Genomic DNA, 72,089 nt, shown 5'->3' on the forward strand with positions numbered 1-72,089 from the left:
TTCTTCTCTGAAACTACTGGGCCAAATAAAACCAAACTTGGTTTAAATCATTCTTCTGGTATCTAGTTTAGAAAATGTATCAGATGACCCCGCCCATCAACCAAGATAGCTGCCATGGCTAAAAATAGAACATGGGGGTAAAATCAGTTTTGGGCTTATATCTCTGAAACTAAAGCATTTAGAGCAAATCTAACATAGATAAAAATGTTTGTTGGGTCAAGATCTATCTGTCGTGATATTATCACATCCATCAGACAACCAGTTGTTAGGGTGCTGCCCCCAAATTGCATTGGTAAGTTTACCGAAATTTTGCAACTTTTGTTTATTATCTTGAATATTATAATAGCTAGAGATAAACTGTAACCAGCAAAATTGTTCAGCAAAGTAAGATCTGATCTACAAATAAGTCAACATGTACAAAATTGTCAATTGACCCCATAAAGAGTTATTGCCCTTTAAAGTCAATTATAAATTTTTGTAATATTTTACAAAAAACTTCTCGTCTGAAACTACTGGGCAAAATAAAACCAAACTTGGCCTAAATAATTCTTAGGGTATCTAGTTTAAAAAATGTATCCAATGACCCTGCCCAACAACCAAGATGGCCGCCTTTGGGCTTAAAATAGAACATGGGGTAAAATAAAGTAGATTTCTCTGAAACTACTGGGCCAAGTTCATTACAAATAGAGATAATTGTAAACAGCAAGAATGGTCAGTAAATTAAGACCTACAAACAAGTCATCATCACCAAAACAGAGAATTTTGTCATGAATTCTATTCTTGTCTATAATGTGTGTCCTTTGTTTAATATGCACATAGACCAAGGTGAGCGACACAGCTCTTTAGAGCCTTTAGTTTGTAAGTACCATGAAATAATAAACACAGTCACTGAACTATTAATGTCACAGATATATTGGATCTTTCTTCTCATTTAATTTGGTAATTCTTTTTTGCAGACACATTTGAAGGATTTTCTGAGCTATCCTCACAAACAGGACTGGCTTGAAACACAAATGACCACCAACGATAGATTTAATGCAGCTATGAAAATGTTATCACATTCATTTGAACCTCTTAATTGCCAATTGTCAAAACCATGGAATACACTTAGTAAAAGTTCAAGGTCATATTATTTGAAAAAGACACAGGAGTCAATTAGGTTGATTTTAAATGTTATTGCACCTGGACAAGAGGATGTGCTATTAGATAATTTACAGCAAAAAGAGATTTCGATTGATTCCACTACTAGATGCATAATTGATGCTTTCCACAATGCTAGTAACTCAAGAACACAGATTCAAATTCTTTCTCTAATTGTTCACAAATTTACCAAACTAGAACTTCAAAAATTGATCCCTGGATTATCTGTGGCAAAAATTGATGGTGCTAGAAAACATTCATTAGTTGTTGGGGCAGGAAACCTTGTTAATCCACCCAAAATTTACCGAACTAAATTAACAAAGCCAAGAGTAACACATTTCATTGAATTCGTTATGAATCCATTATATTCTACCATTATTGGTTTTGGACAAACTATGTTAAAGTTATCAACTAATGGAAAAATGGAAATTCCTAGAGTAATAAGAAATGTAATAAATGCAAGAATTATAAGTAACTACCAAAATTATTGTGAAGAAAATAACTCGGAATCATACAGCAGACCAATATTGTACAGAATTCTCAAAGTATGTGCAGCATCTAAACAAAAAGCTTTACAAGGTCTTGACAATACAACTTCTGGTGGAATGGGAGCAATTGAAACATTGCTTATTAAACTGGTGACAAAACTTGAGACATTTGGTATAAGTCATGAAAGTGTGGAAAAATTGAAAGACAGTTTGCATGTAATTAACCAGTTTTTGAAATTTGAGTACAAACTGCATTTGAATAAACTAGATGGTTGTACAGATCACTGCACTACATACGCGTAAAGTGACCCTTCAATTCCTGGATTTGCTTCTAGTTGTGAACATCAGCATGATGCTAATTGCGATAAATGCAGTCTTGTTGACAATGTGCTTGACCTAATTACAACAGAGCTTTCTGAAGTTCAAGTAAACGAATCAGTACAAGATGATATTGACTTTGATCTTAACAGTGCAACAAAGAATTTATTGGAATGGAAAAGGCACCTATTAAGAACTGTGCATCAAGATGCTGCTAGAAATGATATTTTAAAGAATTTAACACCTAATCAGAGTTTGATCATTATGGATTGGGCAATGAAGTTTTTGCCTGTACAATTCCGTGAGACTCAGTCAGAATTTTTCGGAAAGAAAGGTCTTAGTTGGCATATTTCATGTTCAGTTACAAGGTCAGCATCATCAGATGAGTTAGATCTCAACTGTTACATTCACATACTTAAATATGGGACACAAGGCTGGTTTTCTATTGCAAATATTTTGCTCCATTTGCTGGAACAACTCAAGTGTAAGAATCAGTCTCTGGAAGAAATTTATCTCAAAAGTGATAATGCTGCATGTTACCACTGTGTGAACCTTTTAAGCTTCATCCAGCAGAACAACTCAACCTTCCCAATAAGAATCAAAGAATACAACTTTAGTGAGGCTCAATCAGGGAAAGACCTGTGTGACAGTAAAACAGGGTCCTCAAGGTTGCACATATACAGGTATGCAAATGAAGGACACAATGTTCTGAATGCAGGAGACATGAAAAAAGCCCTTGAAAGCTATGGAGGTGTTAAAGGAACAAATGTTTGTGTTGTCTCTATTGACTAGGCATCTGAGCCTAAGATTAAAAGTAAAATTCCTGGGATTAGTGTATTGAACAATTTTGCTTTCACTGAAATTGGAATTGTTGCAAGAAAGGCCTATCAAGTTGGTTCTGGACAGCTTATACAAACATCAGGAATATCTGACCAAAACCTTTCTACAGAAAGGGTGTTTAATCTGGAGGTAAGTGTTAGAATTAGATTTAATCAAAAATTATACAAAAAGGGTGCACTGAAAAAAAAATTAACTTCTGTAATGTTTTCCAAATTATTCCTGGATTAAACAATATTATATATCTACCAACAAATTATGCGCTAAATAAGCATGGACTTTCAATGTAAAAGGCAAGACATTTTACTAAATTCAAGATATCTTATAACTTTATAAAATATATCATATAGTTAATAACTTAAAGATATTTAATATAGTTTATAAGATATATTATATATTTTATAAGTTATCTCTTATAAGTTATAAGATATCTTGTATAATTTTTAAGGTATTATAAAAATTATATGAGATATTTTATAAACTATAATATGAGAAACCTTATCAACTATATAAGTTATCTTATAAATTTTAAAGGATATGATAAAGTATATAATTTATCTTCGAAAAAATATAATTAACTTTATGAGATATCTCATATAATATACAAGATATCTTATGTATCTAGTTTATACGATATCTTATGAAGAAAGTTATACAAGAATCTTATAAATTGTATAAGATATCTCATGTATAATATAAGATATCTTATGAAGAAAATTATACAAGATATCTTATAAATTGTATAAGATATCTCATATGTAATATATAAGATATCTCATATAATATATAAGATATATCATAAAATATATAAGATATCTCATATAATAATATATCGGATATTTTAAACATATGAGATATTTCATATAATTTTAAATTTATAAGATATCTTATAAAATTTATTATAAAACTACATAATAAAAGTTATCTGATATATTATATGAGATATCTTGAAGATAAAATAAATAGTAGAACGGTTTGCCATAAATGTACATCACATAGAACATTTATGAACTAGCATTAACAATCGATTCCAAAGTGAGACATAAAAAAAATGTATCCTCAGTGATGATCATAGAAAGTACACTTGATTACTCACCTCAACCTAATGATTGACCTGTTTCATCTTGAAAAAAAATACCTTTGCATGTCACCCTTTATATCTAATTAAAACATCAATCTTAATTAATGATTGGCCAAGCAACATTTATTTATATATATTATAACTGAGAGCATGTACGATGGTGATTTACAAATCAAGTTGGAGTTTTACACTGTGACTGGTAGTGGTAGGGGACTTTTTTGCCTAAAAATACATTCAGAATAATATTATTATACATGAAATATTTTGTTCAACAAATTTTTGACAATATATAGTATATGTATTTAATGTTTCAGGTCCATGAACCTTTTACAGGTATTCAAACAGCCGGGAAGGTTTCATATCCCAAAACAGCACAACACACAGCAAATGAACCATCAGCTATTTCAGAAGATGTACCACCTATGCATCTGACAATCAAAATGTAAACTTTTTCTGTTGTCCTGATATTTCCTGTAACAAAACTTTTGCTAGAGCAACAAATCTGGAAAAGCATATTCTTGTCGGAAATCATTCATATAGAACAAACAAATCTGGATTAGATACTGCAGTTGAAGTATATGCTTCTATTTCTGAATCTGTTCAGGATACACAAATAAATTTGATTCAAACCGTGAGTGCAGCTACGCAGTCAAATGCAACTAGTAATATGATAAATAAGGGATGGGCTCTAAAAGGCAAAAGAACAAATATTCGCTTTTCACCAAAAGTTAAATCCTATTTAAATGAGATATGTTTTAATTGTGAGAAAACTGGGAAACGGCCAAATTATTTTGCTCTGTCAGATGAACTCAGAAAATCATGTGATGAAAACGGAGAAAGATTGTTTAAGATGGAGGAATGGCTGAATCCTACACAAATTAAAGGCTACTTTGCAACACTAGTGACTAAACTAAAATCAGGAACTATAAGTTCTAATTCTATAACTGATAATAGTGCTGTTGTTCAGTCCATTGAATTGAGAGAAATTGAAGAAAATGTGGAACAAGATGAAAAACTGTATGAAGCTGTTGCAATTATAGATGCAAATACATATAATGAAAATGTTGAAAATTTTGTAGATGAAGTATACACGGCTGTTAACATGAAGTGTCACATAGGTTTTAACTTTATCTGACCAAAAGCAATATAAAGTTATCATTATAATACATGTCAATTATAATGCAGTACACAAGAATTTGAATGGGTAAAATGTTATTCATCCACCAGTCTGCCTTGTCTTTCAGGCCTGTTCTTTTCAGTCAGCACTACAAACCTTCATATATGATAAGAACAAACTACAGGAAATAATGATTCAGTGATTTTTACTAGGAGTTATGCCCTTTTGAACTTGGAACTTTTAGCCTTATATACATTAATGCAATAGTCCTCTGAAACCACACAACATAATTTGATTTAACTTTGTAGATAATTACATAATACAATGAAGATATGTATATTGATAGAAAATTAGAATTCAATATTTTTGCTTTCAGTTGCCCTTTTGAATTTGTTCCCATGATGTACTACTGCAACAGTTTGTCATCGTGACAGAATTCTATGAAACGTTTGAAAATAGACTATGAGGATGTGCATATCCACAGCAATATTTTATTAGTTGTCTTTTGTAGGAGTAATGAGTCTTTTAACTTAGGAATTTGGTCACATTTTTTTTGTCCAGTGACAACTTGATAATATGGGGGCATGGGGTATTGGAGCTTGTTAAAATTTGTCAGTTTCTATTATAATATCAATGTCAATGCTATATAAACAACATGTATATACACAGGAAAAGAAACTTAGATTAATTGTTGATCCTATGATCTGTCATATGTGAAAAATAACTGTACGATACAATGTCGCAAAATACCCCATACAAAATAAGTTTGTAATTTTGGTGTCCTATGGGTAAAGCTTGTTTATTGTACACCCTTACTTTGATTTAAGAATTATATAAAGGATCCTTTTTATTAAACTATCCTGTTCTTAAGACTTTCAGACATTTCAGTACTTTTATATGATGTCTTACATTTTCAAAAGACAAGACTCTCCCTTTGTATATTTTTTTACTCAAACTTGCATCAAAGGTGGGGTGCTCTAGGGGCTATTTCTGGTTTACTGATTTGCAGTGTTTCAAATTAAATTGATTTCTGCTGAGAATAATTGTTAGGTATGGGCAAAATGTAAGCTATAATATCTTTTTAATATATTGACCATTTACAAAGATTTTTAAGTCAAAATTAGCAAAATTAATTTATTTTTAAATTCTGATTTTTCAAAGAATGTCTTCAAATAAGCATTATTTCAATTAGAAACATTGTTCATATGAAAAAAACAAGAGTATGATAACATGAAGTGTGTTATTAATATAAACAAACATTATCTAAAATTATGCAGTTTATTCACATATGTGCTCTATATGTGCCCGTCCAAAAACAAGGAAAAATGACTTTAATCTCCATATTTTCCTAAAAACTGGTAAAGTGGCTGTTTCTGTGACATTATGACTGCTTAAATTATGACCTCATGGGTTAAAAGCTTATTGTTTTTTATGTTCCATAACCTCAACTTTTAAACAGTCAAAGAAAGAAATCTTAATTCAAAAGTTCATATTTTATATGAAAAATGGCCAAGAATGGCCCTAATTGCCCCATCTCCTTTCATCTAAATTTTCAAGATACTTTTATTTAACCAACTACAGCCCCCTTTTTAACATGAAATCTTACATATAAGCAATTTAAAAGGATTACATGTGTGAAGTATATGCATTTTACAGATATCACAGCTTAATATACCAATTTGATGAAAATCGTTTAAGTACACATGTACCCAAATTTTGAAAAATTTTCTTTTATCTCATGATTATTTGCCGTGGTGGATTTTTGATATGTTATAAGACTTAAGTTAAGGTTTATAGAAAGTCTTTTGATTTTGATTTATTTTCATCATTTATGGAGATACGCTTGTTTCATTTTGTGCCATTTTAGCTCTATGAGCAAAGTGCCTTTATATAGATATTTTGAAATTATTTTGACAGAATGCTGTTCAAGATAAGAAAAAAATAATTTTATGGTATGAATCATTAAATATAGTTCTTCTGGAAATATTGATAGAAAAATGCATCATTCTTACTAATAAAAAAATATTTCAGGTCAAAAATGATGAAAATTGTGATTTTTTGGCTATTTGCATATGTAAAATGACATGTAAAGTTTCACCTCCTCATAATTTTTTTTTCTAATAAAATTTTAGAAAAATATTTTGTGTTTTCTTTTTACCTATCCATATGTACTGTCTGGTAAAGATTTCATTTGTTTTTGAAAAAAGTACTTTCGGACCATTTTGCATGGTTTTCTATGAGACTTGCACTTAAGTGAACATTCTTGAGTATATAAGAAATATATTGATCCACTCAATTATGGATTAAACTATTTTTTTCTCTCAAAATGTGTCTTCAAAGTCTAGGTGTTGACCAAAAAAATCGGTCACTGGAAATTAAAATCATAATTTTCTTTCTTAACTTCTCGGGAAGCTATGCTGAATTTAAATTATGTTATGTAACATAACTTTGACTATGATATGTCAAATTTGTGCCACTTAATACGCTGTAATACGCAAATGTGCCACTTCGATGTGTCGATATTTCTGACGAAGCGGGGCCGATAGTAATTTACGAGTTACGTCCCTTTGTTTGACACTCTCATGATCAAACTATTATTTTATTAAGCACCATATGCTGTTATTTACATGAGGATATTATTAAAATAATTTTATTGAATATATTTTGATACTAAAGACATGTGCAAAAAAATTAGCGAAACACATTTTATCACTTTTCAGAACTCAGTCTCAGTGAAATACTCAAATAGGCCATACAGTCGGAAAGCAAGCCCTTAGAAACGACCGTTGTTGCTACTTTCATAAGACAACAATGGGACTGATATTAAAGCCCGCCATTCTGAAATTGCGTTAATTTCGCGGAAAAAATAATTTGGCGGCAATTAGGAAAATTTTCTATTTTCTGTTTCTTACTTGCCATTGGGATCAGAAATAGATTTCTTTCTATCTTTTAAGCACGTGTCTTATTATTAAAGAAAATAATACTTAAATTGGCCGTCTTTTAACAATTACGTTAATAGATTATGCGAAATTGTCTGTTATTTTTTCTTCTTTTTTGGCCGTCTTTTAACAATTACGTTAATAGATTATGCGAAATTGTCTGTTATTTTTTCTTCTTTTTTTCACAGATAAACAAAGATTATACCATATAACAAATTGATAATATCTCAAAGTTAAGAACAAATCAAGTCTAACGTTCTGTCACCCCTTAGGAAACCCCATCCGAACTAAATTCCAAAAGAAAGACATTTTTTGACATTGTAGTTTTTTGGTCATACACATCGATGTCAACATGCATCTGAACATAATGCACACACATTTAGTGTGTTTGTTTGAAAAAGCAATGGCGAGTTCAGCTGTGAATTTGACTGGATTAATTATTCTCTTTAAGTGAAATGTTTGACGTTAACTAAAACAATAAGGTAAGGAAATTTTATACTGTATGTGCACAACCTTAGTTGACTAAAAAAAACTCAGTTCATTGTTAGTATCATTTTTTTTTGTGATAAAGGAATCCTGCAAAAGTAAATGCAAAAGCATTGCCCTTTGAACTTAAAAAAATCTCTTTCAGACGCATTTTAATCACTCTTATTCAACGCATTTTCATACTTACATGAAGTGTGACTTACTTATGACTTGTGATCTAAAACATAATTGTTGACTTAGCACTCAGAAAGTGCTCTGAAATACTTTTAATAAGCAAAGTTATTTATTTTTTTTAAATAAAAGAAGAAAAATATGAGACCAAGCTTATTTATTCGCAAATTCATGATTAGGCTATAAACCATTTTAAATAATTATCCAGTGTTTAGGCTTTTTTTTATAATTTGAGTCCATTCATTAGAACTTGAATGGAATCAATGAGACAAAATGTATTGTTATATTTCGTTTAATCGTACAAGGATTGCAAACCAATTTCCTTTTATTTCAAATATTAATAATGAATAGAATACTTTGATTATAATTTCTTTTTAATGTAAATGAAAAAGGTAGGATCAGGTATCAATATTGAAACAGAATTCCTGTTTGTGATCATTTTAACCCTGTCTAGATCCCGTATTCATGCATATTTTGGCTACCCCTTGTCTTTATGTAGTAGAAATTTATTTCTGTGTTGATACTGGGAACAGTCAATATATATGTTCCTGGTTGATATATATTGGTTACAGCAGTAAAATTATTTACCAAAATATAAATATGAAAGTTACCCTTGGAATAATATATTATGGCACAGAGTAATATCAAAGCCCTTTTTCAGTTCTGAAATTGTTGTAAATACTAAAAGTGATAAAATGTGTTTACCTAATTGTTTTATATATGTCTTTAGTATCAACATATATTTAGTAAAATTATTTTAATAATAATCACTTGTATATAACAGTAAATGGTGCATAATTTAATAATAATATATATGATAGTACCAATAAGTTTGTTCATGAAAAGTGTCAACAAAGGGACGTAACTCGTAAGTTACTATCGGCACCGCTTCGTCAGAAATATCGACACATCGAAGTGGCACATTTGCGTATTACAGCGTATTAAGTGGCACAAATTTGACACGGGCCAGTTTATAAAAAGCCTCATCACATATTTTAAATTCAGCATAAGTTCCCCAGAAGTTAAGAAAGAAATTTCAACTGATGTGTTGAAAAAACTTGACGCGACGAGTGACGACCTTTGCCTTTGGTTTGAAGGCTTTGTATTCTAATTCAGTACGTTTAATCAAAACAATTTTTATGTGAGAATTTCTAAAAAGTATACACAATTGGCATTTGTAACGTACAGCATGCTTTGATTTCATTTGATATGACTTTTTGGAGGAAACAGAGTCGTTTCAGTTGAGGAAAAAATGACCCCAAAAAATGCCCAAATATGGTAGTCACATGACTTCCATTGTTGCTTTAAGAAATGGGGTCAAACCGGGGTCACCTTTCCGACTGCTATGTCAGTATGTGCCATAATATTATTATTCCAAGAGTTAATTTAATATTTATATTTTGGTAAGTATTTATACTGCTGTAACCAAATTATTTCAACACAGAAATAAATTTCTACTTTAATCATACAAGGGGTAGCCAAATATTCATGAATAATGGATCAAGACAGGATTAAAATGATCAAATACAGGAACTCCTTTTCATTACTGATACCTGATCCTACCTTTTTCATTTAAACTTAAACGAGACCATAATGAAAGTATTCTGTATGTAAATGCTTCATTATTTGAAATAAAAGGAAATTAGTTTGCAATTCTTGTATGAACAAACTAAATATAACAATAAATTTTGTCTCACTGATTCCATGCAGATTCAAATGACTGGACTCAAATTATAAAAAAAAAACACTAAACCAATAAATAAATGGTTCTAATCATGAACTTGAAAATAGATAAGAACAAAAAAGACTGGGTCTAATATTTTTCTTCTTCTATTTATTTTATTTTAACAATTATGCATTTTTATATTTATATGAAAGTATTTCAGAGCAGATTCTGAGTGCTAAGTCAACAATATTATGTTTTAGATCACAAGTCATAAGTCAGTATGAACATGCTTTGAATAAGAGTGATTAAAATGCTAGTCTGAAAGAGATTGTTTTAAGTTCATATTTAGGACAAGACTTTTTCATTTACCTTTGGCAGTTTTGGCTTTTGCAGGATTACTTCATCACATTTTTTTTTATAATATTATAAACGATGAATGAGTTTTGGTTAAGGTTGTGTAAAGACAGTATACGATTTCCTTACCTTGTTTTAGTTAAGTCAAACAATTCACTGACTTATAGAGAATAATTAATCCAGTCAAATATTCACAGCTCGCCATTGCTTTTTCAAACAAACACACTAAATGTGTGTACATTGTGTAAAGATGCAAGTTGACATCGATGTGTAAGATAAAAAAAACTACAATGTCAAAAAATGTCTTTCGTTTGGAATTTAAAATTGAGAATGGAAATGGGGAATGTGTCAAAGAGACAACAACCCGACCACAGAACAGACAACAGCAGAAGGCCACCAACAGGTCTTCAATGCAGCGAGAAATTCCCGCACCCGGAGGCGTCCTTCAGCTGGCCCCTAAACAAATATATATACTAGTTCAGTAATAATGAACGCCATACTAAACTCCAAATTGTACACAAGAAACTAAAATTAAAAATAATACAAGACTAACAAAGGCTAGAGGCTCCTGACTTGGGACAGGCGCAAAAATGCGGCGGGGTTAAACATGTTTTTGAGATCTCAACCCTCCCCCTATACCTTTAGCCAATGTAGAAAAGTAAACGCATAACAATACGCACATTAAAATTCAGTTCAAGAGAAGTCCGAGTCTGATGTCAGAAGATGTAACCAAAGAAAATAAACAAAATGACAATAATACATAAATAACAACAGACTACTAGCAGTTAACTGACATGCCAGCTCCAGACTTCAATTAAACTGATTGAAAGATTATGTCTTCATCATATGAATATCAGGCACAATCCTTCCCGTTAGGGGTTTAGTATCATACCATCATAACATATATGAGAAGAACATAACCCGTGTCATGCCAACAACTGGTTTTTAAATAAATGTGTTTAGTGCCGATGCAAAGACCCTATAAGTGAATCAATATTAACGCCAAAATATGCAATCTTTAATGACCTGACAACAGTATCGTAACTATATCCCTTCTTAATAAGTCTATTTAAAGGTTTTGTTAGTTTCAGAGGTGAATACTGACATTTTTGTGCTTTATAAAGAATATTTCCATAAAAAATTGGATGTGAAATACCTGAACGTATAAGAAGTCTGCATGTTGAGCTATATTTACGAATGATGTCCTTATACCGATGATAAAATTTAGTAAATGTTTTGACTAGTTTGTGATATCGAAAACCCTGGTGTAATAATTTTTCAGTAATACATAAATTTCTCTCGTTAAAATCTAAAACATTGTTACATACACGAGCGAATCGTACAAGTTGAGATATATAAACACCGTAAGATGGTGACAAGGGAACATCACCATCTAAAAATGGATAATTAACGATAGGAAATGAAAAATCATCTCTTTTATCATATATTTTAGTATTAGTTCGAACGGGGTTTCCTAAGGGGTGATAGAACGTTAGACTTGATTTTTGTTTTAACTTTGAGATACTTATTATTAATTTTTTATATAGTTTGTATATTCTTTGTTTATCTGGGAAAAAAAAGAAGAAAAAAATAACAGACAATTTCGCACAATTCTTAAACGACGATCAAAGGCATTACGTTATTTTTAAAAGACGGACAATTTATAACATGTTTAAGTATTCTTTTCTTTGATAATAAGAACCATGCTTGAAAAATCGAAAGAAATCTATTTCTGACCCTAATGGCAAGTAAGAACCAGAAAAAAGAAAAAATTCCAAATTGGCGCCAAATTATTTTTTCCGCGAAATTAACGCAATTTCAGAATGGCGGGTTTTAATATCAGTCCCATTGTTGTCTTAAGAGAGTAGCAACAACGGTCGTTTTTAAGGGCTTGCTTTCCGACTGTGTAGATATCAAGACAATCAGAAAATAGGAAAAAAATCATTTGAATTGTATTACCCTGACACTGTACGCACATAAATTACGCAAACAATCGGACTTAAGTATATTTTAATCTTATCAAAATAGATCTGAATCGTGTTTATTATTGATGTTCTCACTTTTAAACCTTTACAACTGCATTTTCCATTAAAAATAAAAAAGATAGCATAGGTGTACTGAAAATTCGACATTTTTTTTAAAGTGACCCATATGTGACGTCAACAGGCATGGTCATCATATTATGACGTCACATTAGGAATTAAGGTGGAAAGCAAGAAAATTTGACGTCATTCAGTTTTGTCGTAATGAAATTTGGACCAATTATTTAGTAAAAATCATTTTTTTAACATTTTAATAGAGATAAGAAATATTTTTCTCACTCCGATCGAGAAATGTGAAAATAGAATCATTATTTTTCCACGAGACAATTAAGTTTTTGAATGTAAAAGCCAAGGGTTTTAGTGATTTAAAGTTCAACTGTCAAGTATGGGAAAATATCATATTGCATAATGTTCCATATTGGACTTTGTTTCTCTTACGTAAATGTATACGATTTTTAGATGATTTGTAGACAAACGTTATTTATTTTTTCACGTGTTCTTTGTGTGCAAGTGCGCTCTTTTAATACACAGTCATTTATTTACGCAAATAAACTTCATTAATGTCATACATCCAAGCGTTTTTCTAGACTTACCGTCATCAGAAACGTTCATTGCAAAATATTGAATATAATATATATATACTCGCCTTTTGAACCCGTAAAAAATTCAACCTCCGTTTTATGTACATTTAAAACATTGTTATGACGTCATTGTATTGTTTTACCCGTTCTTTATTTCAGTGATTGATATATCATTCACCTGTAAGAAAACATTGTGTTACCTTTAACTGTCCAATATTTTAAAGAATAATCCTCCTCGTTCTTGCAAATATTGGATAGTTGTCAGGAAGCATAATTGATTCTTACAGGTAAATGATTGTTTAAAGCCTGAAAAAATCCACCAATTCACAAATTTTATTTCTTCATTTAGAAAACATTTACAACGAAAGAAGAAATGACAATTACAGAAAACAATTTTATTAAGTTCACCTTCCAATACAATAATTTCTTCACTCATCAAGACGGTTTCTGGAGAAAAAAAAACAACTTTCAAATTAATTTTACACTACCAGAATCTTATTTCACAACCATTTGTTTCATGTTTCGGGTTGTCTCCTCTAGCACCAATTTGGTTGACAATGCTGGTTGTGAGTTTTGTTTTTGGTGTTTTTATATATTTCTTTTTGCACAAGATTTGTTTTATCCTCACAAGTCTTTGGATATAAAAATCGACGTCTGGTCTTGCTCTCATTCTGCCTTTCATCATTTTCAGCTAGAAAGAAAAAATAATAATTTAATGCTTCTAACGCTTGATAGATTTTGCCGCAATACGAGGACCACAAGATAAATAATTATAAAATCATAATTAGGAGAAAATATTTCATCTGAAATGATGTTTTACCAAGTGTTGATGTGCAAGCCACAGATTGTTCCTTGGACAAAATAACTAATCAAGAATTTGATAAACAACCTAAACCTCACACTGTGTACAAACTGCACAATCGAGAATTTGCTTCATGCACTAGTGGGCAACAACAGTTTTTATAAGATATAGGTGTCGGCGTTGATTTGCATTTGTTTGGTGTTAAAAATCTGATAATATTGTTTGTATAAGTATATAATGCAATACTTTGCGTATTAACGACGATGAAAGTAAGAAACAGAAGAAAAAAAGAACGCGTTATCGCAGGGGAAAGAAATCAATCGTGTGTCCGATTTGCACTTAATTCGTAGTAATCGTTTTTTTTTCTAGAAACAGAAAGAAGTTTCTAGAAATTATAATAAACGTAGGGGCTAGATTTAATCATATGTTTGTTAAAAACGTATTTATACAGTGTGTAATTGTGTTATATAAATTTGGACATAAAACCCTTTCCTCCATTGAACTGATCGAAAAAGGGAGCGTTTTTAATAGAGGTACTCTTACTTTATAAAACGTCAAAACACGAATTGCATTTGTTTCTTTCCAATGTATTTATGATCAGTTTTAAACACTTTACTTTAGTTAAGTTCTCAAAAGAAAAATTGATTGAATACAATAATTATACATTTAGGCTCAGTGAACCCTTTGGCTAAAATGGCTGCATTTTCACCTTAAAATTTACTCTGAGTACAGACAATTATGAGTATCTGGAAATTTTTCAAGGCATAGCATACTCTAGATAAATAAAATTCAAATATATTTTGCAGTGCACTTTTTTCATTCCTCCAGAAGGTGCCAAAATAAACTAAGTTGGGAAAGAGGTTTGAGAACTTCCCCACAGGTAATAATTGAAGTGAACTGTATTGATTGATATTAAAGTGTTACTTGGCCTGTCTCGCTTGGCTCTAGGGTTACCCCAAGGGTTAATACAAGCTAAGCTTGGTGTAAATGTGCATTTACCTTCCTACTAGGTGTCAATCCCTGCTAACCTCGTCGGGTCCTAAATCTATTGCTCCTTGCCTTGCTCGTTCCACAGTAAGAGAGGGACGCACTTGAAGTAGAGGCTGAGAGTACCCAACTGTGACCCTTGTGTCATGTATCCCTTCGGATCCCCTCGGTGCTGTAACAGTACCCTCACGACAGGCTGGGGAAACCCCCCAGTTCTACAGGGCAATGACACAACACCCCCTCCACCTTAAAAAGGAGGAACTACAGTTCCGACAAAGAACAACTGTAAAATCTTACACAAGCTTCCCAGGTTAAGACTGGCAGCGTCTTTTATTAACTTAACCATGACACAAGATATCTAAAATATCCACTCCCCCCTCCCTTAAAATTGAACAAACATAATCTTTCCCTGAGAAAAATTAATTACCAATGTAAACATAAGCATACAAATGACAATTCAGCTCTGAACAGCTATCTAGCTATGGAGTATCAAACTCCCAACAATTTACACACAAGAGTTGCCAAATGGTGCTAACCTAAGCAGGTTCTTCAGGACATCAGCCGAACTCCACGTCGACCATAGCCATATGATATTCCAATTTAACAAGTCCTGGAAACATGTCTCACTACGAGACGATAAACTGCGTGCTCAACACGTCTAAATCCCCGACTCTGTGTAACGTTGATAATTACATGTATCAACTGTTCAAACCTGAACTGAAGAAAACATACTTCACAATATACATGCATTAAATAAAACAATGGTGCTAACCTAAGCAGGTTCTTCAGGACATCAGCCGAACTCCACGTCGACCATAGCCATATGATTTTCCAATTCAGTTAGAAAACATTTACAACGAAAGAAGAAATGACAATTACAGAAAACAATTTTATTAAGTTCACCTTCCAATACAATAATTTCTTCACTCATCAAGACGGTTTCTGGAGAAAAAAAAACAACTTTTAAATTAATTTTACACTACCAGAATCTTATTTCACAACCATTTGTTTCATGTTTTGGGTTGTCTCCTCTAGCACCAATTTGGTTGACAATGCTCGTTGTGAGTTTTGTTTTTGGTGTTTTTATATATTTCTTTTTGCACAAGATTTGTTTTATCCTCACAAGTCTTTGGATATAAAAATCGACGTCTGGTGTTGCTCTCATTCTGCCTTACATCATTTTCAGCTAGAAAGAAAAAATAATAATTTAATGCTTCTAACGCTTGATAGATTTTGCCGCAATACGAGGACCACAAGATAAATAATTATAAAATCATAATTAGGAGAAAATATTTCATCTGAAATGATGTTTTACCAAGTGTTGATGTGCAAGCCACAGATTGTTCCTTGGACAAAATAACTAATCAAGAATTTGATAAACAACCTAAACCTCACACTGTGTACAAACTGCACAATCGAGAATTTGCTTCATGCACTAGTGGGCAACAACAGTTTTTATAAGATATAGGTGTCGGCGTTGATTTGCATTTGTTTGGTGTTAAAAATCTGATAATATTGTTTGTATAAGTATATAATGCAATACTTTGCGTATTAACGACGATGAAAGTAAGAAACAGAAGAAAAAATACAATGGTGCTAACCTAAGCAGGTTCTTCAGGACATCAGCCGAACTCCACGTCGACCATAGCCATATGATATTCCAATTTAACAAGTCCTGGAAACATGTCTCACTACGAGACGATAAACTGCGTGCTCAACACGTCTAAAATCCCCGACTCTGTGTAACGTTGATAATTACATGTATCAACTGTTCAGATCTGAACTGAAGAAAACATACTTCACAATATACATGCATTAAATAAAACAATCCCAAAGTCCTAAAGACAAGTTCATTACTACCGCCCTGAATTTCAAAATGAATCTAACTAATATGTATACCCCTATACATAATTTACAACCGACTAAATACTATATGTCTATAATCCCATAACTGGGAGGGATGTACATGACCATAAATAATATGACTTTTGTCAAAAATCAAACCTATATAGTGCCTCTATACAAGGATAAATTTTACTATTAAACTTCTATAATAGTTTAACTACAATATACATGATAAATACTAGTCATGACACCACTCTTTATATCGGTTGCATCTGCTGAATATCTTCGTGCACTTTACATGTGAGAGTGTGAAGCAAACAATTAATAAAAATCACATAAAATACAATTACGGTTCACACTCAACACAATACCAATGGCGGTCAATCCCAATCTGGAAAAAATGGTCTGTTTTGGCCTCCGTACTACTGACGGCGCCTCACCTCGTTGTGACGACGGTGACCCATCAGGTTAAAGCATACGCTGTCATCTAAGACTGTTCCTTCACAGATCAGTGTAACATTCCCACTTTCAGGGAAACGTTCGGTTACTACCTTGTACAGTTCTGTTATAGAACTTATCCTTGCCATGCACTGCAAACCTTCATACTGTATAACCACAAGTGTTGGAACATGAGGGCTCGGGTTTGACTTGAGCTGCGAAGAAGAAGGCTCTACCTGGGATTTAGCTAGTTGTGAAAATGAGACCCAGAAAAATTGCGGTTTCATTCTCCGGAGTATGGTGTGCATTTGTGTCAGTGTCTGTCGTAATTTAATGGAATTTCCTCTTATTTTCCACAAGACTCGGTGTATCCGTATAGCTCATATTCAAATTTTCACTCTCAAAGTGAATTTCTTCTTTTTCGTCCAGCACTATGAAACATTCTTCTTTTTCCGACACAATATTGTCTTTCTCCCCTTCTTTTGGAAGGATTGGTGACTCATTTTGAGTTTCATGATCAAAGGCTGGCCAAAAACTGGCATTCATCTTAGCAAGTTCCTCAGGTTTTGGAGGATTTCTAGGATTGAAGTTAAATCCTTCGGCTACCATTTTTTGTTGTTCAGGGGTCTAAAAGGGAAGAACTGAAGTTAGGACTTTTCAGTTGAGTAAACAAGCAGGGCTGTTTACTGGTCTCAAACTATATCTAAAAAACTCTGTCCATCCCATCTCTTTACATACTGAACGATGGATTTGCATCTGTATCCCTGTAACATGTGTAGAACGGGGCACACAAGACTTCTCATAAAGGAAGTTCACCAATTCTGTGGCAGTCACCTTTTCCTGCCTGTTTAACCATTTTCCTATAAGCATAACCACATAAGCTCTATGTTGGTGAAATCCACTGTCCTTCATGAGTCTTGTAGAATGATAGGTCTGGAACATTTCAGAAAGATATTCTTCAAAACAATGTCGTTTTAAGTCTCGTCTATGTACTACTGCTGGTCAGTTCTTAACCAGACATTTGCGATCAGTCCGACTTTGAACCCGTGTCCTCTCCCTTTTCCCACTTTTGGGACAAGTATAATACTCAAGGTTTAATTCACCTGTCTCTACCTTGTTAGTACAGCACTGATTGTTATTGTTTCTACATTGATCGTGCTCTTCCTGTGTTCCTCTTTTATCAGATTCTTGGGTAGATGTCGAGGCCATCATGTCTAGGTTAGACTTTACTTGAGGAATCATTTATGACTGTTTCAGAATGAAAATCAGCACTTTACCTGCTGAGTTCTGTGGCTGTGAACCTTTGTGTTGACTCTTCGGGTTTCTCATCAGAAGTTGAATCTGAAGTGTTCGGTCCATGAACAATGTTGAAATTTGGTTCATGAGCAGTATTTTCATCTCTTAGGATTAGTGGCATGTTTCTGTTTTGTACAGTTATGATTAATTCTCCAATATTCATGTTAACTTTGTTTTGTATAATAAAGTCACATCCAAGTATTTGGAGCTACATGCAGTTGTAGATTGAACTGTTTATCTCCAATCTTGAACATGGTAGGACTATTAAGCCTGCATGGCATTGTCATGTTGGTACCAGCACTATCCATGGTGGTCTCCCTGATAGCATAGGGCTTAGGCTCCAAAGTGTCAAAATGTGTGTCCTTTAGAATAGTTACTTCAGAACCAGAGTCAACTAAAGCAATTACTTTCTTATTTGCAATATCTACTTCAACTCTCAAGAGTTTAGCTGCTCCTTGTGTTCTCACTGTACTAACATGACTAATTCCTGATACTGTCCCTTCAGATTCATCAAAATCATCTTTGTTCTTCTCATTAAAAGATACTTGAGATTTTGGCTCTTTCTGCACTGACTATCGACTTCCCGTATCTTGTAGGTCTGGACAGTTTCTGATATAATGACCTTGCTTGTGACAATTATAGCATTCAATATAATAACCACGTCTGGTTTGTCTCCTGTCACCTGAATTATACCTCCGCCAACGTCCTTGGTTTTTATAACTACGTCTAGGCGAATAATTTGAAGACCTGTTGTCTCGATTAGGTGACATAGAACTTGGACTGGTTGCTGGTTTGGCTGATTTTTCCTGAACCAATCTGGTGACTGTGGAAATTATTTTTTCCATATATTCTTCCATCCGTGAGAGACAGTTGTCCATACTGGACTTGGAGCTTCCTACGCCATGGACCACTTGAGGGTTTGCTGTCTTCTCTATAGGAGACTTCTCTGTTTCCTTCCCAGGCTTTTTAATAGCATTTACTGCTTTCCTAGTGTGCTGATACCATCTAATCATATCTAAAGCAGCATCCATGGTCTAAGGCTTTGATATACAGGCCTCAGTTCCTGCCATCTCATCATTGCAACCAGACAAAATCTCATGATAGCCTGTTCAGTCATTAGTTGTTCTCTACATCTGCTATAGGCTCTAGTTGCGAGAGACAGCACCTTTTCAGACCACTCCTTCAAGGACTCCTTTTCTCCTTGGGCACTTGTCTGAAATTGAACCTGTGAGGTTTCTGGCAGTTCCTGAAAACCGAATCTCTCATTCATATTGGATATGATGTCATTGGAACTCGCTGTTTTGTTATTTTCCAGGAGTAAGGTGTACCACACACTGGTCGCATCTTCTAAACACCAGCATAGCTGTTCCCTCCTCTGTTCATCCTAGCATAACCAGAAAACTTAGTATAAAAGGCTTTCCAGTTGCCTTTCCCACTGTTCTGGAGTGTTCTTGGGATCGAGGAAAGACATTGCTTTTTTTCAATTTTCTCTTTCTTTTTCCGACTCTTTGAATGTCGACTGTCTGTCTCAGATTCCGATTGAGAATCTCTAGCCGTTAGGCTTCTCCTAGGATTATGTCTACTATGTGCTGGAGAGTTTCTTACACTTCTAACTGGCGAGAAGTCTTGGCATGAATGATCACGAGGTCTATAGTAAGCATGTTCTGACCTTCGCTTCTTTCTGCTCCTTCGGTGTGCTGAAGCATCTGACGTGTCAGAATTACACGTACAATTAGAACCTGGATCACTTCTACGTTGCCTCGCATAGTAATCACTGTTATAGGGATATGCCTTCGGTCTTGCTGCGGTGTGCCAGACATAGAAACCTGTTGATGTGGCACAGGTATTGCATGTAACTGTGGCTGATAGCTATTCATACCTGGAGGCCCTGAAAGATTAGGCTGACCCAAGACTGGGTACGTTAAGCCAAATATGTGTTGCTGGTTGTAGGCCTGCACATTCGCTGGTGCCTGTGGCGGTGGTCAACCTCTAGGAGGCTAGAACATGGATGTTGTTGTACGGGTTGTGCATAGTTGTTGACTCCTAGTTGAAGCTGGTCTAGCCTTTGTTGTAGGCCTTGTACCTGTTGTTGCATTTGCACTGGTGACACAGGTTGTTGAACCTGGTTAACACCTGGTTGTTGGTTGGTGGAACCATATGATGCTACTGTTGGTTGGGTACCTGTTGGTGACTCGGTACATGAGTTTGTACAACTGGTTGTTGAACTCTGTTGACACCACCTTGTGTGTTGCTAGTACTCAGTTGGTATTGATATGTTGATGGTATATCTGTTGAATATTTCCCCTGTGAATTTGGTTTGAATTGCTGGAATTTATAACTCTGACCTGGTTGTTGAGGGTTGTTGTAACCTTGTTGAAGGTAGGTTTCTGTATGTTGAGCACTCCGTGAGAAGTGGTGAATATGATCAGAAGGTAACCTTTCTGGTTTGGCAATCGATCTTTGTTGTGAACTATTGTCGACTCCACCTTGTTGTAAACTGTTGCAGCCAAGTTGATACTTATTGAAGTCCTGTTCTTGACTCTGATGATAAATTGGTTGTTGATGTTCCACAAATTTAGAAGATACCGGTGGACGACTTTCGACACCAGAAGTCTGGTGTACAGGACTGTTGAAATCTTGTTGACGGTGGTAATCCTCATGTTGAAAAAGTGATGATAATGGTTGAACACGTTCAACTGTTAATGTGTTTAGTTTGTATATACCCCTATGTTGTTGGTAAGGAATTTTACTTGGTGACAACCTGTGATATGCCTGTGAAGCCTGTTGAAGGTGGATGGCTACCGGTTGTTCTTGTTGACGGTAGAGGTTTTCATGTTGTACACTTGGTGTAAAGTGGAGAACATGGTCACTTGGCATCTCATCAGTCGTGATAGGTAATTTATGTAGTTAGTGGCTGTTGATGACCGTTTGAGGCCTGTTGATGACCTGTTGACCTGGTTGTTGAAAACTTGCCACAGCTGGTACTTGTTGTTTCTCAACATTTAAATGCTGCATATGGTCATGGCTACATGTAGTAAGGTCTAAAACTTGTTGCTGTAGACTGACAGCACAATCCTGTTGTTCCAGTTGATGTTTGACAACCATATTGTTCTGTCTAATACTGGAATGCTTGGGTGCCCTGCACTAGCACTCTCCCTAGTTGGACTAGATCCAAAATCAATCAGTTTGAGAAGACCCTCTGTCGCTCTCAGGTAGGGAATTTGTTCTAAATATTTCTACCAATATGAATTCCGTTGTTCCTCATATCCATTATTCGACTGCCTATGACATCACCTATGCCAGGCATACACTACCTCAGGTTCAAGGGGAAGGCGTTAGACTTTCCCTACCAGATATTTCACTGAAATGGCCCAGCTCACTGAGCAAACTTTATATCTCGCCGGACACCTTCTCTATCTCAGATTTTAATACTGACTGCATTGTAATTGGTGAAATTGTTTGTCCGAAATCGGGCTGTTCTATAGATTTTAGGTATGGCTTGGACTCATAGGAACCTATGGGTGTGATCGCTTCAGGTTAATGATGTTCCTCTATCAAATTGCTTACTTCTGACCCAAATTTGCACATATTTTCAATTTTTTCTCTGTTCTCCTTCTGTTGATGAACAGGAATAGGTCTGAAGTATGGTGTATCTTCATATGCCTGTGTTCTACCCACATCTGGGTCAGAACATACTCTGCGTAAAGGCGTACCTCTTATATCATCAGATGTATTCGCACGCACTGGACTAAATATAGGCGTTGACTGCCCGTCCCTGTCTAATACTGGAATGCTTGGGTGCCCTGCACTAGCACTCTCCCTAGTTGGACTAGATCCAAAATCAATCAGTTTGAGAAGACCCTCTGTCGCTCTCAGGTAGGGAATTTGTTCTAAATATTTCTACCAATATGAATTCCGTTGTTCCTCATATCCATTATTCGACTGCCTATGACATCACCTATGCCAGGCATACACTACCTCAGGACAGGTGTTGATTTTAATCCTGTACCCTCCTTCTCTCTCCATTATGACTTTCTATTATTTTAAAATTATTCACTGTAAATTTACTTTACTTTATTTCAAAATAAGTTACAAAGCAATATATATTATTCATTGTAATTAAAGCAACAATAAATCTTTATTCAATAAAAAAGTCAATATAAAATCGTATACGCAGTTATACAATATGCACAAAATTTTCCGCGTGTTTCTTTACATCCGTAACTCTGGAATACAAGATGGCGCCCAAATCGCACGGCAAAAATCTCGCTTGACCTCGCTATCAATATAGGAAACTTTCAAAAAGTTTCTTTCCAGCCAAAAAAGTATTCAAATACGATGTATTTTTACTGACTTTCACCCAGAAAGTAAAACACGGGACCTGGTATGACTCCCTAAGACAAAATACCAATTGTCAGGATTGACCGTAGGCATTCAAATTTTTGGAGTGATGCCAAGATGGCGTCCGATCCCCTGCAGGACCAAAGTTTAAACCACCCGCAACTACCAGTAAAGTGTTTCTTGGCCTGTCTCGCTGGGCTCTAAGCTTGGTGTAAATGTGCCTTTACCTTCCTACAAGGTGTCAATCCCTGCTAACCTCGTCGGGTCCTAAATCTATGGCTCCTTGCCTTGCTCGTTCGCAGTAAGAGAGGGATGCACTCGAAGTAGAGGCTGAGAGTACCCAACTGTGACCCTTGTGTCATGTATTCCTTCGGATCCCTCGGTGCTGTACAAGTACCCTCACGACAGGCTGGGGAAACCCCCTAGTTCTACAGGGCAATTACACAACAACATGGACAATAGAGGGACAATAGATACCTGACAATAATTGGTTGTTTCAACTGTGTAACTGAGTGGACCATATCATGTGAAATTTATCTGTTTGTTAATTTTATCATCTTCTGCAAGGACGAAAAAAGTGCACAGCAAAATCCAGTTAAGCTTTAAATTTTTTAAAACATAAAGTGCATTTGAATTTTATTTATCTAGGGCATGCTATGCCTTAAGCACAGCTTAGTCTGTACTCAGAGTAAATTTTGAGGTGAAAATGCAGCCATTTTAACCAACGGGTCCACATGAACCTTAAGGTTCATCAGAAGGAATTGAAAAATATGGCCGTATTTACACCACAAAATTTACTCTGAGTACAGACAAACCTGTGCACCTGGAAAAGATTTAAGGCATGGCAGGAACTAGGTAAATAAAATTTGAATGCATTTTATGTTCAGAAAAATAACCCTTACCTGGAATTGAAGATTCCTTTTTTTTAAGTCTGCAAAAGGTGATAAATGAAACAAACACCTGAGTTTCATTTGATATGGTCCACTCATTTACACAGTTTAAATCACTTATTGTTGTGCAGATATCTATTGTCCAGTTAATCAATACAATTCACTACAATTATTTACATAGGGGAACATCTCAAACATTTTTCCAAACTTAGCTTATTTTTGCACCTTCTGAGGAATCTCAAAATCCAGAAAAGTTTATAATTTTCTAAAACATAAAATGCATTTAAAATAAAACTATCTAGTTCCTGCCATGCCTTAAAACTTTTCCAGATGCACAGGTTTGTCAGTACTCAGAGTAAAATTTGTGGTGTAAAAAAGGGCCATATTAGCCAAAAGGTTATGATAAACATTAAGCACAGAAACAAGGTACACTTACAATGCTTTGTTTTGAAAGAAAACAAAAAGAAAGCGTTATTTGCAAAGGGTCATCGAGGGTCATAAATATATCGATTACATGAAAAACAATAAACAGCTGCGCCATGAGCGCATGATACGCCCGTCACGTTTTCAAAGAATAAAAGTTCAATAACTTCTCAATGTCATATCAGAAATGTATAAAAAACTAAAGGGAGGTTATTTTAAAAGATATAAACAAGTCGCCAAAGTTTCATCAAAACTACTCAAAGCATTGTTGAGTTATTGTCCGAAAAATGGAAAATCCCCCTTTTTTAATGAAAAAAAACCCCATAACTCGGAAATGTTAAATCAAAAATTTATAAAAATCGAATGGGAGCTCACGTCAATAGATATAAACAATTCATCAAAGTTTCATGCAAATTGGTTAAAGCGTTTTTGAGTTAGTGTCCGACATGTTGATGACGGACGGACGGACGGACAGACGGACAGATGGAAGGTCGGACGGACGGACAACGGTATACCATAAAACGTCCCGTAAACGGGCGTATAAAAACACAAAGGACAGCAATACGCAAATAAACTAATAAAAAAAAGAGCGATAAAAACCATGCATAAAAACCGGAAATGGAGGATTATCAGGTTGTCCGGTTTGGGTAAATAATAAATGTCTCTTGACATCCGCCGAGTGAAGGTCAATTTCGGTGAACGAGGATAGAAAGGGGGGCCTTCGTCATACAGGATTTTGTTTATGTACAGAAGGTGAATACGTCTGATCAATTTCTTGATCTCCGGATATTTCATGGCGATGAATTTAGATATTATAACTATATTAATTCATTTTTACAAATAAAAGATATAATATTTGGATCATAATTGTATTAAAATTCATTGAAATAATATAAGAGGGGTAATTCTGAAGGACAACAAAACAATTAAAATTGCTTGCACGCTTTTTATCTCTGCATTTGTGCTCATTCATTATATTTTATAGTGTTATATTTGAAATAAAATCGACTGCGATGCACTCGATATGGTTGAACCTTTTCTGCAATTCAAGCTTCATGTGTTTTTCATCTTTTTTTCTCTCATTCGCCTTATAAAAAATAAAAACCCAGGAGGAATAATAAAAGAGGACTACATTTTTTTTTTTTATAAAACTTGCCATTATTAGCTGCTGTTATAACTAAATCCTCCTCGTTGTCCGCACTTAAATCGGATATATCTGAACACAGATTTAAGTTTAAGGTTCATGTGGACCCTTTGGCTAAAATGACTGTGTTTTCCCCTCAAAATTTATTCTGAGTACAGAATAACCTGTGCACCTGGAAAAGTTTTAAGGCATAGCATGCCCTAGATAAATAAAATTCAAATGCATTTTGTTTTAGAAAATTTCAGTACAGTTCACTTCAGTTATTACCTGTGGGGAAGTTCTCAAATCTTTTTCCCACCTTTGTTTATTTTGGCACCTTCTTGAGGAATGAAAAAAGTGCACTGCAAATTCCAGCTAAGTTTCTAATGTTTTAAAACATAAAATGTATATGATTTCTCTAGAGCATGCTATGCTTTAATGTTTTTCCAGTTACGTAAGCTCGTCTGTACTCAGAGGAAATTTTGATTTGAAAATGCATCCATTTTAGTCAAAGGGTCCACATGAACCTTAACCCAAAATTTGAAACAATGCAATTACTATATTCATGATATTTGACATCGCTATCTTCTTGTTGAAAAGAATTTTGCAATAAGAATATACTTTCATCGTCCTCTTTATCCATTTCGAGACACCAAATACATAATGTAGCCCGAGCGCACGCACAAAGCATAATACACATGTCTTCATATACATGTACATGATGTAGTTTACCTTCAACAACTGTACTTTTTTTTTGTCTATTGTTTAGGTTGAGCTACTGTTTAAAGGGGCCAACATGTATTAATACAGTTTATCCAAATCAATTTACCCACTTGAGGAAAATAAATCTTAACGAAATTTTGTATTTGTTTGGTTTTTTCACCTTCTTTGAACAGTTGAAACAATGTTTTAAGTAAGCTATAAGTCTCTAACAGTTCATTCTGTAAAATATTGAGTAGATATTCGGCCTGCGGCCTCAGACTTGTCCAACATTTACATAATTGACTGTTATCGGCTTATCGGGATTGTAATATAGCCATTTCATATGTATATGGTTGAGAGAAAAAAAATTAAAACAAATTCATTAATTTCAAGCATCTAAGCGCTTTTCAAGATTTACCTTTCATTAGAAACACTCATTGCAAAATATTGACTACATGTAGTTATATCATGTATATACACTGTTCTCTCTTTTTCTAACAGTAAAACTCAATCTCTGCTTTACTGTGGATTCAATAACATTTACTGTTTTTTCATTAGTACAACTACGTGTATAGTATGAGTAAGTCTGTAATTGTCTTCCAAGTGACTACGATTGTTTTTCTCGATGTGGGGATAGCTTTCTGTCAGCTCTAACTGAAGTAACCATGGGGGGTCCTGTTTGATTTCTATTTTCAACATTACCATGCACGTTGAGCGATAGCGTTTTAAGCATTGTCAGATACATAAATAAATCAATATTTTACAATTATAAAATCTAGTAAATCTGTACTTTTCTTCCGACACTTGCACAATCATTTTTTTTTTAGCATATGGTTCATACTTGAATAAATATTTATTCAATATTTAGAATTTTTTAACCGATTTTCATATATCTGGACTGAACCCCCACAAACACCAACAGATGCATCTTCCGTAACTAGAAAAAAAAATGTCTTCACAGAAAACGAGGACGGTTACGATGGCCCGGGACATCAACAACTTCATCAAGCTAAGACACAAGATGATAAAACACATGTGGCCAAACACGTTGAACTTCATTCATACAAATCCTTCTTGTTCATTTCAATGGGCGGTGAATTTTATATTTCGCGAACATGATCTTTTTTTCAATTGATAAAAACTAAATTGCATTGTTCAATGACATGTTGTTCTTTTTATGAAAAAAAATATAAATATGCTGGAATTTAAATTTAATTGAATTAGGTTTAGTTTTAAAGATAATACTTAAAGGCACGGTTATGTTAGGTATAATTTGGTTATATAGTTCCTAAAGTTGCTACGTGTTTATAATTATAGTTTATGGTTTTCAAATGTTTTGATTTTAGCGTTTCGGATTAAGGAATATCCAGAAAAGCGCTTCGGACGCACACAATTTAGAAAGTGTTATTTTCATTGTGAGTTCTTGCTTTTCTGAAATATATATAATTGCGATAAGGGTCGTTTGTTTTAGGTTTTAGTTTTCTCTACAGTGTCTTTGCGAACTATTGTTAGCTTCAGTATATAGTTTTCTATGTAGTGTTTGGTAATCTTGTTAGCAATTGTCTCGTGCCTTATATGAAGTGAAAACATCGCTAACTAAGGAAAAATTGTAAATAGGTGAGCTTGAAATCAGTAAAAAAATGGAAAAGAAGACAAAACCTAAAATCATCAGTATAATAACCTCAAACAAATCGGTAGTTTAAAACACTGTCTGAAAATATGAAGAAAAAATATCATTGGATATTTAAATTACAATTATTATCTTAATAGTTAAAAAGTTGTAACCAATAAAACAGTATGTGATGAATTTCAAACAAACCATTTTCAAAAGGTACATTTTAACATAGAATGTTGTACCACATTAGATATCAGATCATGACATCAACTATTAAGTTGGAATATGGCCGAATATTTGGTTTACGTGTCAGATTTATGTCTTTCATGACACGTAATCCAAATATTCGGCCATATTTAAGTTATAGATAATGCATATTTTAAGGTTTTTCTTGTCGTAGAACACCCCGAGGTGTGTTCTACGACAAGAAAAACCTTAAAATACATGAAATATGCATTATCTGATTTATATACCATCACAAAAATATTGTTTTTTATGAAGATTTGCAAAATTTAGCATCCTATTTTACCAACCACACTAAAGTGGGATATTCCTTTTTAATGCGTTCAGGTTTTAATACGCCCTACGGCTCATTTAGAATGTGAAATAAAACTCACTAATTAGTCTAGATATAAACCTTAGAAATTATTATCCATACACAATAAAAATACTACTGTAACTGCATGAAGTAAGACACAAATGAATTGTTACCATCTGATAACGGTGTATGAAAAATACAAGACACTTTGTAAGTAATTTATTGTACCAACTTAGTTTATGGAAAGGGGGAGGTGCTATGTTTTTTTTTGTCTATTTGTAACGACATTTTATCGCGGAAAAGTGATTATTTTTTCAACAATTTTAATTGAATCGAATGAAATATTCAGAATGATTTTCTTTTGAATAGCAATACATTTTTTTAACAGATAATCAGGATATAATTATTTACCCTCCCCCCACCCGACCTCATTGTGAGGTACGTGAATGTTATTCAATAGAATATAAGAATATTTTATTAGTTAATCATTTGATAGAGTAAAAGGTATACATAAATGTAAAAAAGTTAAGAACTGACACGAAGGGGGGCACGAAATCGTGATACATGTACATGTTACACGAAAACGAATATCAATTCTTGTAGGTCACAGTATGATGTCCTATTTAGTGTGTATCGTCCTGAACATGCATGAAATATTTGCCACTGGACGTTAAGTAACCATCAATCAATCAACCTATTCAGTGTGAATCAATAAGATTTTCAAAATCTTACACACGAATATGTTAAATCTGGCTTTATTATAAAGTGTTATGAAAGTTTTACATTACAATTCGTCTCGTATATATGATAATGTCTCTGTATTGTAGCGATAAATTAACAAAACTTCACATTATTTGTTTCTTAAATTAATATTCGGGCAATGACGATTTTTTTTTACACCTATCATAGATTGAACTTTAAAAATTAAATTCCCAAATCGACAACAGAAACTATCAGACGAATATAATTTTGAAGTAAATTATAGTTTGCATTTTTATCAAGGAAAATAATGACCTCACACAGGTCATTATTTTATGCCTTGGAGCATATTTCATTGAAACATGGTATCGTCCGGGTTGATTCTTTGAAAGAATGACCTATCTTTCTGAAAGAAAATAACTTCATATAGGTATATAACTAGTTTTAAAGTTACTGTCATGATCTGACGTCTTTCAAATTAAAATTACATGTTAATAAAATGTGTACCTATACACTACAGATGATTTAAAAAAAGTAATGACAAACAAATTATTTCATTTGAAATCTTAAAGGTTTGAACAACTTTACTCTGCTAACGAAGTTAGAGCTATTTTCCTAATGCTTGTAGTTTAAAGGTTTGGTTGGCTTGCTTGCTTTGTTTGTATAAATGTTTGCTCATGCATTGTAATTAAGCTTGACATCTGCAATCAATAGATAGGCGGGGATTCAGCTTGTATACATTATACTTAAATGTAATTAGAAGTTAAGTATAATGCAGAGTATAATGTATACAAGCTGAAGCCCCGCCTATCTATTTATTGCAGATGTCAATCTTAATTACAATGCTTGAGCAAACATTTATACAAACAAAGCAGGCAAACCAACCAAACCTTTAAACTACAAGCATTAGGAAAATAGCTCTGATTAACCAAACACACATGTATTTGATATCAACGAAAAGAAAACATATTAAATGTCCAATAGTGGGCAGCATTTAAGTAGGCCTACTAGTAATATCCTGAATTTCAAAATTATGAAAAAGGCAAAGGTCACGGCTTATGGACCGTCATCACTACAAAGTCGTTATTCTGAAATGGCCAATATTTGTCTAATTTTGGGAAACATTAGGTCTAGTCCACTAAATCAGTTCTTCCAAGTTTTATCTGCCTCACTGTGACTTTGAGATGAAGAACAGCAATAAAATCGCTATCCCTTTGCTTTTTATGTGATTTTTGGCTGCGCATATACTGATTTTGTGTCATGGATGGATACCCCATATCATTTGTTTTTCTATTATAATTTGCAACATAATCATCTTTATTGTCTTATAAACAAATTAAAATGTTTGTGACACAAATATATATACCAATGCAATATAAATTGAACATGAATAATTAATGCAGTCAAGAAATATATATATATAACACATGAAACATTAAGCTGCTTCTGTCCTCAGTTCAAATGACTGTTTAAAAAAATAGCCGATTAGTTTCAAAAGTCATTTTCTGTTGATAAAGGGTTTAATGATATAATAATTTTTTAGTCTTTTGGAAGTGACATAATTTCGTGTTCGATTTTAACTCTTTAAATAGATCCAATCTTAATTATTATTTATATTTATATTACACTCCAAGAGGAAATGTTCCTCGTTTTCAAGAATATGGCATAGTGTACAAGTCTATCTTCTCTAGGGATTTTAAAATATCTACCCTTTTCAAGTTCAAACGGAGTTTGGTGCAACACTTTCTTATAATTAAATCGTGAAACCTGAAGTACAATTCTTTATCTTGGCCAGGTTTTATATTTTTGTATAAAAATAACTTACTTTTTTCATCATAACTATTTAATTTATTTGCAATTAAAATTTTATATTTGTCTTCTATTTCACTCTTGATAAGAATCTTGAGTGGTTTTACTTCTTTCAAATTTTTACAATATTCTATTTTATGTAAGATATCGCTACCAGGTATAATATTTTTGACATATGTATACCAAGAATATGTACCGTTGTGTCAAATGATTTGACAACACAAATGCCTCTTTTAGAAGGGGATTTATGTTTCCGGTGTAGAGTATTGCAAGATAAATCAAAGACTGAATTTAAATGAAAAGTTCAACTGGCCATCTTCCAAGTTCAGATCGTGCTCCCACCATTTGAAGCACACTTTTTTATTCCCAATATAAATTTACAAAAGTTTAAATGACCTTTTCAGAGGGTGTTTTGTCTATAAAATAAAATGAATTTAGACTTTTTCCCCTTTTTTTAGCTCGAGTTTTAACCCTATGATAAGTCAAATAACTATCCATAAATGTAATGTTTGAGTTGTAAGTCAGGACTGAGGGTATCAATTTATCAAAATGATCATTTGAGACCTTTGCAGATTGCCCAAGGAAGACATTTTGGCTTTTATAGAAAACAAATCTTTTTGGGCCTTTCTAGCAAGATCCTCTAAACTATGATTCAGGTTACCATTACTTTTAAGAATTGAATATAGAAACTTATAAATGTTATATCCAGTAACATTCTGTAATAAATTATTTTTATAATTAATAAATGATTCCATATTACTATTACTTTGATGGTGAATAACCAGACTTTTGTGGTTTTTTTTTAAATATTGAGAGTGAGCTTCCAGTCATCACAAAAAACACTCAGGTTATTTACACTGTTTTGAAGACCGTCTTTACTCTCTGAGAGTATAATGAAATCATCTGCAAATAAAAGGGATCCAACGTTTGAATCAACTAATTGAGGTGGCTTGGGGTCTTCATTTGCTGTGACATCTTTCATATAAGTACGGAAACTATTTCATTACGGACCACATACTTTGGGAAGGTACTCCCCCTCTTTCTGAATATTTTTTTGTTTCTTTTTTAATTTTCAAAGTTAATATTTTTTAATATTTTAACATATTTTCATTTACTTAATGTGATTTATTTATATATGATGTGCTTCTAATCATATTTTCCACGTTGAAAATAAGAATAGAGGGCATCATATATATACTACTGTTTTGATTTTTGAAAAGGGAACGTAATTCCGGTAAGCGGTATAAATAACACCGATCGTATCGAGTCGAAACAATTTTTGGACGATTTATGCTTAGAAATTCATAAGCAGTGGCCGTCGGCTGTTTTCTGCTGTTTGGTTGGGTTGTTGTCTCTTTGACACATTCCCCATTTCTATTCTTAATTTTATTTCTACAAAAAAATATTTGTCCTGCTCCTCCCGAAACAAACATAATCATGCGGCGGTCATATTTGTTTACATTAACCATCATAGAATATATCCTAAAGTTAGGACCATCCTACGACCATCTTAAGACACATAAAAATATTTTCTAAACTTAGGACCATCCCTGTGAATTTTCCTATGCTACGATATGTTTGATAAACCCACTTAATACATTGATATGCCCATAGATGATCCTGAGACATGTCCTAGTCCTAGACCGTTACGATAAACAGGCTCCTGGGATATTGATAAAGAATTTACATTCTTCAAAAAATTTAAAGGGGAGACTTCCTGTGGTCCCTAACACTTTAACAACCTGTATTTGTTTCATATCTCGAAACAATAAAGTTTGTACAAAACTGTTAATTAATAAAATTTGTCGCAAATGCAAGACCAGACTACATTTAAACTGTTTAGTATATCCAAATAAATGTTATAAATGCAAACTTTAGCTGTGCTTCAATCAGATAATAGCAAAGTAAGAAGAAATATATTTTGCCTATATTGTGTCTTTATCAAATTTGTAGGGCGTTGTCTTCGTCGATGTGGCCATAATACACAAATTGATGAAGCTTAGTTTTGGTTATTTATTTTTTTTGAAATTTTTTTTTATATCTTTATATTCCATGTTTATGATATTATATGTTTAATTACCACTTTTTGGAATTACTCAACATTTGAAAGAGTTAAAAATAACTTAAATGAAAATGTACGATTGTTCCACTGTTAAACTCACATTTATAAATCAGTAAATGATGTTTTGATGTACTATAACTTTATTGGTAGCCTTGAAATATTATAGTCAAGTTTAGAAACATCTCCATATTATTTCGCTCGACGGAGATATTTCGAAATATATCTTTAACAGTAGACATATTTCGGCAATATAGGAATTTTTTGTCAATTACTACAATTACTAGTAGCGGATATGTTCCTAATGTCGTAACTACAATCCCGTCCCCTTTTCCCGAATGTGACCTACCGAATTAGACTTATTACCGGGTTTGTACAAACATGAGCAACACGACGGATGCCACATGTGGAGCAGGATCTGGTTATCCTTCCGGAGCATCTGGGATCATCCCTAGTTTTGGTGGGGTTCGTGTTGCTCAGTCTTTAGTTTTCTATGTTGTGTTTTGTGTACTATTGTGTGTCTGTTGGTCTTTTCCTTTCTTTTTTTTTTTAGCCAAGGCGTTGTCAGTTTATTTTCGACATGATGAATTTGAATGTCCCTCTGGTATCTTTCACCTCTCTAGTACTAAATAAGTGATATAATGGCTAATAATACATTGGAATGTGAACACAGACGGGAACTTATATTGGGAGCTGTGTCTATTTTGTTTTAGAGGAATTGAACTGAAGCTTACCCAATTTAATTCGTTTTAATCAGTAAATAGCCGTCTTCCCACTATTGAAAGAAATTGATCAATGAAGTGATTTCGGACGCCAGCGCTGCGTAGCTTGACACAGGTTTGTCACTGTTGGTTGGATGACTGTACAAAATCTGAAACTTTATTGGTCAAAGTTCATACGTTTAGATTCAGGTCAACAAATTGTTTGAAAAATTTAGTTATGAAAAAGAGTACTAGTATGCAAATTTAAAAAAAGTAAGACGAGAATAAAATGCATCTATTGAAGTTGAGAGGGGGCATTAGTCTTGAAAGTAATGTTTACCTTTTCAATAAAATAATATAATTCTCCTAATAAAATAAGTCTGGCTCCTGTATCGAGGAATACATTGCAGTATTTTTTTTTCAATAACAAACATTATTTTGTAGAGAGTTGTCTCTTTGGCAATCATACCACATCTTCTTTTTTATATGAATGCAATCGATAAATTGTACATGGTACGTGCTTAATGCAATCATCTTAGAGCTCTCGCAAGAGAAAAACAATGACACAAACTCAAACGCATTTAAACGCATTAGAGCACTACCACTGAAACAAAGCAACATCTCCAGTTTCCACTTAAAAGTCTAATAAAAAGGAATTTCTACAACATATACAAGAAAATATAAAAATTGCTTGTCTTGTACGACCTCTATTTAACTTAATCACAACCTTTTCTAAAAGAAGAAACGATTTAGAGCCTGGCATACTGTATAGATACATGAATACTGTATGATAACCTTTTGATGTCTCTTATGTTTTCTTTTTGTTTTGGTGTTTGGAACTATTAAAATGATGTATTCACCACATCAAATTTTATTCATACAAATATTGAAATATATAAACTTACTGGTTTGTACATGAAGTCACAAAATAACATTAGCTGCAAATATGTCCAAAAATTAATTCATTATGCACTACGTGAAAATGTCAAATAAGGCATTCGTGCATATTTAATTGATATTGTTTCATATTTCCACATTTTGCAACATTTGGCTACATGTTAAGATATTTTTTCATCAACAACAAAAACTTGTGAGAAGGAAAATCAATATTGCCATGAAAGTTTTACATAATTATGTAATTTTTTCCGAAAGCTGAATTTGATAGCAAAATTTTGATACATCAACGCTAGAAACAAGAATCAATCGTATACCACGGTGTCAATTGCTTTTGATATTGGGAAAATGCATTGCAATTAGGATACGTACATATATCGTTACGGCAATTGCTTTGGACAAAACTGAAATAAAAAGACACAAAAATATAAGCAGGGGTGGGGGTGGGGTGTGTGTAAAAAAAAAGGAATCCGTTAAATTTAATGAAAAAATACAATGTAGAAATACGAATAAAAATAGATGTGGGATATACGTCCATAAGAGAGCATTCTAACGACACTAACGCACCTGTTACATTTAGAGGTCAACATATGGTTACAAAGTAAAAATGCTCAAGACTTTCCGTACAGCGAATGATTAAATTCTGCAGTGACAACCAATGGTCTATCCTAACAACATATTTCCATAAGAACAAAAAAGTAACCCAAAGTAAACGTGATAGCAACCAAAATACATACATTGTCATACGGTTTTAATAACTAGTCACAATGACCTCTTTTCACAGTTATTCACTGGATTTATTTTCAATAGTCATTGTTTTACCTGTTTAAATATTGACGCATAAGTGAGATTTATAAACTGAAGAATTCAGAAGAAGCATGCAACTATAGTATTGATGTGCTTTCCCCTTGCAAACGGATATATACAACAAAAGAAATAAAAAGAAAAAGAGACCCGTCTACAATACAACATAACGTGACAAATGCAACTGCAATTGGCATTTGATATTTAAAAATGTAAAAGTTTTCATGTTTCATAAGTTAAGTGCATCGACTGGGTCTGTCAATAGTATTGAAACGAAGCCGGGTTGCTGTCTATGGACCCTTAACAGGACTATGTATCTACTAGACAGCAACCCAACAACATTTGCTTTAGTCTAAATCTAGGGTAGGGTTCGACCTTTGCTTTCGCTATAGGACTTCTATTATAGTTAAGCCCGTCTAGAATATTTAAAGTTTTTTAGGTATATTATTTAACGGTTTATGCCACCAGTTTATAAATGATTTAAACATGTGTATTCAGGAACTATATATCTGATGGTTATTAAACCCTGGCCAGATGATCAGTCACAAGTAGCTTCTAGAATCTTTCTCAAACGGATGATAAAAAGGGTCTAGTCTGCTCGTATGGCCAACCAGACGCTAACCTTTGACCTTGACCGCAGTCATACCTCCATAGTATGTGGCTATATTGACCAACAGGAGAACAATCTGGATCGTTATAAGATATATAAGGATCTGGCGTTGTACCAATTTTAACAGGAGAATTCACAATCTCAAACTCAATTGATCTGGTAAAAGTTCAGTATATTAATTGTCTCCTCAGTTTCATACTACAAGTAGCAAGCTGCACCTCGATTGGAATTTCTCTCAGTATATTTATCTCTCAACTCAAATATGAAGAACAATATCACTCTATCGCAATAGTAAGTCCCAGAGTAAACCTAATGCATTTAAATATGTTTGGGGTAAAACAATGAATAAAGGTGGAACAGACCGACGGACAAAATGTAACTAGTCCGACCTAATAAAAGTGGTCGTTACAAGCTCGGAATAACAACGTAAGGTCAGACTTTTCCAAAACTAGTTCTCCACTTCAAAACCATTAAACTAACTAGTATACCAAATATTCAAATAACAAGAACCAGGGTGTAACCCACTGACGGGAAGTTGAAACAAAATAAGACTCGTTCTGTCCTGAATATGCTTTTACACAAACGGTATGTTGTCAAGAAAATCTGAAACACAGGCTCAAGAGCACTGATTGACGTCTAGATTATTTTCTGTACAAAGGGGAGTAACAAGAATTAAATTTAATCAAAAGACTAAAGTCCAGTCAGGGACAAGGCGTTGATCTGTAATAAAATAATTCAGTAAAGTACAACTTTTATTAAACAACACACACATGAATCAGTTGCGTATAAAGTACAGGAATGATTTTGTAAGTCAATGGTCTAATTCAGCAGTCTCTATAATAATTTCTTAGACCACGACGTTAAATGTTTTTTTTACAACTGTTATTTTCCCTAAAGACTCACGCTGCCGTTCTGCCCAGGGTTTGCATTTAAAACTCGCTTGCAAGGGTATAAATACTTAAAATTTTTGTCTTTAAGTTCAAGTCATAGATTTGAGACACGTACGAAAATATAAACAAATAATGACTCCGAACTTTAACTTCTTTTTTACCAGCAATCTATAAATAACTTTAACATAAACAACTGACAAGCTGAACAGTTAATCGAATCTTGGTATTTGCAAACTGACAACTTGTATTCAGTTCAAAGAACTATTCAAAAACTCCACTCATAATTTAACTCATTTAACCAGCGAACCGCTTTAAAAATAAACTACGTCTCAATACGTAAATATTCAAAGTTTCCGTTTAAATATTCAATGCAAACCCTGTGCCAAAACTAGCCAGTTTTAGTAAACCAAAATATACATAAAAGGAGGGGGAACTTCTTACCTAAAAAACGATGAAATACACATTTTCTTCAGTACACTAATTATAGCTATAAAAATAGCGCGAGATTCCTCACCGAGACCACTTCAAAATATTCGCGCACATGGTGGAAAATTCCCTCTTTACCTATACGTCTACACACCTGGGAGTCTGAGCTGGGAATGATCTCCAGAAGACAATCATTGCACGAGCTAATTTTCCCCGGGAATTTAATCGAGCTCTCTGATTGGTTGAGAAAGGAAAACTATTTTGAATACTAATGCGAGGTTTGTTGCGTCACTAAAATTTAATGAATGAAAAATTCTGAAAGTAATAAAATAATAATAATAAATCTTTTTGGGAAAATAAATAAGAATTACTAATAATGAAAAAAAAAAAATGAACCAAATAAAGTGACCCACAAACGTTACAGTATGTAAAAAATCGAATTTTCAGTTCTTAGTACTGTTGTGTTCATCCAACAGACGTTTGATTAAATATACCTCATACAATTTTTAAAATTAAAACTTCTTAATTTCCAAAATTTCAGCGTTAAAATCTTGTTGATTTTGTGTCTTAGTTTGTGCGAAAAAAAACCCAACAACATTATGTTTATCTAGATTTTCATTTTCTTTACACAAAAAAACTACAGATAATGTATTTTCTAGTTGTTGTTTCCTAAACAAATTGCAGTTGGAAATTATCACGACAGTATACATATAGCAGTTTAGGACGAATCGTATTACGTGTAGTCCAGTAGCAACATGAATAACAAATTAGGAGGAGTTTATATATAGTATTAAAAAAAAATGACGATTAAGTTATTTTTGTAAATAAAGTTAAATTTGCTTTTGTAGATGTAGACATTTGTTTACACACCCGTTGCATTCGCTGTGGATAACTGTTGTCTTCTGGGAAATCATGTTTATTATCATATTTATGTTGAGTAGTATTATATAAAGGTATGCTTTTATATTTTGTAAAATTATTTACATTTTTTGATTTTCTTGACAATCAAACAACGCTTAAAGAAGTTACAAATTATTATAAAAGTTGTATACAGTAACATAGTCATACCACATCTTATTATTTTTTTATTTGAAAAAAAACCTCATCAAATATACAGATTTTATCATTTATTACGCCAGACATGCGTTACGTCTAGTTTGAAACACCTATTAGTGACGCTCGGATCAAAACAATTGGACGGCGAAATCAATTACGAAGCTAAAAACCACTAAACATAAAGAATATAATCAAACTGCAATTCTTTGCTCACCTTGCACAGATTGGCGTCCGTCGTCGTTGTCGTCGTAAACGTTTACAAAACTCGTCATCTCTAGAACCACTGAACCAGTTTAACCAATCTAGAATTTGATGATTCTTTAATATGGTATCCAGTATTTGTTTAAATGAAAAAGCGTCTGCAGCAACGTCATAAGCTAATGAAGTAAGTTGTGTATCCGTAATGCATTGTCCTTTTGTTCCTAAAGCTGGACGCTTACGCTGTCTAATCGTAATACTTTAGGTTGAACGCCGTTTTCCTATTTTCTTTTTCTCCCATTATAATGATAATGAAAAAGAAAACAAAAAAGGAAAAATATAGCATAGTTTCTGTTCTTCCACGGCCCTGTTTGGTTCTAGTTATCAACGAATATTATTTTGGTTTATATTTGAAATAATTTTAAGATTCAAATAGGAAACATGAATCCCGGGGTATATATATCTATGCTTGAAATAACCCCCTGAAATAACATTGTAATTTGTACAGTGCAGCCCAATTCTAGTAAATAAAATGGAGAACATAGATATACATGATATAAGAAGATATATGAGTGCCAATGACTTAACTTAACTTAACTTAACTCTCCATCCAATTCACAATTTGTAAAAGTAAACAATTATAGGTTAAAGTACGGCCTTCAACACGGAGCCTTAGCTCACACCGAACAGTAAGCTATAAAGGGCCCCAAAAATGACTAGTGTAAAACCATTCAATTCAAACAGGAAAACCAGCGGTCTAATCTATATAAAAACGAGAAACACTTATGAACCACATCAACAAATGACAACCACTGAACATCAGGTTCCTGACTTAGGACAGGTGCAAACAAATGCAGCGGGTTTAAACGTTTTAATAGGCGCCAACCTTCACCCAACCTGAAACAATAGTGTAACATCACAACAGAGAAAGACACACTATAAAATATCAATTCGAAAATTGAAATGGCTTAACTCAATCAAAAGACAATATTAAATTAACAAAAAAGGGGGTTAGATTAAAACAATATCAGAAAGAAAATCATAACCTTGGACAAAATGCCGCCAAAGAAAATAACGTACACAGGTAATTACAAATAATTTTGTTGTAAGGTGTACAATGGAGTACGGAAATAAATGTTACAAAATAGTTCATAGTACGAGAACAGAAGTGAAAATTTTTTCGTCATACCAAACACATATCAAAGGTGGAAAATATTGAAAATAATGAGACGAGATATATAAATAAATAAACAGTAAATAACAAAAATGTATTTCAAATTGTATCAACAGGTCAAAATAACACGAAAGTACGATTTGAGAGTACTCGCAGTTACTGAAAGCTAGTTAAAAGCCAAAAACAATTACTAATAAAAAATCATGCATCAGAGACTAAAATCAACTAAAACACATCCCAGGGATTTAGTATTTTTTAAAACGTCATGGACAGTCAAAGAAGATATGACTTGTACAATGCCAAAATAAAAGTATCGACAAGCAGTAGGATAGTTAGGAGTTACCCATGTCTTGTTTCACACCTTTTGCATAAAAACACAGTAAGATTTGTTAAATGTAAAGGGTACTGAACTGAATTACTATACACAATCAAATAAATTAATGTTCATATCCATCTCATGAAGTGCATTAATTTTTCATATTTATTAATCTTCAGTATTACAATATATATTTTAGAATTGAGAATGAAAACGGGGAGTGTGACAAAGAGACAACCCGACCAAAGAGCAGAATACAGCCAAAAGGCTACCAATTGGTCTTCACCACAGCGAGAAAATCCCCCACCCGGAGGCAGTTTTCAGCTTGCCCCTTAACAATTATAAGAAATTGAGAATGAAAACGGGGAATGTGTCAAAGAGACAACAACCCGACCAAAGAGCAATGTATACTAGCTCAGCGAAAATGGACGTCACACTAAACTGGGAAATATTTTGTTTGTCTTGATTGTGCATACGCTTTTCAAAAATATACTGTCATCGCAATAGTAGGATATGCAAATAGTGTATGATGATTTTTACAAGAATTAATGCCAAACAACAAGTAAAATGAAAACACACACAATTGCATATCACAAAAAAAAAAGATTACAAAATACGTCTCACTTAGATTACGTCCACTTGGTGAGATAAAATGCAACGTAAAAGTAAGCAATTATCTTAGCAAGTGAGGCGTTCATCTAGAGACCCAAAGAAAAATCAAGTTGATAATGTATCTTAAAGTTATTGATAAATCACGAACGACGAGGTAACAGTGTAACATTATTTTATAAGGTAAAAATTGCAACGACAGTATGCGTGTTGTAACATTATACACATAAGAAGATGGGGTATTATTGCCAGTAAGACCTCTATCCACCAAAGTTCAAACGAAGTGGATGAAAGAAATTAAAGGCAACCGTACGGCCTTCACCAAATTAGAAAACCCCATACCGTCGGCTTTAGTAGTCCCCAACATGAAAAATATGAAAGAATTCAATTGAGAACACTAACGACCTAATTCATAACAAAACAATTTACGAAAAACAAATATAACAGACACTAACATAAAAAAAAACTTTACGACAAAAGATATGATTTCAGATTCCCAATTGAGAACTTTCCATTTCTATGTAGCAACATTCGAACAGCGCTAGTATACGGAGTATATATCACCAAGTTGATGCGATATTCCAGGGCTTGTATTTCCTATCATGATTTCCTTGATAGAGGGTTGCTGCTCACAAGGAAGCCAGTAAACCGAGATTTCCAAGTGGTGAAGTTGAAATCATATCTTCAAGTTACATGTATGGCAAATTTTATTTGATTGCATGGGGACTTTCCGTTTTGAATTTTCCTTGCAGTTCGATATTGTTTTTTTGTTTTGTTTTGGCTGACTTAAAGTCATATGAAACGATATTCTTGAAAATAAAAAGTTGAGGAAATTATTGGACCAATGCACGTATATAATTCTTAACCGATGTTGTCTCATTGGCAATCATACCACATCTTCTTATTTTTATAAGTTCTCTATGCACGATTTTGTTTTTACAATATATCACGAATCCATAACATATAATCGACACAAAATATTTCATCCTGTGAAAACTTTCCTTGCTAATTAATTTTCGTGTTTTATTGCCTAAGTTTAACGAACGTGATTTTGATAAATAATCAACACAGAATCATGTAGCACCTAGCACGTGACAAATAAGTGAGAAAATACAGATGCAATAGAGCGATGTTTATTGTTTTCGTAATTTCCATGCGTATCCATATGTTAATTGAATTTTGTCGTTAACAGTTGTTAAATGATTTGGTGTATCAAAAAATTTTCTTTCAAAATCAATTAACACTATTTAATTTCCACGTTAAACTTTGTTTACCTTTTCTGTCATTGCGGGTTTTCCCTCGCACTTGCGCTGTGCGATAGCCGAAGTACTAACGAGGGATCTCGTCGTTAAAGTTACTGCATACGGAAAAGCTATCGATGAATTAGAGTACGAGAACACAATAACTCATTAGCAGTACATTTCTAAAGATTTTGATGAGAGAAATAATTTTCCTTCAAAAGAAAGTCAAAGTACACGTGTTTTACTTAGCCATTCAAATAATTATATAAAACCTATTTATTTTTAAAAAATTTGAAGTATCATATGACTTGAAAGACGATAGAAAAATAATATGATTGGCGTTAAGAGGAAACATAGCGAGACATGACCTATAAGCAGGCGAAGACTAGTCGTTTAATATGTTACCTTTTTTGCTATAGTAATTTTCCATAGTTTTTTAAAATTAATGTCGAGGAATAAAACATTAATAGTTGAAACAGCCATTTTAACAAAATTAATTGCTACAAAAAAAAAAAAAACAAAAAAAAAACATAGCTTTTTCTTAATCACATTAGGTATTAATGCTTCAAAAAATGCCTGGCTACGTTTTTGAAATTAGAACGGTGCAGAAGAGAAATATTTTTATCTGACACCACGAGTAGAAATTCCCGAGTGTCACGAACTTGTAATCCTGGACGATACATATTGTTTTCATTTTATTTAGCGATGTCCATCGCTGGATTGTTTTTTTACAAAACACGTACAATTTGTAATTTTGCAGATGTCCGTCTCCGTGTATTGAGACATGATGGAGGCTTAATTGACGACTAGGATATTCCGGTTGATCTTTTCAGCAGTGATCGTTTGATGATGTAGGGAGGAGTCTATCGCAGAGGAAAATAAATTTGTTGATGTTGCGTAATTTTTTTCAATGCATAACCTTATTGTAATGACATTATATATAAGCCCGTTGTGTTCCCATCTATGAACTTACGTAACCGTTTTGATTACAGGACAATGCTAGACCTCATACCGCATAAACGAGTTACAATGAAATGATATCAACCATGCCATGGCCAAATCGTTCACCTAATGTTGCTCCAATCGAACATGTTTGGGACATTCATGACAGAAGGACTCTATCCATCAACCGCTCAACTCCTGTTGGGAATTAGAAAATGCCATTATCAGAGAAGAGAATATTATTCCACATTTGGAGATTCAAACAATCACCAGAGACACGCATTAGCGATGTAGGGCTTTTATTAATACCAACAGAACCTGGACCGGATATTGACTATTGTGTTTAAAGTGTGAATCTGTGATATGTTGCTTCTAGCGCATTATACAATCAGACATCTTTGTAATCGAGTTTTTGTCGAGTAACACTCGCACCTATGTTTTATTTTCTTTGTAACTGTACATTCATTTATTTTCATATTTAGAATTATAGTTTATTTTTGAAATGTAAGATAGAAACTATGTGCTGCTACACTGTTCTACTCAGTATACATCTTATTTTAACCAAGTGACAATATTTATTGAATCTTTTAATATGTCGATTGATTTATTGTTGCTGTATAACGATGGTAATGCCTGATAATGAGAATCCCCTTTCCGGCTTATCATTGTAATAATAGCGCTTGTAATTTCACGTGTCCTACCCGACTTCGTTTCCCGTTTTCACGCCAAATAATTTGACTTTCGGTAGCACGGTAGTATTTGCATTCCAGTATTTAGGTTGCTCTTTTGTGTACCCTACCTAAGTCAATGTATCTGAACAGTGTGATTGGACAAAAAATACAGTATCAACTGAACATACTTTCCCAAACTGAGGGATGAATCAGGTGTAGATAAATATGAAATAATTTTACATACAGATGAAAATGAATTTTTGAGATTTTTTTTAAATTTTGTACTCACTGCACGATAAAAGACCTAAAAGCACTAGTGGCCTTAGATTTTTAAAAATAGCAAAAAAAGTAAACGGTCATGATACACATTCAAATTCATTTCTGAATAGTAAAATGAAAGTACTTCAGTTAACTGTGAATGTAGAATTTTTTGCAGTGTTAGAAAGTGGTGAAAATTCTAAAAAGGCTATCATTATCCCTTATGGGCCAGGAAATACTACCGTGCCACCTTAAGGGGGATATATATGTTTACACTAAATCAATAAAGGATTTTTTTTTACCTATGCAATTTGTATGTTTATCAATTAAAAGTTGATTAAAGGCAACTATAATAAAAATAGCCCTTAAATTCCATCCCTGGGAGTGAAAATTGCTGATTCAGCAAATTTTGCCTGATCTGTGGGTAATAATGTAAAAATTTACCTAGAAAGTAGAACTTCATTATTTTTAAGTAACTTGCAGTACTTTTTTAATTATAAATGCTCGCTTTAACTTTTCGCACTGTCTGACACATGTGCAACCACTGGAAATTGAGACGCGACATATTTTAGTTGCCTGTACGTCCTATTATTTTCACCGAAATAGATGAATTGCATAATTTTTTATTTTTTTCCACACAAGTACAGCTATACTAGTTTTCTTCAGGTTTAATTTATAGTTCTGTGGTAACATGACACCAGTATGAGCATTTTTTAAACCATTAAGTAGTTAAGGGGTCCTTACTTATTCATTTAGCCCTCATATTTGGCTGAAATAGAGATAGCAATAGGGGTTTCTTTACACTGACAAGACATTTTTTTTGACAAAGAATGTAATTATGATTGTATATCAGCAAGATTTAATAGTTTATTCATTTTCCTTGCAAATGTTATTAATTGTTTTGATTTTCTGACAATGAAAAGCATAATAAAGGTAAACTGATTATGTAAGGGGACATAATTTAACTTAATGCATATATGAGAAATAGACAAACAGTCAACTTAGAGATATATTCTAGTACATGTATTGTCAAATAGATTTTAGAATAATAGCTAATTGCCATCTAAAGAGTTTTGTTGTGTTGCCCTCATAATCTGGAAATGCTTAAAGTAATGTAAGGCATGCTGTAAAATGTGGAATGGACTTTAATATAATTTTTCATGATTTGGTGCTTAAACTGTTTCTTTCAGTCAGATTAACTTTAAATAGAGTTGGCAATTCAATAATACCTCCTGAATCACCTTGTTTGACTTCTGTGTTGATTTGAAACATGGTATATTTGGGTTTTGTTCACTCATTAAGTAAAAATGGTAAGATGAAAAAAAGTGAAAATCTGCCAGCTGGGGTAGGGGTGTAATCTTTGACTTTTTTTTGGTAAAAAATAAGTGTAGACTAGTATTCTTTATTGTAATATGTTTCATAGTAAGAAGTCTATGCATTATAAGTGTCATGACTGATTTCAAGTTTGTAATGTCTTGGTTAAGGTAGCACGGTAGTATTTGCATTCCAGTATTTAGGTTGCTCTTTTGTGTACCCTACCTAAGTCAATGTATCTGAACAGTGTGATTGGACAAAAAATACAGTATCAACTGAACATACTTTCCCAAACTGAGGGATGAATCAGGTGTAGATAAATATGAAATAATTTTACATACAGATGAAAATGAATTTTTGAGATTTTTTTTAAATTTTGTACTCACTGCACGATAAAAGACCTAAAAGCACTAGTGGCCTTAGATTTTTAAAAATAGCAAAAAAAGTAAACGGTCATGATACACATTCAAATTCATTTCTGAATAGTAAAATGAAAGTACTTCAGTTAACTGTGAATGTAGAATTTTTTGCAGTGTTAGAAAGTGGTGAAAATTCTAAAAAGGCTATCATTATCCCTTATGGGCCAGGAAATACTACCGTGCCACCTTTCACGTGTCACGCTTACAAAATATCGGCCAATCCCGGATCACGCTAACACCCCAATGAGACACACAGAAAAACATATTTTGTTGCGTTAAAAGTGATCAATAATGAACGACAATTGAAAAAGTAACGGATAGGATACAAAGTGATCACTTTGATAGATAATGTCTCGATACTTGTATGAGGTCGGTAAATATGCATCAGCAGTAGCTCTAAATTTAGCCTACTTGTGAAATAGCATCATTTGTGTTAAAAGAGTGGCAATCGTAACACGGGGTAATAATCATACGATGAGATATGTTCCTTTGTATATATCTATCACACACAACAAACCCACTCGTTGGGCGTCGTACCTCTTGGTCACAGAAACAACTGATATTTGTAAACGTTACCACGTTTGGAGTGTTATAAACTGAGAATATGAGAGCATGAGAATGCATTAATATTCTTTCAAGCCATATACTATATACGTATTTTTTTTTAATTTGACAACACTACATGTATATTAAAAAATTGAAACAACCAACAATTACTACAAGGATATTGGATTTAGAACATCTAGAATTGGTTTGTAAAAGATAAAAGTAACATGACTGATGTGTTTGAAATGTGATACCTATGATGCCGTTTGAATATACTACTTATTCGATATCATGAATTCAAGTAACATAAACTTCAATGTTACCAATTTTTGTCATGATATTTTTTTTGTAGTTTCATAAATAATTCATTTGCCTACATAAGATGTATTATGAAAGCAAACGATCCACTTAAAAAATTAGGTTTCAATTAATATGTACACTTAAAAATGGCAGTGAATGTGAATTCGTTGCATTGAAATTTTGTTTATGTCTGTATGAAGTAGATGTGAAAATTGTGTACAACACATTACTTAGTATTAGTTTTCAAATGTTTATTTTGGTAAGCGACACATAATTAGTAATTCAAAGTATTACGATTAAAAGGTGTGGCTTTTTAATTGTACATACGTAGGTCTTAATCTTAATTGTTATTGACCATTCAAACGGTATTTCATCTTCGTTTGAATTATTTTCTTACACATGTTTACACTATATTTCTAGATGTATCCAACGAAAGTGTGCGTATATTGTTGAAGTGTACTGAATAGCACTGGTATATCATTTATATGTACAGCCTGATAAGACCGTAAAACCTCAATTTTGAAACTTTATATTACAAGATTCTATAATGATTAAAAACAGAAAACAAATATGCTAAACTGTGATTTAAAAAAAAAAACAACAAACAAATATTAATGTTACAGTTGAAATGAATGTTTCATATTAATGCGAAATTTGTGAATCCGGGTAGCTTTTTGATCCTTGCATTTTGGACATTAACGTAGTTAACATAAAACAACAAGTACCTGGGGGTATGGACTTCAATAAATACCCATTCAGTTCTTCCCCAATGAGCAAAACCCATATCGTATAGTTTTGTCATATCAAAATGACAAAACAATTCAAGAAAGAGAACAAACGTCTGATTTATATTAAACAATAAATGAAAACAAAACAAAACAAAACAAAACAAAACAAAACAAATTTAACCAACAAAAATTTAACAACCAACAAAATCCACTGAATTGCAGGCTCAGGCTTCAGAAATTGTAATTTTGTAAATGAATTCAAAACAAAATTCGTAACACCCCTGAAATGTAATCGTAGCTCTTATTGTGATAAATGTTTTGACGATTTGCGGACCAGAGGGTTCTGGTCTACTGTCTAGTTATTCTTAACGGAACAACCATTTGATTTTCTGGGGACGGTCCTGAAAGTCTTCATGAAAATGTGATTTTCTTTTAAGCCGGTTGCTAGGCTTATTTATGGTGTTGGAAAATGATTTTTTTACCTTTAAACCAATTTTTTCCCTCATTTTGTGAGGCCGAAAATTTCCTTTTCATCCTGTCTTGTGAAAAATTGTTTTAAGTTTTCATTAGACTAAAATTATCATGGTGAAAATCCGTTACAATCATTCAAATACAAATCAGTCATGATAGGTGCGAAAATAAAAGAGGAGCTGGTACATTTTGGCATTAACTTAAAAGCTGCTGCAGTTGCTCAAACACCAACCATATTTCTTAATACTCTTTAGAGTCATAACACTGTATATCTTATAAATTGTTTAGCAAACTATAAAAAAATCAAAAAACAATGTAGGTTTATTAATTTTATGAAAGGACTTTTTTTCCAAAGGAAGATCAGAACGAAACGGTAAATGAAAGTATCACAAGCAAGCCTAAGGCAACCAAAGGCGTTGTCGATACCATATTTCATGCAATGACTGAATCAAGTGTAGCATCGGCTGCAACAGAAACAGATGTGTTTTCTACCACAGAGTCGAAAGGATCTATTCACTTTATATATATATATATATATATATATATATAAACAAGTCTGAATTGAAAACAACGTTCAAACCTATGATTGCGTTGGATAAAAACTGCAATTTTTATACGTGTGCATGTAAAACAAATTTCTTGGTAGAGGGGTCTAAATACAGCACAAACAACATTTTCCAAAAGACCAAATGAGTGAAAAAGTATATTTTAACAAAACGCATTTGACTAACAGGTCGAACAACTGATGTTCTTAAACCCTGCTGACTGCCATTGGCGATTGCCAAATAAACGGATCACAAGATGTAACAAAACAGATCTTATTATTAAATTATTACCAAACAGAAAACAATAAACTTGCGGAAAAGATGGTATACCGCAAACATGAGGTGCAAAAATTTGTACACCATATCCGGATTTCGACAATTAATTTCTCTTCAGTGATGTTAGGAATCGAAACGGTATTTGGAAGGCCATATAATTTAACTCAATTTAGGATAGACTCTTGAATTTTGAAAGAGTCAAAATAGGATGAACGGATCATATAAACCCGAAGGCAAATATAATACAAGCCCAAACGAAAAAATATAAACAAGTCTAAATTGAAAACAACGTTCAAACCTATGATTGCGTTGGATAAAAACTGCAATTTTTAAACGTGTGCATGTAAAACAAATTTCTTGGTAGAGGGGTCTAAATACAGCACAAACAACATTTTCCAAAAGACCAAATGAGTGAAAAAGTATATTTTAACAAAACGCATTTGACTAGCAGGTCGAACAACTGATGTTCTTAAACCCTGCTGACTGCCATTGGCGATTGCCAAATAAACGGATCACAAGATGTAACAAAACAGATCTTATTATTAAATTATTACCAAACAGAAAACAATAAACTTGCGGAAAAGATGGTATACCGCAAACATGAGGTGCAAAAATTTGTACACCATATCCGGATTTCGACAATTAATGTCTCTTCGGTGATGTTAGGAATCGAAACGGTATTTGGAAGGCCATATAATTTAACTCATGTTAGGATAGACTCTTGAATTTTGAAAGAGTCAAAATAGGATGAACGGATCATTTAAACCCGAAGGCAAATATATTACAAGCCCAAACGAAAAAATATAAACAAGTCTAAATTGAAAACAACGTTCAAACCTATGATTGCGTTGGATAAAAACTGCAATTTTTATACGTGTGCATCTAAAACAAATTTCTTGGTAGAGGGGTCTAAATACAGCACAAACAACATTTTCCAAAAGACCAAATGAGTGAAAAAGTATATTTTAACAAAAAGCATTTGACTAGCTGGTCGAACAACTGATGTTCTTAAACCCTGCTGACTGCCATTGGCGATTGCCAAATAAACGGACACAAGATGTAACAAAACAGATCTTATTATTAAATTATTACCAAATAGAAAACAATAAACTTGCGGAAAAGATGGTATACCGCAAACATGAGGTGCAAAAATTTGTACACCATATCCGGATTTCGACAATTAATTTCTCTTCAGTGATGTTAGGAATCGAAACGGTATTTGGAAGGCCATATAATTTAACTCAATTTAAGATAGACTCTTGAATTTTGAAAGAGTCAAAATAGGATGAACGGATCATATAAACCCGAAGGCAAATATAATACAAGCCCAAACGAAAAAATATAAACAAGTCTAAATTGAAAACAACGTTCAAACCTATGATTGCGTTGGATAAAAACTGCAATTTTTATACGTGTGCATGTAAAACAAATTTCTTGGTAGAGGGGTCTAAATACAGCACAAACATTTTCCAAAAGACCAAATGAGTGAAAAAGTAAATTTTAACAAAACGCATTTGACTAGCAGGTCGAACAACTGATGTTCTTAAACCCTGCTGACTGCCATTGGCGATTGCCAAATAAACGGATCACAAGATGTAACAAAACAGATCTTATTATTAAATTATTACCAAACAGAAAACAATAAACTATATATATTTATATATATATATATATATATATATATATATATAAAGTCTTAATTGAAAACAACGTTCAAACCTATGATTGCGTTGGATAAAAACCGCAATTTTTATACGTGTGCATGTAAAACAAATTTCTTGGTAGAGGGGTCTAAATACAGCACAAACAACAATTTCCAAAAGATCAAAAGAAGTGAAAAAGTCTATTTTAACAAAACGCATTTGACTTACAGGTCGAACAACTGATGTTCTTAAACCCTGCTGACTGCCATTGGCGATTGCCAAATAAATTGATCACCAGATCTAAAAGAAATGGATCTTAATATTAATTTAATACCAAACAGAAAACAATAAAATTGTGAAAAAGATGGTATACCACAAACATGAGGTGCAAAAATTTGTACACCATATCCGGATTTCGACAATAAATTTTTCTTCAGTGATGTTAGGGATCGAAACGGTATTTGGACGGCCATATAATTGACCTCAATTAAGGATAGACTCTTGAATTATAAAGAGTCGAAATAGGATGAATGGATCATATAAACCCGAAGGGAAATATAATACAAACCCAAACGAAAACATATAAAAAGTCTAAATTGAAAACAACGTTCAAACCTATGATTGCGTTGGATAAAAACCGCAAATTTTATACGTGTGCATGTGAAACAAATTTCTTGGTAGAGGGGTCTAAATACAGCACAAACAACAATTTCCAAAAGATAAAAAAAAGTGAAAAAGTCTATTTTAACAAAACGTATTTGACTAACAGGTCGAACAACTGATGTTCTTAAACCTTGCTGACTGCCACTGGCGATTGCCAAATAAATTGATCACCAGATCTAAAAAAATGGATCTAAATATTAATTTAATACCAAACAGAAAACAATAAACTTGTGGAAAAGATGGAATACCACAAACATGAGGTGCAAAAATTTGTACACCATATCCGGATTTCGACAATAAATGTCTCTTCAGTGATGGTAGGGATCGAAACGGTATTTGGAAGGCCATATAATTTACCTCAATTTAGGATAGACTCTTGAATTATAAAGAGTCGAAATAGGATGAACGGATCATATAAACCCGAAGGAAAATATAATACAAGCCCAAACGAAAACATATAAAAAGTCTAAATTGAAAACAACGTTCAAACCTATGATTGCGTTGGATAAAAACCACAATTTTTATACGTGTGCATGTAAAACAAATTTCTTATAGAGGGGTCTAAATACAGCACAAACAATAATTTCCAAAAGATAAAAAAAAGTGAAAAAGTCTATTTTAATAAAACGCATTTGACTAACAGGACGAACAACTGATGTTCTTAAACCCTGCTGACTGCCATTGGCGATTGCCAAATAAATTGATCACCAGATCTAAAAAAAAAATGGATCTTAATATTAATTTAATACCAAACAGAAAACAATAAACTTGTGGAAAAGATGGTATACCACAAACATGAGGTGCAAAAATTTGTACACCATATCCGTATTTCGACAACAAATGTCTCTTCAGTGATGTTAGGGATCGAAACGGTATTTGGAAGGCCATATAACTTACCTCAATTAAGGATAGACTCTTGAATTATAAAGAGTCGAAATAGGATGAACGGATCATATAAACCCGAAGGAAAATATAATACAAGCCCAAACGAAAAAATATAAAAAGTCTAAATTGAAAACAACGTTCAAACCTATGATTGCGTTGGATAAAAACTGCAATTTTTATACGTGTACATCTAAAACAAATTTCTTGGTAGAGGGGTCTAAATACAGCACAAACAACAATTTCCAAAAGATAAAAAAAAGTGAAAAAGTCTATTTTAACAAAACGCATTTGACTAACAGGTCGAACAACTGATGTTCTTAAACCCTGCTGACTGCCATTGGCGATTGCCAAATAAATTGATCACCAGATCTAAAAAAAATGGATCTTAATATTAATTTAATACCAAACAGAAAACAATAAACTTGTGGAAAAGATGGTATACCACAAACATGAGGTGCAAAAATTTGTACACCATATCCGTATTTCGACAATAAATGTCTCTTCAGTGATGTTAGGGATCGAAACGGTATTTGGAAGGCCATATAACTTACCTCAATTAAGGATAGACTCTTGAATTATAAAGAGTCGAAATAGGATGAACGGATCATATAAACCCGAAGGAAAATATAATACAAGCCCAAACGAAAAAATATAAAAAGTCTAAATTGAAAACAACGTTCAAACCTATGATTGCGTTGGATAAAAACCGATATTTTTATACGTGTACATCTAAAACAAATTTCTTGGTAGAGGGGTCTAAATACAGCACAAACAACAATTTCCAAAAGATAAAAAAAAGTGAAAAAGTCTTTTTTAACAAAACGCATTTGACTAGCAGGTCGAACAACTGATGTTCTTAAACCCTGCTGACTGCCATTGGCGATTGCCAAATAAATTGATCACCAGATTTAAAAAAAATGGATCTTAATATTAATTTAATACCAAACAGAAAACAATAAACTTGTGGAAAAGATGGTATACCACAAACATGAGGTGCAAAAATTTGTACACCATATCCGGATTTCGACAATAAGTGTCTCTTCAGTGATGTTAGGGATCGAAACGGTATTTGGAAGGCCATATAATTTACCTCAATTTAGGATAGACTCTTGAATTATAAAGAGTCGAAATAGGATGAACAGATCATAAAAACCCGAAGGAAAATATAATACAAGCCCAAACGAAAAAATATAAAAAGTCTAAATTGAAAACAACGTTCAAACCTATGATTGCTTTGGAAAAAATCGCAATTTTTATACGTGTGCATCTAAAACAAATTTCTTGATAGAGGGGTCTAAGTACAGCACAAACAACAATTTCCGAAAGATCAAAAAAAAGTGAAAAAGTCTATTTTAACAAAACGCATTTGACTAACAAGTCGAACAACTGATGTTCTTAAACCCTGCTGACTGCAATTGGCGATTGCCAAATGAATTGATCACCAGATCTAAAAAAAAAATGGATCTTAATATTAATTTAATACCAAACAGAAAACAATAAACTTGTGGAAAAGATGGTATACCACAAACATGAGGTGCAAAAATTTGTACACCATATCCGTATTTCGACAATAAATGTCTCTTCAGTGATGTTAGGGATCGAAACGGTATTTGGAAGGCCATATAACTTACCTCAATTAAGGATAGACTCTTGAATTATAAAGAGTCGAAATAGGATGAACGGATCATATAAACCCGAAGGAAAATATAATACAAGCCCAAACGAAAACATATAAAAAGTCTAAATTGAAAACAACGTTCAAACCTATGATTGCGTTGGATAAAAACCGCAATTTTTATACGTGTACATCTAAAACAAATTTCTTGGTAGAGGGGTCTAAATACAGCACAAACAACAATTCCCAAAAGATAAAAAAAAGTGAAAAAGTCTATTTTAACAAAACGCATTTGACTAACAGGTCGAACAACTGATGTTCTTAAACCCTGCTGACTGCCATTGGCGATTGCCAAATAAATTGATCACCAGATCTAAAAAAAATGGATCTTAATATTAATTTAATACCAAACAGAAAACAATAAACTTGTGGAAAAGATGGTATACCACAAACATGAGGTGCAAAAATTTGTACACCATATCCGGATTTCGACAATAAGTGTCTCTTCAGTGATGTTAGGGATCGAAACGGTATTTGGAAGGCCATATAATTTACCTCAATTTAGGATAGACTCTTGAATTATAAAGAGTCGAAATAGGATGAACGGATCATAAAAACCCGAAGGAAAATATAATACAAGCCCAAACGAAAAAATCTAAAAAGTCTAAATTGAAAACAACGTTCAAACCTATGATTGCTTTGGATAAAAGTCGCAATTTTTATACGTGTGCATCTAAAACAAATTTCTTGGTAGAGGGGTCTAAGAACAGCACAAACAACAATTTCCAAAAGTTCAAAAAAAGTGAAAAAGTCTATTTTAACAAAACGCATTTGACTAACAGGTCAAACAACTGATGTTCTTAAACCCTGCTGACTGCCATTGGCGATTGCCAAATAAATTGATCACCAGATCTAAAAAAAATGAATCTTAATATTAATTTAATACCAAACAGAAAACAATAAACTTGTGGAAAAGATGGTATACCACAAACATGAGGTAAAAATTTGTACACTATATCCGGATTTCGACGATAAGTGTCTTTTCAGTGATGTTAGGGATCGAAACGGTATTTGGAAGGCCATATAATTTACCTCAAGTTAGGATAGACTCTTGAATTATAAAGAGTCGAAATAGAATGAACGGATCATATAAACCCGAAGGAAAATATAATACAAGGCCAAACGAAAAAATATAAAAAGTCTAAATCGAAAACAACGTTCAAACCTATGATTGCGTTGGATAAAAACAGCAATTGTTATACGTGTGCATGTAAAACAAATTTCTTGGTAGAGGGGTCTAATTTATAAATTAATATTAAGATCCATTTTTTTTTTTAGATCTGTTGATCAATTTATTTGGCAATCGCCAATGGCAGTCAGCAGGGTTTAAGAACATCAGTTGTTCGACCTGTTAGTCACATGCGTTTTGTTGAAATAGACTTTTTTCACTTTTTTTGATCTTTTGGAAATTGTTGTTTGTGCTGTATTTAGACCCCTCTATCAAGAAATTTGTTTTACATGCACACGTATAAAAATTGCGGTTTTTATCCAATGCAATCATAGGTTTGAACGTTGTTTTCAATTTAGACTTTTTATATTTTTTCGTTTGGGCTTGTATCATATTTTCCTTCGGGTTTATAGGATCCGTTCATCCTATTTCGACTCTTTATAATGCAAGAGTCTATCCTAAATTGAGGTAAATTATATGGCCTTCCAAATACCGTTTCGATCCCTAACATCACTGAAGAGACATTTATTGTCGAAATCCGGATATGGTGTACGAATTTTTGCACCTCATGTTTGTGGTATACCATCTTTTCCACAAGTTTATTGTTTTCTGTTTGGTATTAAATTTATATTAAGATCCATTTGTTTTAGATCTGGTGATCAATTTTTTTGGCAATCGCCAATGGCAGTCAACAGGGTTTAAGAACATCAGTTGTTCGACCTGTTAGTCAAATGCGTTTTGTTAAAATTGACCTTTTTACTTTTTTTGATCTTTTGGAAATTGTTGTTTGTGCTGTATTTAGACCCCTCTACCAAGAAATTTGTTTTACATGCACACGTTTAAAAATTGCGGTTTTTATCCAACGCAATCATAGGTTTGAAGGTTGTTTTCAATTTAGACTTTTTATATTTTTTCGTTTGGGCTTGTATCATATTTTCCTTCGGGTTTATAGGATCCGTTCATCCTATTTCGACTCTTTATAATGCAAGAGTCTATCCTAAATTGAGGTAAATTATATGGCCTTCCAAATACCGTTTCGATCCCTAACATCACTGAAGAGACATTTATTGTCGAAATCCGGATATGGTGTACGAATTTTTGCACCTCATGTTTGTGGTATACCATCTTTTCCACAAGTTTATTGTTTTCTGTTTGGTATTAAATTTATATTAAGATCCATTTGTTTTAGATCTGGTGATCAATTTTTTTGGCAATCGCCAATGGCAGTCAACAGGGTTTAAGAACATCAGTTGTTCGACCTGTTAGTCAAATGCGTTTTGTTAAAATTGACCTTTTTACTTTTTTTGATCTTTTGGAAATTGTTGTTTGTGCTGTATTTAGACCCCTCTACCAAGAAATTTGTTTTACATGCACACGTTTAAAAATTGCGGTTTTTATCCAACGCAATCATAGGTTTGAAGGTTGTTTTCAATTTAGACTTTTTATATTTTTTCGTTTGGGCTTGTATTATATTTTCCGTCGGGTTTAAATGATCCGTTCATCCTATTTCGACTCTTTATAATTCAAGAGTCTATCCTAAATTGAGGTAAATTATATGGCCTTCCAAATACCGTTTCGATCACTAACATCACTGAAGAGACATTTATTGTCGAAATCCGGATATGGTGTACAAATTTTTGCACCTCATGTTTGTGGTATACCATCTTTTCCACAAGTTTATTGTTTTCTGTTTGGTATTAAATTAATATTAAGATCCATTTTTTTTTAGATCTGGTGATCAATTTATTTGGCAATCGCCAATGGCAGTCAGCAGGGTTTAAGAACATCAGTTATTCGACCTGTTAGTCAAATGCGTTTTGTTAAAATAGACCTTTTCACTTTTTTTGATCTTTTGGAAATTGTTGTTTGTGCTGTATTTAGACCTCTCTACCAAGAAATTTGTTTTACATGCACACGTATAAAAATTGCGGTTTTTAATCCAACGCAATCATAGGTTTGAACGTTGTTTTCAATTTAGACTTTTTATATTTTTTCGTTTGGGCTTGTATTATATTTTCCTTCGGGTTTATATGATCCGTTCATCCTATTTCGACTCTTTATAATTCAAGAGTCTATCCTAAATTGAGGTAAATTATATGGCCTTCCAAATACCGTTTTGATCCCTAACATCACTGAAGAGACATTTATTGTCGAAATCCGGATATGGTGTACAAATTTGTGCACCTCATGTTTGTGGTATACCATCTTTTCCACAAGTTTATTGTTTTCTGTTTGGTATTAAATTAATATTAAGATCCATTTTTTTTAGATCTGGTGATCAATTTATTTGGCAATCGCCAATGGCAGTCAGCAGGGTTTAAGAACATCAGTTGTTCGTCCTGTTAGTCAAATGCGTTTTGTTAAAATAGACTTTTTCACTTTTGTTGATCTTTTGGAAATTGTTGTTTGTGCTGTATATATATATTCACGATCATTTATCTCGATATACCGAATTACCATCTCGACTCCTCTGTGACGTATAAACAAAGACGTTTTTATATATATATACATAAACTTATCAACGATTCAAACTCCATTACAATTTCACTAATTAGAAATATTTTGTTTGCCTACATTTGATATGTCTTAACATTATTTAGCTAAATATTCATAATGTTTATGTCAAATATCTTAGCAAAATCACATTTTGGACAGCTCATCAAGTGAGTAACCAGACAGTTGTTAAGGCACAAAGGTATTTTGACATCTAACCGCTTGACAACATCATAGAATATTCGTCGTTGTTACTGTGCGTTTTCCTTGTGTACGAAGGTGCGAATAAAATAATTGGATGGGAGGCAGATGAATGCAATGATAGCAATGCACGTCACGGATGAATTTGTGGTATAGAAGTTCCTAAAGGTAGTTATGTGGCATGTGATTATATTTTTTGTTATTTCAAACATATATCATGTTTAACATTGTTAAATGATGAGAGAAAACAGCTCTCCTGTTCGTGACATCAGTAAAAAAAAGAACACAAATATAATCTTTTTGTGATTCAAACCGCGTACCATTTAGAAAGGATGATATTAAATCTTCTTGCTCATATTTGGATTAAGTTATATTTGTTTCTTCGTCACAGAGGCGTCGAGATTGTGAATTGGTATATCGAGATAAATGATCGTGAAAAATTAGTAACGTTGGTCAAGCATTGCGATTGGATAGGATCTTAAATATACAATATAACTGCAAAATCTGTTAACGTATCCGTTGTATTATCAACAGGCGAACACAATCTGAAAAAAAGAAATATGTCTGTCAAAATGATGTAACTTCATTTATAATACTGTGCACTAAGGTGAAAAAATATGCAATACTTTTTAAGAAAACACAAACGGTGACAATGAACCGTATACGAATCATTAAATAAAAACTAGTTTTAGATCTACAATGGTCATATTCTAATAAATCATGATTTAATTAAAACTAAATCCTTTGGTTGTCAGATACAACATAACATTGAAGTGATGCTTTCCTTGAAAAGGTTAAGACTATTTAAAAAAAAAAGAAGGATTTTGTAATAAAAAAATTGATTAAGCAAAGCGTTATTTTGAAGTAATGGATGACTAGACAACGTTTGTAACTCGTTGAATGTCATACCGTGACCTATGAATGCCTTCATTTATTTAGAATTTTCCAATGCGGTAAATGCAGTTCTGTACATACATTTTGCACCCAGTCAATTAAGAAATATTCAGTCTAAATTCCAACTGTTACAGAAGTTGTTATTTACTTATACAACAAACTGAAATGTCTAGGAATAGTACTTAATTGACTGCAAGTAAGTTATTTGAAACGTACTGAATACTAGCAAAACACAGAAGATAGTATGAATATTGACTAAAAGCCTGATCATGGCTGAATTATTTTTTGTTCAGACTTCTTATTAGATGATTAGATCATAATGACCGATTAAGACTAAAAGTCATTACGAGTGAAACTTAACGCACGTTGCTAGCCAAATTTGAAAAAAAAAGATTCTTGTGTTGATTTAATGGGTTTTATTTCAGATAAAAAGATGATGACACTATATGTAGCCAATTTAACCTGGATAGATGCAAAATGCCTTCTGTGAAGAAAAAAATAGCTCTCTTATTATGGAAAATACACCATTCACATATAGTGAGGTGAATCTTCACTATCTTCTCACGAAAGGATTCTGGTCTAATGCAAGGTTCGTAAATAAATTTAATAAAGCAATTTCAGTAATGAAATAATGAACAGACAATCATTTATTTTAATTTCAACAAAGTAATTTTGAAATTATTGCAATTATGCACTTGTTTGGTAACTGACATTAATTATAAAAGAGGGGCGAAAGATACACGAGGGACATTCAAACTCATAAATTAAAATAAACTGGCAACGCCATCGCTAACAAAAAGACCAACAGACAAACAATAGTACACAACACAACATAGAAAACTAAAGACTGAGCAACACGAATCTATAAATGAGTTTAATAATATCTGTGCCACACGTTCATAGTTTTGGATAGTTTTCATACATTTATTCCCTAATTATAGTAAATGTGATATTCAAAATGCAAATAAGCCTTAACATTTCGCCGTGTTTAAAGGACAATAGAAATACATTTTTTGTACATAGATATACATATAATTGAATGAAAATTCACCCTAAAGTTTCATTTATTAGCTCATGGCATATACATGTAGTTGATATTGTTTGAGAAAAAAATGACTTCCTGACATTGTTTTTCGTAATAACGCACTTAATTTTAATTAGGTTATATTTTTGTAGGATAAATTCTTTCTGGACAAAATGTAGAACATCCGATTATGTTTCTTCCGTCTCACTATTGCCAATAAATGGTTCCTCAAATAATGATGAAATCGGAGTAAGTTACTGTACATACATTGTAATAGAGAGACCGCTAGAGCAAAACGTATTGACCTGGATGACTGGCGTTTGTTTAAACAGTAGTCGAAGTTTTATCTGTGAAATGGAATCAGGTATATGTTTTACATATGTCATCTTATCCTCTTTATTTTACACAGTACTAAACCAATATTGAACTGAAACGGTCATTTTGAAAAATAATAGACCATTAATTCATGTTCAGTTTTTCAGTCAATTTTCAGACTTATCTATAGCAGTAAATTTAGTATTTTTCAGACAATTATCATGGCGTCAATTAAGATCTGTTTAGTTGTTGTTATTTACTCGTATACATAAAAATTAACGGAATTGTCTGGAAAGCTAGTGATTTCGATTAAGTGTTTAGTTATTAACTAAAAGCAGTGAAAACAGGTTAGTATTTCTTCAAAAAAGAGTTCCGATTTAATAAAATTCTGTATCACTTAATGACTTTAAAAAAACAAATCACATAAAAAATGTAAATCACTTGTGTACATTAAATCTGTTTTCGTAACAAAGATAAACTGTCTGTTCTTATAAGTCTTTAAATTAATTTAATTTATGTACCATATCTATTGAATACCAATTTACACTTAAATAAATGAATGTATAAGTCAGTTTCATTTACAGTACCAATTTTACTGTATAGGTCAACTTAACCACTTCTTAACTTCTAGTTAAAATCATAACCAACACCATTTTGAAGCACGACAGTTCGGCACTTTGCTTTTTTATGTGTAATATTCAGAGAAATTCTACTACACACAAATTGAAAACATGAGGCGTGTTGGGCATGGGTTAAACATAGTATTTGAAGTCGGGCCAACCAGCTTAGCCGATTGTTTACTAAAATGCAATGAAAGTACTGAAATTGGAATTCCATGTGAACTGCCAGTTATTCAACATAGGAATTATGGTACCGTTTAATGAAAGTACATATGAGCTACATGTAGATGAAGGATGTACTACCTATGAACGGTTTATTTATACACGTTTGTAACTGAATAGATTCTACCCAAAACCGAACAAAATGTTGTAGAAAGGTATATTACTTGTACCTCTGTGTTTCTATCTTATAATTTGTAGGCTGTACATGTACTTTATAACTGTGTAATAAACTAATGGTACATACGTTTTGGTATGTTTTTTTTCTTTTTGACACATGTATTTCTTCAATAACATGTATTAGTAATGTTACAGATTGCTTGGTCATTCTAATTTAATGTAAAATTTGCCGCTCCAAGTAAGAAAAAAGTAAAATCACAAAAATACTGAACTCCGATGAAAATTCAAAAAGGAAAGTCCCCAATCAAAAGGCAAAATCAAAATTCAAACACATCAAACGAATGGATAACAACTGTCATATTCCTGACTTGGTACAGGCAACTAGCAGAAAAGTCGTCGATGACTCTTTCAGCGTTTATACAAGACCCAAACCATAACTACAATAGGAATTAAAGTTCGGGAACTTATGGTTTTGGAATATCAAGTCGCAGTTATTAAAATAAACCCCCCCTTGAATTTTAAAATATCATTAAGTTTCACAGTGCGTCGGGCCTGATATAATTCATAACATATATAGAAATAAGAAGATGTGGTATGAGTGCCAATGATACAACTCTCCATCCAAGTCACAATGTGTAAAAAGTAAACAGTTATAGGTCAAAGTACGGCCTTCAACACGGAGCCTTGGCTCACACCGTACAGCAAGCTATAAAGGACTCCAAAATGACTAGTGTAAAACAATTCAAACAGGAAAACCCAAGGTCTAATCTATATAAAAAACGAGAAACGAGAAACACTAATGCACCACATCAACAAACGACAACCACTGAACAACAGGCTCCTGACTTAGGACAGGTGCATACACAGGTGCACATAGGGGGTTACGAATTGAAGCTATCAATATTGAACTTTTAAGATCCTGCAACACGTGGTTGGAATTCAAAATTATAGTCGCCATAAGTGTTGTATATGTATAAGTCATGATAGGAACATATAAACAAGTAGGGAGGTATTTTCGATTGAACTGATTCGTGTTAATGTCGAAGGAAATAATCTAAATTGATGGCACAACCAGTTTTAAAAGTATGTAACGGGCAATATCCGAGATGATAGCTGAGTTACTTGAAATTTGTATTTGAAACTAAGGTTTCGTAATATATGTTGTATAGAGAATAAAAGTTTCGAAAGGAATCAACCTTGAACGGTAAATAATGAACAATTCATAGTTTAGTAAACAGCTTATTCATAATTATGACCATATCAACGATGATTTATGTCAACACAAAAGTGCTGACTACTAGGCTGGTGATACCCTCGGGGAGGAAACCTCCAGCAGCAGTAAGATTGATTCAGTGGTTATAGGATGTATATGATCAAAACGGACACAAGAAAGTAATCATATTAATTACAGGTCACAATTGGAGTAAGGAGCTAGAGTGGGTGGTGCATATTCGCCTTGGACACATTTTCGCCGTTTTGCTATTTTTTCTGTTAAATGTGTGTGTCTTTACACATTATTTGCCTAAATAGATGGTAAAGGCTGTTTGTAATGTTACAACTGTCGATATTCCTCTTTACCCCATTTCCAAGGTTATTCGCACAGATTGAGAAATACGCAGGTGTTTTAAAATTATTTTGGCAATTATGTAAGATTTATATGGCAATCATGCGCAGTCTTAAAGTAAATATTTGTGAGAAAAATCGTATAGGAATGATCTCTCAAGCTAATTCATGTAATTGCAAACATTCGTTTTTATAATATACCAGGATAATGAGGATGGTCATATCATACATTGCGGCGAAAATGTGTTCCCCATGGAACACGAACAACTTGATTTCCTCTTGAGTTTGCGTTCGTTTTTAGAACAATTAACAAATGTTTTGAAGATAATTTCTTTGTCAAAATTTTTTTTCATATAGTTAAATTTCTGAAACCTTCATAAAACGTTCCAAATATTCGAATGTAGGTCGGATGTAAGTGGAAATGAACGAATTATGCAGCGAATATGGGTCTCTCACTCTATAACCTTAGTTTTTTTTATCAATTTCTAATTTTACTATCAAAAGGAAATGAAACAAGTATATTAAAGAATAAAAAGTTTCAGAACAGAACGCCATAAGTAACAAACACAAAGATCAGGGAATGCTCACATTTGCGTCAGACGAATAACCTTGGATAAAACTTCAAAATGTTCAACATGTTCAAAAGGCAATAAAACATCTACAAAGTACAGAACACTTTCATCTACTACTAATACTTTAAGTCACCCAACTGTTACACCGACTCGATGAGATTAATATAAAATTACATGTTACCTTATTTTCCTTAACATACTATACTATTGTCGACAGAAGAAATGTTCGTAGAATTTACTCTTTTTATGTAGAATTAGTCTAACTTATATGTACACTGAGTTTTAATTTCTACGATAGAATAAACGTTAAAGGCGACATTATTTTAAAAATTTAGGCTAACATGCGCATAGCCAGAATTGAACAAAACATGTCGATAGCGGGACCTAGAACCAACCTACATAAAAACGACATTTGAGAAGATAGTACAATGTAGTACATGTAGTACAAGGTATAATTTGTCAATTATATAGACCTTGTTTACAAAACTTCAGTTGGTGTAAGTGTTTTACTTGATTTCTTGGTATCATATACCATAAAGCTAAGACGACTTTTTGTCATTTCAGGGCCTTTATAACTGACTATGAGGTATGATGTTGCTCATTTTTTAGTGCCGAATGGTAACTTAAAGTCGCTGAAATTCTCATTGATAACCATACCACATCTCCTCAAGATCAAGAATATGTACATTAAGTTCTCATTTGAATAACGCTTCATGAATTTGCGTCAATCACTAGTTACAATATGCTACTGTAAGTAAAACAACCAACAAAAATAAAACGAACTAGAAACATGGCAGATGATGATCACTGTTAAAGCTCTGGGGGTTTGTTTTTTTTTGGTGAAAGGGGGGGGGGGCTCTGGAATCAAAAACCTTAAAAAGAAAGTATGAAGATTTTGTTCTTTATCATAAATACTGGTATACATGATATATTAGATAAACTACTTTCAATTAATCAAACATACTTCGCTAAATTTTAATTTATTATAATTACCTAGTAGCTTATTTATTTTGTGTAAAACTGAAACGTTTGATTCTGTTTATATATATTGTAGGTTTGATGACGCCAAATTAATACAGATAATACATATCTAAATGATTGACTGAGTGGTAAACGACCACTTGGAAATATTTCTTCTACATGTACCTTCAGTGCAAATCATTTAACATATATATGACGTCACTTATAACATGAACACAGAATATTTTCCAACTAAGGAAGTAGATTATATTTAGAATGTTGAATCTTTCTGTGACTTTTCATTTATAAATATTTATTATTGTAAATGAGACCAGTAAAAAATGATTGTGTAGACACTTATTTATACACCCGTGGTAGAAAGCTATCTCCGAATTAATTATAAATATACTAACGATGTTTTGAAGAATAATTGTCTGCCAGTATTTTTTTACATTATCAAATGCAATATCTATTTTTTTCAATTATTGTCAAATTAGAAAAAAAAACATAACATAATCAAATTATAAAGGTACAAAATAGATGGACGCAGTTACATATGCTCAGAACATATTTCTTAGGCTGACAATATTTCCATACCCCAGTGAACTCTTGGATTTTTAAATACGTTTAATTCATAATTTAACTTAAGGGTCAATTTCTATATAGTAAAACACCTAAATGTTGAACCTGACCAACGTAATCTAAATTAAAAATTTCAAATGTACAATAATTATTATCATATTGCACGAAAGAGCGAAAAATGACGAAAGGAACGGATATGGTGATTCAAAATCCCCTGCACGTACATGAAAATGTCAAAAGCAAAGGAACAATGCTTTTATTGATGAACTACAACTAAGCTATCCTTTATTTAGATTTGTAAGAGGCTTCTTACTTACTAACCAGAGAGAGAAGAGGAATTATCCGCGCATCCTGATTAATTTTGATACGTTGCATCACACGGTAATGTTTTCCAATATATAATAATGCATTGGATACACATATGTTATCAATTCCGATATTACTACTGCAAATATGTTGAACTTCAACTGTTTTGGTTCTTATACATCCTTGGCCTTAAAATATTTATCTTTGTGTGTTCCTATTGAAGGCAAATCCAGAAAAGCGCTTCGGACACATGAAATTTATAAAGTGTTGTTTTTATTGTTTTTTAAAGCTAGACTTGGGAAGCAAATATATGTCTAAATACATCGAATTATTTGAAAACCATTAGAAAGAGGAGCACAACTTCGAAAATGCTATGCATTCTGTATATACATTAATGTCAATAACACATGACAGCTTCTCGAATTAAAGTGCAAAATGGTACCATATTTTTTTTAAAGGTAGATTTATCAAACTTGGCAATTATACGCATCTGGGGGACAGGTAAAACAATGCAAAATTTTTTTTATTTTCAGCTCGCCTGGTCAATACGAATTAAAATTTAAGAAATCCTGTAGGATAAAGGCATAATCCCGTAAGATATTTTTAATATCCTACAGGATATTTACATCCTATGGGATTTATAATCCCTTTCCTACAGGATACTTTTTCTCTTATAGGATATTTTTTCTAAGAAAATAATCCTGTAGGATAAATTATTTTCGATAGGATTAATAAAATTCCTAAGGTCAGAAAAAATATTCTGTTGGAGAAAAAAAATCCTAAGGGAGAAATAAAATGTAAAAAATTCCTATGGGAGATTTTAACAAATCTTAAGGGAGAAAAACATCCTAAGCGAGAAAAAACAAATACTATGGGAGAAAAAAAAAGCCGATGGAAGAAACAAAAAATACTATAGGAAAAAAAACGTAGAAAAGAGAATACTTTGTATATGTTCTGCTAGTTTGTAAAACTTCTATTTTATTTGACCAGATATTCCCAGATTTCATGGTTCAAGAAATGCAAACTTTACTACCCATTATACAGAATTCTCGATAATAGAGCAACATATAATATGAAATTGTTTTTAAGTCTTTGGAGCACGTATTTTTTGAGCTACGATCCAAATATGAAGTCAATGTGTTTTGTAGGTTCTGAGAAATGTGTAAACAAGAGGGCACATGATGAAATGTCTCGTCATTGAATTCAAGTTGAAAGTCTGTAATAGGAAGGTTTTACTAAACGTATAACAAAAACGTTACATTACCAGAGATTCGTGAAAATAAAGTCATTGTCAGATGAACCATGCCAGACAGACATGTACGCTTAACAATCATTCCTTACACTAAATACAATGGTCGCATTGTTTATAGTAACGTGGAAAACAGGACAAACCACATATAAACTTAACATTGACCAATGAACCATGAAAATAAGGTCTAGGTCATATCAACCCAACCAGACACACATGCACATCTTATAATCATTCCATACACTAAATGTAACTGACCTATTATTTAAAGTATCTGATAAACTGACAAAACCATGAAAAATTAACATTGACCATTGAACAAGGAAGATATTAAGGTTTTTTTCATTATGATAATCTTTCTGTCCCATAAAGTATAAAGTAATTTGTAACTATTTGTTAATATCAAAATGTAAGCCAGTATCCATTGATACATTACTCTAAGAAATTACACCCTATCGATACTTATAAATGACACCATAAAGGGTGACCAACACCAATGACTTGTCCGTGTGTGTTACAATGAATTTGTAAAATCAGTGATTTTGTAAAATCCCTGAAATTGTTAGGAATTTTATATAATCAATGAAAATATTGCTAGGGATTGTAAAATTCCTATTTACAAGTTTAAAATTTATATCAGAAATGTATTTTTTCTGAATATAGATAGACTTTTAATTTATTGGATACTTTATCTTAACTTTATTGGACAGAAAGATTATCACGAAAATATTTTTTTATACATCATCATAATGAAGAAAAAAAACATAATCTCTTCCATATGCTAGATCAACTTTTAATTTATACTGCAACTAGCTGTGTTTATTTCCTAAATATAGTAACCATGGTAACAAAGCTATATTTTGTGCAATGTCAATTTCATCATGGAACACTTTTTCCACAATCAGGGGTTCATCTAGGGACGAAAATAAGTTCGAAATTTGCGCTACAAATTAAATAGCTATCAATGTATTAATTTAAGTTGCAGTATAAACAAAATATTAGGTCAATGTCAAAAAAATATAAACTGTTTTTGTATTCGGCACAAAACTGGGGAGGGGCTCGGTAAAACCTCGCCCTTCCTCAGTTTCTCAGCCTCATACAAAAGAGTTTATATTTTTCTGACATTGACCTAATATTGTATATTTATTTGATAGACATTTAGCCAGGGAGAACATGATTTATTTGTTGGTTGTTATTGGCTTTCAACTAGCTTTCAGTAACTGCGAGCACTCTTATATTGGTGCTTGGTGTCTATCATTTTAATGTTTGTTTGCTTTTTTTGTGCTTCGTACCGATCTATTGAAAGAGTTACGCCGTTTACATTTGATTTTTACAGATTGTTCTTTTGCTGTAGTGCTGTGGTGTTACAACGCTGTCCCATGTCGGGGCCTTTTATAGCTGATTATACGGTATGGTATTTTCTCCTTGTTGAAGGCCGTACGGTCACCTAATATTGCTTATATCATTGTCATTTGAACTCTGTTGGATAGTTGTTTCATTGTAAATCCTACCACATCTATTTATTTGTGTATTACTGGTTAATATTATTTTAACGTGTGTGTGAATAAAAGGCTTTTGTACAGATATAAAGACTACATTTCAATTATTTTTTTGCATGATACGTTTGGTTAACATTTGCTGTTACATAATTGTTCGGCTTTTCGACATTCGCACCTACTTTTCATACATATCCAAAATGACATTGAAGAGGTTCATACCGTGAGATTATTAATAAGTTGAATATAAAACAAATTTTACTTTTCATGATTACGATGAGGGATTTTGTAACACCGCTAATTAGTTCAGTAATCTCACAAAACTGCTGAAAATTTCAGGCATTGAACAAAATTCCCAATCTTACAAATTCGCTGTAACATATACACCTTTAAATCGGAAGAGACCCCCTCCCGTAATTTGTAATCAGACACCAATCATTGAAATGAAAATTGTCTTCTTTTCTTCCATTATTATTATATGTCTGTTTCTGGATTTGTTTGAATTCCCATATCAAATAAATTGTTTTATGAATTCAAGTAGACAACCAAACGTGTCCACAGAAATCATTTCCCTTCCCTACACACACAAAAGACTCAGGAGAAGGGGGTGCACATCACATCGATTTTTTTGTAGGGTGAGCAGCTGCAACACCCAATTCCTCACCCTTTTCATATATTTTAAATAACAAAAATGCATACTCTATCATACATTTTTTGACAAAAATGTAATCCATAATAGCTTTAAGGATTACTCTATTTTGTGGAGAGATAGATTTGACAAATATCTGCTGCTTTTACGACAACGGTTTAAACTGCATTATCATGTAAAAATAGAAATCGACATTTGATTAGTTTCAGTAGCGACATACAATACAAGAGTTTCGAAATGTGTATTATGATAGTTTTGTAATGGGCTTCTTTTTTTTTATAATTATGATGGGTTTTACATATTCTTTGTATGTATTCAAGAGTAATAATTAAAAAAAAATGGCGATTGATTTCTCATTTGAATATAACCATGTCTCAGAGACATATAATTTCAGTGTGACATCGAGGATTTATACATAAGTACTAAATAAATCCTTGGTGTGAAATATTTGATTACCAGGTAAATCACTACAATTTGACATCCTGTAGACAGGAAGTTAAATGGTACTACACCCCAGGGCTGATATGCATAAAGATACTTAAGTTAAGATTTGTTCCGAACGGAAGGATTTTTCTACATGTGCTTCGATAAAATTAGTACTACGATTGGATATCTTAACTTAAGTAGTTTTATGCATACCAGCCCAGGAGTCCTGACTCTTTGAAAACAATTAAAAATACCAATGTGAAATGAAATATAATTTTTATCGTATGATTAATAAGGTTTTATCAAATATAGCCTATATTTAGTATGACTTGTTTCATCATTGAAAACACATTTTATAGAAGGAAAAAAAAAAAACATTTGTTGGAGAGCCGGAAACTTACAGAACAAAATTTTTTTTTTAAATGTTTCTTTGATAATTGAATTTTTCCATTGAGGAACCAAATACTGTTTTTTTTTTCACAAATTTGTGCAAGGCTTTGTCTGACAAATGCATGATGAATGTGCATTTGTCAATAAGAAACACATAGACACGCTCTTTATCTTTTGCTGGGGTCATGCATATTTTCACGTTTTCATACTTTGTCTGAGTTGGTAGTATAGACGGTTACCTAGAATAATTCAAGCCCTTACCGTCTTTTATTCTCTCCGCTTTCAAAGGTTAATGGAGTGATCGTAACGATCGGAATATAACGATTAGATTATTCGGGTTATATCGACAGTCCGAACTGCCTTCATAGACGGTCCGAGTTGTCTTTAGGTTGAGTTGTCTAGCACCTCTTCAGCATACCCCCTTACAAACATGTACATATGAACCACAAACATACAAAACAATACCTGTACATTTCTATGTGTATCTCTGTAAGAAAGTTAGGAGTAACACCCTCCACATATCACGGTGTCTCTGTTCCTAAGGTGCTTACTTGAACAGTTATTACTTTCTTCCATTTAAAAGGCCAGTTTGTTGTTTAACTACGTTATTTTTTAAAATAAATCCAAGCAGTTGCAAAATCACAAAAGATGATCTATTAAAATCTCATGCGTGCATCCTAATATTTTCTCGTGGTTTACAATGTATGTAAAGATCGCCAACAGATAACGTAACTATGTTTATTTTACTTTAAGCTGGGATATAATATATTGACAGTATACTATCCCGAGATTTAAGCGAAGAAAGTATATTTACAGAATACTATTTCCAGATTTAAGCAGAGACAGTAAAATTCATAATTTGATAAAAAATTAAATTGACTTAAAACATTTTTTATCAAGAATAGTTTTTCTTCTTTATAAAAAAGTTAAACAGAAGTACTAACCTCATCACCATCAGGTGAAATCTTCACATCAGTCTGTTCCACTTCACCCCCTCGGAAACTTCAATCACAGGGAATAGACCAGGTTTGTTGGTGCAGGCAAACATTAATGTGTTGTTTTAAATCACTGGTGAACCACACAAAAAAGCGCTTTGTTACTTTCTGGCGCCATACTTTGCGTTTATATTGTTTCACGTGTGGAAAGGTGCGAAATTATGATCACGAACAGAGTAGCAAGTCTTAAGTCTTAAAATGAGAAATTAATTATCCAATCAGTTGATTGACCAATAAGGAATTAAGCAATCATTAGACCTGGTCATTCTTATTAGTAGACCAATCACTGATAATTGCAAAATATAAATTGGAATGAGCTAAAACAACACTTTATTTATTTATTTATTTATTTATTTATTTATTTATTTATTTATTTATTTATTTATTTATTTATTTATTTGTTTATTTATTTATTTTAATCACACTTAGGATCAAGTTATAATGTCAAACAACATATTTTTAAGAATTTCCTGTAGTTGTTATAAAAATCTCTGGAGAGAAAAATTGCACGTGACTTGATCGAATGTTTGCCAAAAAAAAATTTTTCCTGCAGCTGTCGATCCTTTTAAATTTTATTCCTATCTTAAAGAGGCAGATTGTTATATATTTACTGTAGATTTAGGTGCTCAAATGGAAAAATATTTCCATACAGGTTCGCATTTGCCAGCTCTGTGATTCAAATGCAGTCGGTTACGAATGTCATTATCTTTTCTATGTACTAACGAGCTAATTTAGGGAAAGGTTTATACCTACATATTACACAAAGAATTATTAAGGCCATTGTCATATTGTAATTTCCAACTACACTGTGTACTTTTCTACGACGTATTGGAAAAAATATTTTCAGAACAAGTATCATGTTAGAATCTTCCTAGATATGTAAATATAAATTTTGTTCTTATTGTATATCGAACTATCGCATGATAAACCTCAACTTTTGTATATATCGTCCTGAACAAGCATGAAATATTTGCAAATGGGCTGTAAGCAACCAACAATCAATCAATCAGTAATTATTGATGTTGTATATTGTAGTTGTATTGAATTATATTGCTATTTTTTAGACATGCCTGCAAATGTATTAGTATGCATGTATTTATACCTGTGATCCTCTTGTTGCACCTTATGTGTGCCTGAGTTGTAATACATTGTCTTGTCTTGTCTTGTCTTGGGTAACCAACATTCAATTTAAAATGGCCTAATCAATTCATAAAGCGACTGTTGAAGGAGTCTCTTAACACTCCCTTGTTGTTAATAAATCATCTAGAGCAGAACTCTAACTCTAGAGAGCAATAAATCAAGGTCTATGAAACAAAAAATTAAAAGTCTACAGTTCAGCAGAGAATTTTACTATACTTATGATACAAATTGTTTTTAATCAGAGTCGATGATATTAAGTCTTAAAAAAACAATGCGAAAAAAACATCAAATAATGGCAGATTCAGATTCATATTCAATATTTGATGACAGCAATTAATAATGTACGTTCATTCGGAAAATTCATGCAAAGGTTCCATAAATGATCCATTCAGGGTCAATCAAAAATTAAACGTTATAATTAAATAAAACAGACATAATTACATGGAATAATTTAGATCAAATAAAGATGTGAAGTACACGCCAGTGCGACAGCAACAAGTGTTAAGCCTCATTTCCCATTGTTCTTTATATGAGAAGACCAAACCAATAATGCAGTTACGTCATAATGTTTTCCTTATTTCCATGGGATTTGAAGACCGAATCAAATTACTGTAATTGGAGTCGTGATAATTATCAATCTATAATATAAGAGTCCGAAAAAATACTTCTTAAATTTGTATCATGCTAAGGCTATTTAGACCGAAAACAAAATTTAAGTGCTTGTTCTTTCATGCTATTTGAAAATATTTTCAATCAACTCTATAGAGAAAATGTACTGGACTTTAACGGTGCAAAAAAAGTCTCGCTGTCTATTGAAACACCAAGCAAATATTAAAGTTAAAAAGTAACGGTTATCAGTTTCCCACGAGACAAAATCGGACATTTGACAAAATGCCACTGGCAATATTTTTTTATTTATTAAAAAGTTGTTTTATTTCTTTTCTAAACATGTTAATTTACTATTGCCCAGTGCTTCTGTTTAAATAAAGTTCTGGTCAGGGTTAAAATAATATGTCCGCATTTGTTTAGTTGTAAAAACAATTACCAAGCGATAATCCCTTTAGAACTTCGAATCACCTCCGGCAAATGTCAGGTGATCGGAGGGCAATAAATTACGTAATCGCACACCTATGAATCCACAGTTACAACTCTAAGCTATTAATTACCGGAGAATCAGACTTAGACATAATTTCACTGTGTAATTAAGGAGCAAACTTTAGCAAAGAATGAAGTACAGAAATGTTTCTTGCATTATCAATTATATTATAATCATTCCCAGATTTTAAATTTAAAATAATTAGAAATGCCGAAAAGCAGAAAATATTTTTCTCAATAAATACATAAAATTGTTAAATACAACGATTTTCAAGTAGCTTTTTCGAAAAGAAATTATTTGATCTGAGGTAAGTTCATCTACATCTAATTCTACGACATAACGAAGCTATGTCACTCGAAAAGGGTACTTTGACTCATCACTCAAGTATAAATTTAACTTTTACGTCCTCCAACATGACAAAAAACTTTCTATATAACATTTACTAACAATAGTTCCAAATTGTGCTCAAAATTTATGTACAGGTGCAGGTTAAAAACATCATCTATCTTTTGTTTGTGTTTATTAGCCATTACAGAGAAGCTTGGTGAGTTTGGTCTTGAATTCCTCAC

At 32.7% G+C, this 72,089-nt stretch overlaps 1 long non-coding RNA gene across 1 annotated transcript; it reads right to left on the bottom strand.

The window, feature by feature from the left end:
* Positions 1-15,878: 15,878 nt before the first annotated feature.
* LOC127710702 (uncharacterized) lies at positions 15,879-34,489 on the bottom strand. Its single transcript, XR_007986287.1, has 2 exons — positions 34,394-34,489; positions 15,879-16,195 (listed from the first exon to the last, which is right to left on the bottom strand). It is a non-coding gene; the product is annotated as an uncharacterized LOC127710702 (long non-coding RNA).
* Between the last annotated feature and the right edge of the window lie 37,600 nt (positions 34,490-72,089).

This window comes from Mytilus californianus, unplaced genomic scaffold, assembly GCF_021869535.1.
Source record: "Mytilus californianus isolate M0D057914Y unplaced genomic scaffold, xbMytCali1.0.p SCAF_8, whole genome shotgun sequence".
NCBI classification, from domain to species: Eukaryota; Metazoa; Mollusca; class Bivalvia; order Mytilida; family Mytilidae; genus Mytilus; species Mytilus californianus.